Here is a 72,089-nt window from a genome sequence, read left to right as displayed (position 1 = left end):
AGGAAGGCTGCATGGTACGGCCTACATGACACAGTGCATCTAAGACTTGGCCGCAATGGTCAACCGCCATGCAAGAAAGTGCTCTGCCAGTACCTAAATGGCTCAATGGAGGGGGAACTTGGTACGAGCTCCAAGGAGTGCGCGTCGACATGGTCAAGGGCTAGGAAGGCGACCAGGGGGCTCGCGCCGTTATGCCTACCGGAGTGGGAATGGAGTGACGCCAAAAAAGAAATCTCACTCCGAGTGAGGAACCCGCGTTCGGACCTGGAGCTCATTATTATCCCGCCGTCGGCCCGCCACCGCATCACCGGTCTCCTCCGAGGAGCAGTACACGAGGCCTACAGGCGCCGGCTGGTGGCCAAGCCGGACCAGGGTAAGGTGTTCGAGCTCTCCTCCATCGAAGACGAAAGCAACCACTTCCTTCGGTCGGGTGAGCACACCAGACTGAAGGACTGGTGCTTCGTCCACCGAGGCCGATTGAATGTGCTCCCGCTCCGTGGGGCACTAAGGGGGAGTGCCGAGCCTGAGGACCGGAAATGCAGGATCTGCCAGGAGGGGGACGAGACCCTCACTCATGTCCTCAACCAATGCCTGGCCCACCGTCAGCTGCGGATAGCCCGGCACAACAGCATCCAGGACCTCTTGGTGGAATACATCCCGAAAACATGGGAGGTAACCATTGACAGGACGGTGCCTGGAGCGGACACGAGGCTGCGTCCGGACATTGTGGCTCGCGGAGGCCCAATGGGGAGGGTCTATATCATCGACGTAACCATACCCATCGAAAATAGACGACCGTCCTTCCGAGCAGCGCGAGCAGCAAAAATAGAAAAGTACCACGACCTGGCAGCCAGATTACGCGTGGAGGGGCGCTACGAGACAGACGTCCGGCTGGGGGCCATTATTGTCGGCGCCCTGGGTTCCTGGGACGGAAGAAACAACCCTGTCCTCGCCGGCCTGGGAATCAGCCCACGGAGGATTAGGTCCCTGAAGAAGAGAATGTGCTCCGCTGCCATAAGATACTCGACGGACATATACAGAAAACATATGAACTTGTCAGATTAATTTATTCCTTTTGTATATATATATATTTTTGTTTGTGTGCATTAACCCATAAGGGGAAATAGTGAGTGATGATCTGTGCGAAGTCTACCAGAGTGATTTATTTTTCTGTGCAAAGGGTAACTGTGAAAGTGACTAATTTTTATGTGAAGTGCCTAGAAAGACATTTAGGGAAACATCCCCACCCTGAAAATGGGGGGATTCATCGCCTATGGCGAACCTTGTATTATATGTATTTGTATATACTTGTTTTTCAAATTTGAAAATAAAAGGCGGTTCCCCCAGGACGAGGCTTGCCCATTGCACTCCGGGCAGGCTGACCCCTGCGATTGCCCCAAATGTGGGTAACTCGGGCGCGTAATTTTTGGTAGTAGGGACTGCGTTCGCGCTGTCCCTCCATAATCGTTCTCATGGTTCACTTCTACCCAAATGGTAGCGGCATGTTATTCAACGACACAAGTCCGCGAGGGTCTATGCTGTCCCTCAGCTTTTCCTCGGTAGACGAAGATTCCCGTTTCACAATAATAATGGGTTTGGTAGCGTGGAGTTGAGTTTGTTCCCTCCATTCGCGTGAAGATGTTGTGTGGGACTTGACCGTTGACCGACCGGCGTAGTAAATGATTTCCAATGTTGAGACTTCTCCATACTAGTCCAGGAAATGAAGTTCAAATAAGTGGAAAACCTTGCAATTTTTCGAACTGAATCGATTTGCATAAAAATTTGGGATTAGGCTAATCTTACCCTCTATGTCATAATCTAGTTGTAGCCGATTGGCGCTTATTATTTTTTAGGGGTGAAAACTACCCCCATAATGCCAACGTTAGAAAAGAACGTTTTAAAACTTCAAATGGGTAAGATTTTGTTTGTCTAATTGAATAGCGATCTTTTAATGCTTTGGAACATAATTTCAGAATATTTCAAACCTTAAAAAGGAGTGAGTTAATGCGAAAAATTATTTACCCCTAAAAAGTAAATTATTCGTCACAGTGGTTTAAGAATTTTGTTGCTTAATACTAGTTTCCTTTTTGCAACTTTTCAACCCGTAAAGACCACCCCATACAACATTTAAACTACTTTATTAGCTATAAATATGAGATAAGTAAAATTAAACCAAACGTTTATTTAATCAAAATTACACTAAATATTTACATACATAGGCGAAAATAAAATTTATCCAAACACAGATAGAAATAACATTTTTGATCATCCACATTAACATAATCATCGTCGTCGTGATCCTTGTCTTCGATACTGGACAGTCCTCACCAGAGCATCCAGATCAAATCGATTAGCAATATAATTCCTCTTTTCTTCGGCCACATGAAACGGCGCAGCCTTTTTTGTGATTGTAAAAAATTCGTTATGAGAAGTACATCAGGTGCAGGCGGTTTGTTCATTTTAATGGGGTGCGATGGTTTACAAATAAATGTATATTTATCAATAGATTACATGAAATTCAATCTATCGAATACTGCATGGCTTCCACTCTTCCCGCTACCTGCATGCACACACGTCACGCGCGTGCGAGCAAAGACATAAAAATGTGTATACATGGTGTCCCATTTATCTTGACCACCCGAAATAACTCTTTGTCCAAATGCAAATTCCAAAATGTGTCAAGCAAATGCTCATTAGCCGTCAGGGGGACATTAATCGGCATGATTGCCTTCCTTGTAACTTGCAGCAACAGGAGGAGTTATAGGAGAGGAAATGAATTGCCCAATAAAAAATATAGGGTGCCATTTAAAAAAGGCGTACAGGCTGTTCTTATCTTTGTAAATCTACTAAAAGCTACAAGGAATGCAATAATGCTGATTAATGTCCCCCTGACGGCTAATGAACATTTGATTGACACATTTTTGAATTTGCATCTGGACAAAAAGTTATTTCGGGTGGTCAAGATAAATGGGACACCCTGTATACGCATCTTATGGGTGTGTGTGTTTATTTTGGAGTGAATCTGAGTGCATAAGTCAGTGCCGAACGTGTAGCACACAAAGTATATACCGGTAATGTAGATTATGATGCTCTGAATTGTGCTTTTCGAGTTTTTCGAACAAAATTGGTTTGATTCTTTAAGCATATCCCCATCCTTTTTGATGATAGAGAGTCCACTTAAAAACTATTTAGTAGATTTTATTGAGAGGCTATATAAATTCCTTTTATTTCCTTAGTTTTGAAAAGGGGTGATTGTAAAGGTCTTAACTAAAGTCGTGCTCCGTGGTAAATAGAGACTTCGAACGGCCTTATCTCACCAATTATTTATTGCACAGAAAAACAAAGCAAAATCTAGAAATTATAGAAGCTACAATATGTTAGCCCTAACATTTTTCGTATCTCCAGCATTTTTGGAGATATTTTGAAAATAATATCATTTATTACGAAATTGTAGAAAATATTTTTGACTCCTAGCTCCAAATTTTTTTTTTCAAATTAAGGATTGTAAATCGATGAAACTTTTATTATTCATTGAGAGTACCTGAATAAAGAGAACATTTAAATGAAAACGATCAAATTTAGTTGGGGTGGTTGCTGTTTACACTCATTTCTTCATAGAAAAAAGTAGGGACGGGCCTTGTTTTTATCGCTCAAATTTCATGTTAACGACATTTTTTACGGTTATGAGTTTTTTAAACAATTAATAAATGATGCTTAAAATTGTCCGCGAAAATGCAGTCTTCCCTTATTTTGATATTTAATCTGAAACGTTTTGCGTATGACAAACAAATCCAAGCCCATTATCAAGCCCGAGCGTGAAACGGGTGGTTAGCATGATATAGATTTTGACTCTTAAGTCTATTCCCCACCCATTGTCAAAATTTCAACTTAATCGATGCAGTTTGTAAAAATTTTGCAAGCCTTCTATTCCTGGTAGTGATGAGCGATATATCGCTAACTGTGATTGAATCACCGTTACTGAAAAGTAGCAATCACTGTCGGTGAATTAATACTCGAAATCACTGTGATTGAATCACTAGATTCGTGAAGATAGCACAGGCTGCTACCAAGTGATTAGCGATATATCGCTACCTGTGATTGAAGAGAAGTAGCCGATCACTGCCGGTGACTAAATCACTGAATACTCGAAATCACTGCGACTGTGAATAGGTTGAGGATAGCTTCGGCTGCTACCACTGCTACCAACAGTATAACAAAGGATGTCTTATTCATCTTTTATGATGAATAAGACATTCCTTACGAAATATAAAGCTATCGGTTTGAATCATGATGGTATGAGTACAAAATATGTTTAAAAAATTCCGACGGGATTTTAATGATTGCCCCTCATCAATTACTTTACCATATCAAATTTACTTAATTAACGCAATATAAACTCAGAATCAGAACTAATCCCTAAAAAAAATATTTTTCCTAATTTTCTATAAGTTTATTCGCTCTTTTTTCGGAGAGCTCATCCATTGGAATTGGACAAAGTAGCAGGAATAGCAACGCAACAAATCACCGCTTAATTTTAAGAGTGATTCTCCTCGGTGATCACAATCACAGTTAAGAATCACCGTTACTGATGAGTAGCAGTCACAGGTAACGAAGTGATTCAAGAATCACAGTTCCGCTCATCACTAATCCCTGAACTCGCACACTTCTGGATTGATATATTTGGCCCAGCAGAGTATCTGCTGGGCACAGTCAAAAATTCGTTACAGAGCCATGAATGTTCCCCTCCACGGAAATCTTTAGTAAAAGGCGAAAGATTTATTCGCTTGAAGGGAAACAAGGCTTATCAATAACACGCCGAAATAGGGTCGTGAAATGTACTTGCGCGCCACTACATAGTGAGCGCTACGCTTCATCCGAATTATTATTCATGTGTATGGGATATTGTTCAAACGCTGCATCGTGTGGTTGTAAAAATATCTTCAGCATGAAGTGATACAATTATTTTAATGTTTAGTTGGTTTTTAGGTAAATGTTAGACTTGGATGTCGCTTGGGTTGAAGAGAAATTTTTTGTGCCATCTAGCGTCTGGATACGAATCTTGCTGCAGCTGGGTGCTGGAAAATTCGCGCGGCGGACTTAAATTTGAACGTGGAGCGTGCGGATCAATGAAGAGAACACCCGACCGAGTGTTTCGAGGCTAATATGGAACAGGCTGTTAATTTGAAGTGGTAAGCTGAGGTAGTGATCGTCGTCAGTTGTCGTGATATGAAGTTTGGAAAGGAATTTCCAGTTCTTTGAAGAAAATGTCACACACGCACATGAGCAACTAAACCTTGGCCTTGATCGGAGAAATTCAGCGCACGGCGAATGTATGAAAAAGGTCGGGCTAAAAACCAAGGAGAAACGAATTGCAGTGCCTGTCGTGTTTCTCATGGGTGTGTAGGTTCGTTCCACCTGGAAAACCCAGCACCTATTTCTTAATATGAGGACCCTGTCAGATGACATCGGACGAAATGTGTTGAGATGTGCAACTTAGAAGTGTTACTCTAATTGAATTGGTACGTATGCAATGTATGCTGATGATAACCATAGAACAGCTGTTCGTCAGTATTGTTCCAGCGGTGGCGTAATGTGTAGATTCGTTGGCTTCATCTACATACAGTACAATAATGATCTATACCTACCAAGCAGCATTACTTCAGTCTCCATCTTATATGCCGATGATACATCTTTTAATAACAACTTTGCAAACCTAACATGAAGAGCTGAAAGGAGTGAAACAGTAAGCTATTGACTTGTTTTCAGCTGATAAACTACTAGTAGATCACGAAGAAATGCAACATTTAATGTGTAATAACAATTTTAGTAAAATTGAAACTTATGTTAAGCTACTATAGCTTAACTGGAATGACCATATTTCTACCTTTAGTAAAAAAAATCAGGGCAGTCGTGGGACTGGCCGACAGAAGTGAAAACTGAAATAATTATTATTCATTTATTTTTTATATAGATTTAATATTATTAAAGAACTAATTTTTCCAGTAATACTCATTTTTCAACAAAAATTGAAATTATTTTTTTCAGCAAACTGTTTATTATTAAATATATATTAAAACTACGATGTGCACGAATAGAAAGTAACATCATTTATATATTAAAATATAATATGCTTTTATTTAATATGCTCGAAACCTATAATTGTTCACTATGCACATAAAAGAAACTGCCTTAAATTGTAGTGACCTGTATTTTTATAGCGTGTACACTCTTCTGCACGTTCATGCACAAGCTCTTTATATTTAATGAACTTAAAAAATATACACTATAGATTTTTATTTTCAATTTAAATATTTTATAAACAAAAAGACTAACAGTCTATATATTAACAATATACTAACAAAGTGTATATATTAATCTCTATTAACAGTCTACAAAATAATACGCACTGTATAGAAAAAGTACATATGTACAGTATAGAACTAGAAGCAGACAGATGCCAGTATTCAGTATGTAAAAGTATAGCGGTGACCAAACCTATACCATTGTATACACTATACATATGTATATCTCGCTGTAGCGATCGCGGTGTCGGGATATAGATATACGTACATTCTACGTACTTCTGCACGAGCTCTTTATATTTAATGAACTTATACAATATACAGTATAGATTTTTATTTTCAATGTTAATATTTTTAAAACAAAAAATACTTGAACAGTCTATATGTTAACAAAATATTAACAAAGTTTATTTACTATACCTAGTCAGCCTGCGTAGTTGAAATATCCATTGTAAATTTTTTTAAATGTTATGAGATTGAGAAAAAAATCCTCCCCGGCGGGGAATCGAACCCCGGTCTCCCGCGTGACAGGCGGGGATACTGACCACTATACTACCGAGGATGTGATTCAATGAGACGAATTTTAAGACGGACATCTATATCTCGCTGTAGCGATCGCAGTGTCGGGTCGGTGACGCTCACGCGAATTCTATGCTTTCTTCCCCATCCCGCAAAAGTGCTTAACGCCGCTAAAGAAGTTTTCACTTAAAAAAACTTTCAAAGTCTCTGTTCCTTCCTTATAAGAAGACTTAACAGCGGTGTTCCGGAGGAATACTTTGCTTTGTGCATACTTACTTTGCATAGCATGTATACTTTGCTTTATTTAAAAAAGAAAGCAGTGAGGCTGTTAACCAGCTCTGGCTCCGGAGATCATGGCCGTCCCCTTTTTGCAACATTAAGTTTGACGACAGTTTTTTACCTTTAGTGGGATTTTTCAATGTTTATTGTATGTTAGAACAAATTTGACTAAATTCTCCCTTAGATCTAATGTTCATGGCCAAAATACCAGGACTAATATTATATTCATTCAGTATAGATTAACGAAAACCTACAATCAGTCAAATCAATTTTACTATTAACTGCCGCATGCAGCTTCAAGAACAAGCTTAGGCAGATATCGAAAGGCTATTGAGTAATGATTATTATAAACCCGTTATACTCATTGGAGGGATGCTTTAAACTTGACTTTTCCAGTGTGAATTTATAGTCTGTGTTTTGTTCTTCTCTGACGGCATACATGTGTTACTCTTATGATGAGTAAAGAATACTATAATAATAAGGTCAACTCATGTGTCAATACATTCAAGATAGTGAATTTAACGGAATTCCTCGGTTTTTGATGAAATCTGGAAAACAGTTGGCCCAGAAAATTTTATCGGTCCGTTTCGTTTTCAATGAACACTTCAAACGAAATTTGCATGACCGTCAGAATTGTTGTGCGAATATCTCATCCCCCAAATTGAGGTAGATACTTGCGAGATGTAATTCACCGTACTCGTGGGCACGCCGTAGTTACTATTTCTATGCGACGCCTGAGAGTACTGCTGTCATCACGCGTTACTCGGGATTTCCTTGAACGTTTTTGCATCCATGCAACGGCGACATTTGAAGAATCCGTAGTACGCTTCTTTATGATATTACTCACCCGTGGCAAATACCATCGTATTGTCTATTAGGGCACCACTCAGAATGTGTCTCGACCATCTGCACCCGTAGCGGGTGCTGAACGATCATCGATGACTTGACATTCCATACGAGATGGGACGTGCAAGTCGTTCTCACGCTCAGGCCGGGACACTTCGTATCGTCCTCGTGGTGTAAGCGACTCTCAAGTTGTGACAAGAGGGCCTAGATGCATACTACAGAAATGATCCTGTGAAGTATGATCTTAAGGAACGAAGTGATTTTCGAAGCTACTGTAGCTCAGGTGCGTCAAACAACTTTGTGCGAGCTACTGCTCTAATATTGCGCTTTAAATTATATTTCAAGGTGATGTCTCATTTGTCGCCAGTAATTTAGAGTTAATTGATATTGTGACAGAAAACTGTTAATAGATATAAAGCGTTGACGTTCCCGTCAATCGACACAACGGAAATTTCTGTCCGGGTAGCCAGCGCGACAGGCGCCAAATTTGATCGACCGCGAAGTATAAAATAAGGATGATCAGGTTGAAATGACCATTGCGCTTGCCTGCCAGGTAAAGAAACGATAACGAAGACTCCCCTATATCAAAATAATATTACATTCTCGTTCAACCATTTGTATATTTCAGTGAAACTCAAGCGATGATGTACTTGAAGGAACGATTGCATGCACGATTGCTCAAACGATGGATTGTTTGGCAGAACGGAACATGTACGAATGCATGAACCAAATTAGAAGAGGTTCTATTTTCTGTTCATGAGTTCGCACAAGCTGGGTGGTTACTCGGTGCATTTTCGCCTTCATGCATGCGTTCATACATGTATGTAGACATTAACTCGTGCACGTTAATGTATCTGGTAACCAAGCCTCTACAAATGGTAAACCTCCTAGTAGAACTAATAAGTTATTATTTATGTAGAGGTTGTATAGTATTCTGAAAAATAAGTACCCAAGGATGTTTTCATTGTGAACACTTTATCAACCAAACAACCCATGCACAATATTCTTTGAATTAGTATTTTAAATTGGATATTTTAGCGTGGGTTTGACAGTAATCAATTAAAACTCATATGCCATTGAGATGTTTATTCTTCGAGTTCTCACCAGCTCTTACATAAGATTGATGTGGACTTGCTAACAGGTGCTTTAGTGAGGTGGAGCTGATACCACCTCACGGCCACTGTGGGAACTACATCAACATCTCCCCTTTTTAAATTTGAATTAAGTAAGTCACTTAGCTGATCCTGAACAAGAATAATTGTTAACAATTCACCAAAATATATACCCATATCAAAATAATGTAACAAAAAATAATACTATTTAGCAATATTTTCAACAAAATAAATACACAAAACAGTTAGGTAAATACATACATCATATTAAACACTCTTGTATATAGCACAGAGGCTTTCTTATCACACGACCGCTCCTTGTCATGTAGTTGCCAGAGCTCAGAATGGTCTCATCAGAGGTATTTGTATCAGGCATTTTACTTACTGGTAAGTCTTGACCAGACAATGCATTTCGAGAGATATGGACCCTATATCTGGTGTAACTACCCACACAGCACACTCAAAATTTATACCGTATAAAAGTTGCATAAATAGATAGGTATAATATGCAAATAATATTCCGTCGATTATGCACATAATATGCGAATAATATGCACATTATATTTAAATATATTATGCCGCCGTAAACTATTAATAATATTGACATAGTATGTATATTATTTCGTTGTTAGTAACATTTCATCATTAATTATTATTCTTATAAGAATCATTAATTAACGGCCACCCAGCAAACTCAAAATCTATTCAGTATATAAGTTGCATAAATGGATACGCATAAAATGCAAATAATATTCCGTCGATTATGCACATAATATGCGAATAATATGCACATTATATTTAAATATTATGCCGCCGTAAACTATAAATAATATTGACATAATATGTATATTATTTCGTTGTTAGTAACATTTCATCGTTAATTATGATTCTTATAAGAATCATAAATTAGCGGCCACCCAGCAAATTCAAAATTCTATTCAGTATAAAAGTTGCATAAATGGATACGCATAAAATGCAAATAATATTCCGTGGATTTTGTTCATAAAATTCGAATAATATGCACATTATATTTAAATATTATGCCGTCGTAAACTGTGATTGTATCCGTAAAAATCGATGATCATACATCCTCTGTATCAAAAAATGTGAAAAATTATGTTTTAATATATCACTAACAATTTCGCATCGTTCGCAGAATACTCCACAATTATTATTATTTTTTTATTTTCCACACCGGCATACTCCGGTCTGGCGAGGTAGGCAGCTTGGTAGCCATATTGCCGTTGCGTCACGTTGCGTTGTTGTTAGCATTGTTAGCAGTGGTTAGTTGTTGCCGTAGCCATATTGCCGTAGTTGGGTGAATTGAACGTATATTGAAAAATCTAAGATTAATGAGGAAAAGATGGGTTTACGGAGCTATCTTATGTCACAGTACTATTCTGGTAACGCATATACGATCCTTAAGGAATAATAAACTTCATGGTATGAAGAACAGGACTTTATTTAAAATCAAAGTAAGTACACGTGAGTCGTTGTCGTTTGTCATAGGGTTGTCCGAGTCATAGGGTTGTCCATAGATGTCCGTCTTAAAATTCGTCTCATTGAATCACATCCTCGGTAGTATAGTGGTCAGTATCCCCGCCTGTCACGCGGGAGACCGGGGTTCGATTCCCCGCCGGGGAGGATTTTTTTCTCAATCTCATAACATTTAAAAAAATTTACAATGGATATTTCAACTACGCAGGCTGACTAGGTATAGTAAATAAACTTTGTTAATATTTTGTTAACATATAGACTGTTCAAGTATTTTTTGTTTTAAAAATATTAACATTGAAAATAAAAATCTATACTGTATATTGTATAAGTTCATTAAATATAAAGAGCTCGTGCAGAAGTACGTAGAATGTACGTATATCTATATCCCGACACCGCGATCGCTACAGCGAGATATACATATGTATAGTGTATACAATGGTATAGGTTTGGTCACCGCTATACTTTTACATACTGAATACTGGCATCTGTCTGCTTCTAGTTCTATACTGTACATATGTACTTTTTCTATACAGTGCGTATTATTTTGTAGACTGTTAATAGAGATTAATATATACACTTTGTTAGTATATTGTTAATATATAGACTGTTAGTCTTTTTGTTTATAAAATATTTAAATTGAAAATAAAAATCTATAGTGTATATTTTTTAAGTTCATTAAATATAAAGAGCTTGTGCATGAACGTGCAGAAGAGTGTACACGCTATAAAAATACAGGTCACTACAATTTAAGGCAGTTTCTTTTATGTGCATAGTGAACAATTATAGGTTTCGAGCATATTAAATAAAAGCATATTATATTTTAATATATAAATGATGTTACTTTCTATTCGTGCACATCGTAGTTTTAATATATATTTAATAATAAACAGTTTGCTGAAAAAAATAATTTCAATTTTTGTTGAAAAATGAGTATTACTGGAAAAATTAGTTCTTTAATAATATTAAATCTATATAAAAAATAAATGAATAATAATTATTTCAGTTTTCACTTCTGTCGGCCAGTCCCACGACTGCCCTGATTTTTTTTACTAAAGGTAGAAATATGGTCATTCCAGTTAAGCTATAGTAGCTTAACATAAGTTTCAATTTTACTAAAATTGTTATTACACATTAAATGTTGCATTTCTTCGTGATCTACTAGTAGTTTATCAGCTGAAAACAAGTCAATAGCTTACTGTTTCACTCCTTTCAGCTCTTCATGTTAGGTTTGCAAAGTTGTTATTAAAAGATGTATCATCGGCATATAAGATGGAGACTGAAGTAATGCTGCTTGGTAGGTATAGATCATTATTGTACTGTATGTAGATGAAGCCAACGAATCTACACATTACGCCACCGCTGGAACAATACTGACGAACAGCTGTTCTATGGTTATCATCAGCATACATTGCATACGTACCAATTCAATTAGAGTAACACTTCTAAGTTGCACATCTCAACACATTTCGTCCGATGTCATCTGACAGGGTCCTCATATTAAGAAATAGGTGCTGGGTTTTCCAGGTGGAACGAACCTACACACCCATGAGAAACACGACAGGCACTGCAATTCGTTTCTCCTTGGTTTTTAGCCCGACCTTTTTCATACATTCGCCGTGCGCTGAATTTCTCCGATCAAGGCCAAGGTTTAGTTGCTCATGTGCGTGTGTGACATTTTCTTCAAAGAACTGGAAATTCCTTTCCAAACTTCATATCACGACAACTGACGACGATCACTACCTCAGCTTACCACTTCAAATTAACAGCCTGTTCCATATTAGCCTCGAAACACTCGGTCGGGTGTTCTCTTCATTGATCCGCACGCTCCACGTTCAAATTTAAGTCCGCCGCGCGAATTTTCCAGCACCCAGCTGCAGCAAGATTCGTATCCAGACGCTAGATGGCACAAAAAATTTCTCTTCAACCCAAGCGACATCCAAGTCTAACATTTACCTAAAAACCAACTAAACATTAAAATAATTGTATCACTTCATGCTGAAGATATTTTTACAACCACACGATGCAGCGTTTGAACAATATCCCATACACATGAATAATAATTCGGATGAAGCGTAGCGCTCACTATGTAGTGGCGCGCAAGTACATTTCACGACCCTATTTCGGCGTGTTATTGATAAGCCTTGTTTCCCTTCAAGCGAATAAATCTTTCGCCTTTTACTAAAGATTTCCGTGGAGGGGAACATTCATGGCTCTGTAACGAATTTTTGACTGTGCCCAGCAGATACTCTGCTGGGCCAAATATATCAATCCAGAAGTGTGCGAGTTCAGGGATTAGTGATGAGCGGAACTGTGATTCTTGAATCACTTCGTTACCTGTGACTGCTACTCATCAGTAACGGTGATTCTTAACTGTGATTGTGATCACCGAGGAGAATCACTCTTAAAATTAAGCGGTGATTTGTTGCGTTGCTATTCCTGCTACTTTGTCCAATTCCAATGGATGAGCTCTCCGAAAAAAGAACGAATAAACTTATAGAAAATTAGGAAAAATATTTTTTTTAGGGATTAGTTCTGATTCTGAGTTTATATTGCGTTAATTAAGTAAATTTGATATGGTAAAGTAATTGATGAGGGGCAATCATTAAAATCCCGTCGGAATTTTTTAAACATATTTTGTACTCATACCATCATGATTCAAACCGATAGCTTTATATTTCGTAAGGAATGTCTTATTCATCATAAAAGATGAATAAGACATCCTTTGTTATACTGTTGGTAGCAGTGGTAGCAGCCGAAGCTATCCTCAACCTATTCACAGTCGCAGTGATTTCGAGTATTCAGTGATTTAGTCACCGGCAGTGATCGGCTACTTCTCTTCAATCACAGGTAGCGATATATCGCTAATCACTTGGTAGCAGCCTGTGCTATCTTCACGAATCTAGTGATTCAATCACAGTGATTTCGAGTATTAATTCACCGACAGTGATTGCTACTTTTCAGTAACGGTGATTCAATCACAGTTAGCGATATATCGCTCATCACTACCAGGAATAGAAGGCTTGCAAAATTTTTACAAACTGCATCGATTAAGTTGAAATTTTGACAATGGGTGGGGAATAGACTTAAGAGTCAAAATCTATATCATGCTAACCACCCGTTTCACGCTCGGGCTTGATAATGGGCTTGGATTTGTTTGTCATACGCAAAACGTTTCAGATTAAATATCAAAATAAGGGAAGACTGCATTTTCGCGGACAATTTTAAGCATCATTTATTAATTGTTTAAAAAACTCATAACCGTAAAAAATGTCGTTAACATGAAATTTGAGCGATAAAAACAAGGCCCGTCCCTACTTTTTTCTATGAAGAAATGAGTGTAAACAGCAACCACCCCAACTAAATTTGATCGTTTTCATTTAAATGTTCTCTTTATTCAGGTACTCTCAATGAATAATAAAAGTTTCATCGATTTACAATCCTTAATTTGAAAAAAAAAATTTGGAGCTAGGAGTCAAAAATATTTTCTACAATTTCGTAATAAATGATATTATTTTCAAAATATCTCCAAAAATGCTGGAGATACGAAAAATGTTAGGGCTAACATATTGTAGCTTCTATAATTTCTAGATTTTGCTTTGTTTTTCTGTGCAATAAATAATTGGTGAGATAAGGCCGTTCGAAGTCTCTATTTACCACGGAGCACGACTTTAGTTAAGACCTTTACAATCACCCCTTTTCAAAACTAAGGAAATAAAAGGAATTTATATAGCCTCTCAATAAAATCTACTAAATAGTTTTTAAGTGGACTCTCTATCATCAAAAAGGATGGGGATATGCTTAAAGAATCAAACCAATTTTGTTCGAAAAACTCGAAAAGCACAATTCAGAGCATCATAATCTACATTACCGGTATATACTTTGTGTGCTACACGTTCGGCACTGACTTATGCACTCAGATTCACTCCAAAATAAACACACACACCCATAAGATGCGTATACAGGGTGTCCCATTTATCTTGACCACCCGAAATAACTTTTTGTCCAGATGCAAATTCAAAAATGTGTCAATCAAATGTTCATTAGCCGTCAGGGGGACATTAATCAGCATTATTGCATTCCTTGTAGCTTTTAGTAGATTTACAAAGATAAGAACAGCCTGTACGCCTTTTTTAAATGGCACCCTATATTTTTTATTGGGCAATTCATTTCCTCTCCTATAACTCCTCCTGTTGCTGCAAGTTACAAGGAAGGCAATCATGCCGATTAATGTCCCCCTGACGGCTAATGAGCATTTGCTTGACACATTTTGGAATTTGCATTTGGACAAAGAGTTATTTCGGGTGGTCAAGATAAATGGGACACCATGTATACACATTTTTATGTCTTTGCTCGCACGCGCGTGACGTGTGTGCATGCAGGTAGCGGGAAGAGTGGAAGCCATGCAGTATTCGATAGATTGAATTTCATGTAATCTATTGATAAATATACATTTATTTGTAAACCATCGCACCCCATTAAAATGAACAAACCGCCTGCACCTGATGTACTTCTCATAACGAATTTTTTACAATCACAAAAAAGGCTGCGCCGTTTCATGTGGCCGAAGAAAAGAGGAATTATATTGCTAATCGATTTGATCTGGATGCTCTGGTGAGGACTGTCCAGTATCGAAGACAAGGATCACGACGACGATGATTATGTTAATGTGGATGATCAAAAATGTTATTTCTATCTGTGTTTGGATAAATTTTATTTTCGCCTATGTATGTAAATATTTAGTGTAATTTTGATTAAATAAACGTTTGGTTTAATTTTACTTATCTCATATTTATAGCTAATAAAGTAGTTTAAATGTTGTATGGGGTGGTCTTTACGGGTTGAAAAGTTGCAAAAAGGAAACTAGTATTAAGCAACAAAATTCTTAAACCACTGTGACGAATAATTTACTTTTTAGGGGTAAATAATTTTTCGCATTAACTCACTCCTTTTTAAGGTTTGAAATATTCTGAAATTATGTTCCAAAGCATTAAAAGATCGCTATTCAATTAGACAAACAAAATCTTACCCATTTGAAGTTTTAAAACGTTCTTTTCTAACGTTGGCATTATGGGGGTAGTTTTCACCCCTAAAAAATAATAAGCGCCAATCGGCTACAACTAGATTATGACATAGAGGGTAAGATTAGCCTAATCCCAAATTTTTATGCAAATCGATTCAGTTCGAAAAATTGCAAGGTTTTCCACTTATTTGAACTTCATTTCCTGGACTAGTATGGAGAAGTCTCAACATTGGAAATCATTTACTACGCCGGTCGGTCAACGGTCAAGTCCCACACAACATCTTCACGCGAATGGAGGGAACAAACTCAACTCCACGCTACCAAACCCATTATTATTGTGAAACGGGAATCTTCGTCTACCGAGGAAAAGCTGAGGGACAGCATAGACCCTCGCGGACTTGTGTCGTTGAATAACATGCCGCTACCATTTGGGTAGAAGTGAACCATGAGAACGATTATGGAGGGACAGCGCGAACGCAGTCCCTACTACCAAAAATTACGCGCCCGAGTTACCCACATTTGGGGCAATCGCAGGGGTCAGCCTGCCCGGAGTGCAATGGGCAAGCCTCGTCCTGGGGGAACCGCCTTTTATTTTCAATTTTGAGAAGTATATACAATTTAATGTACAAATGTGTTCGCCATTGGCGAATGATCCCCTTTCAAAATAGAAAGGGATAATTCCCTAAATGTCTTTCTGAGTCATTACTGTCACTGTCACTGTGGTACAAATGATTTTATACAACATAAATTTCATATCTGGCACTGAAACATAACATAAACACAAAAAATAAAAATCACTGTTAGCACTTAAGTTCGCATAAATTACTCTGGCAACTTCATGTGCTTCCTGTATATGTCCGCTGAACATGTAATGGCCGTGGAGCACATTTTCTTCCTCAGCGACCGGATTTTTCGAGGGGTGATGCCAAGGCCAGTTAGGATAGGGTCATTCTTGCTGTCCCAGGAGCCTAAGGCGCCGACAATCAATGCTCCTAGCCTGACCTCGGTTTTGTATCCCCCCTCCGCACGGAGTTGGGAAGCGAGGTCGCGGTACTTTTCCAGTTTAGCCACACGCGCTGCACGGAAGGCTTGTCGTCTGTTCTCGAAGGGAACGGTGACGTCCACAATGAACACCCTGCCCGTTGGGCCTCCTCGAGCCACGATGTCCGGTCTCAGCCTCCTGTCGGCACCCGGCACCGTTTTGTCAATGGTCACCTCCCACGTTCGCGGCAGGTGCTCGACTAGGAGGTCCTGGATTCTATTGTGTCGGGCTATCCGCAGCTGCCGATGGGCCAGGCACTGGTTCAACACGTGGACGAGGGTCTCATCCGCCATTCCACAGATTCTGCATCGTCTGTCTTCCGGTGTGGCACTACCCCGTAGCGCCCCTCGGAGAGGGAGTACATTTAGTCTTCCCCTATGTACAAAACACCAGTCCTTTAACCTCGTGTGCTCGCCTGACCTGATGAAGTGGTTGCTCTCGTCGCTGGTAGAGGAGAGCTCGAAAACCCTGCCCTGGTCTGGTTTGGCAATTAGACGGCGCCTGTAGGCCTCGTATACTGCACCTCGGAGGAGACCTGTGATGCGGTGACGAGCCGACGGCGGGATAATGATGAGTTCCAGGTCCGAGCGCGGGTTCCTCACTCGGAGTGAGATTTCTTTTTTGGCTTCACTCCATTCCCACTCCGGTAGGCATAGCGGCGCGAGCCCCCTGGTCGCCTTCCTGGCCCTCGACCAAGTCGACGCGCACTCTTTGGAGCTTGTACCAAGTTCCCCCTCCATTGAGCCATTTAGGTACTGGCAGAGCACTTTCTTGCTTGGCGGTTGACCGTTGCGGCCAAGTCTTAGGTGGACTGTGTCGTGTAGGCCGTACCATGCAGCCTTCCTCACCTCCGATTCTTTGCACGTTAACATTCGGAAGGCCTGAATTATGGCCTGGATGTTGGCCTCATCTGTCAGTGGCACGTATCCCCCGCCGCCGGCTTTGGTTGGTATGTTCACAATTTCCCGGCTTGCCCTGGCTGGTAGGCAGAGCCACGACTTGATAGCATGCTGGATGACCTTATCAGCGGTGGCAAGATCTTTTATTGCAACTGCTGAGACTCGTAGCGGGAACGTTATTCTGGGGGTGATGAATGTATGAACGGCGTCGATTTTTTGCCAGGGGAGGAGGTCACTCTGTGCGATGAGGGTAGTATCCCTGGTCATGCCCTGCAGGGTTTCCGTTGGGGACGTACCTGCCTTGTACCCTACAGGACAACCAAGATACCTGTAAGCTTCCCCTTCACGGAGAGCATGCATCGTTGCTCCCTGAATGTCAAACGTCGACTCCGGCAGCCTCTGCCTGTTTTTGCCGAAATCAACGTGAAGGCTTGCACACTTTCTGGGCTTAAACTTGAGCCCACACCAATCTGCTGCTTTGCTTGCTGCGAATAGTAGGGATCTCAGCATCCCCGCATTTCTCCCTATTATTACTAGATCGTCTGCGTACGCGAGGACGCAGAGGGATGTGGGGCCACATTTATAGGCCGCCGTGACCCGTTTCTGGAGGATAGCCCTAAGCAAGGGCTCGATGGCGAGGTTAAATAGGAGAGGGGAGAGAGGGTCACCTTGCCGGACGCCACATCTAAGGGGTATCTCATCCGTAACCTCGGTGGAGAGCTGTACCGTTGTGTTTGCCCCTTCATATAGAGAGGCAATCACTTGGACCATGTCGTCCGGCATTTCGAGGGCCCGCAGCGTCTGCCAGATGTGGTCGTGAGGAACTGACCCGAATGCGTCAGCCAGATCCAGCCAGGCTATCGCGATTTCCTTGTAGTTGCGACGGGCGTCCTCCATTGCGGCCTGCAGGAGGAAGTTGTGTTCAAAACATCCTTCAGTGGAGGGTATGAAGCCTTTCTGGATGGGAAATGATAGCCGACGACTCCTCAGGGCCCAGTGGGAGATCCTGTCCGCCAGAATCCCCGTAAATAGCTTGGCCATGGTGGGCATTAGTGCGATGGGTCTCCAGTTTGATATGTCGTGTTCGTCACCACCTTTAAGAGTCAGGACAGTTTTTGATGTTTTCCACTGTTGTGGCACTGCTTTGCTCGTCATGCACCAGTTAAATATGCTTGCGAGTACCGAGCCGTCTGGATCGATTTGGCGCCACGCTCGGTAAGGTACCAGGTCAGGGCCAGGGGCGGTGTTTTTTGCCTTCTGTAGGCGCTTTGTCACTTCAGATGGTGATATCTTCCGAGTGAGTTTTGCCACTTCGTGGTCCTGCCTTATAAAGTTCCACGAAGGGATTACCGATGGAGCGGGGGTATTGGAGGGCGGACGCCCTGGCTTGCGAAAGAAGTTCACCACCTCATCCGATGGGACGTCACACGTGGGCAAAGCTGGTTCCATGACCTTTTTTGCGGCCGCTCCTTTGTTTACTTTATATAGGTGTTGCAGCCTACCGGGCTCCAATGGCGGTCTAGGGGTGCGGGAAGCTGGTCCGCGGGTTATGCTTCTCGGGTTGAGCGCCGCCCCTTCCTCCGTGATTTCGGCGACTATGTCTTCGAATTCCCTGATATCTCCATCCCGCAGTATGCCCAATCTGATCTGCCAGATCATTTGATTCTCAGTGGGAAGCTCCTGGCGGGTTTTCGTTTTCGGGGGCCTATCTTCTCTTTCCAATGTTGCTGGTAAGGTAGAAGTGGCGCCTCCGGCGTCACGTGGCCTGCTTTGAGCTCGCCTCTGTCTGACGGGTGGGGGTACGGAGGGTGTCTCAGCACTTACATTTGCAGGTGTGGCCCCACTGGAAGGCCCCATCCCAGGTGGGACCACATCGGATGGGGCTGGCCGGGGTGCTGCAGCAGAAACCGGGGAGGCACTTGGGTGTAGGGGTTCCACATTGGGGGAGCTGGTACATAGCTCGCGTCCGTCGGCAGCGGAAATAGGTGGGAGCCAATTGATGCGGCTGGATGTGTTATCATTGGGTTTCGAGGCCCTTGCTGCACATGCTGGGGAGGTGGATGCACATGTGGGGGCGGGCACTGCACATTCACAGGGGATTGAGGGCGCACTCGGGATTGGTTTGGGTGAGACGGGGAGGGGGGACGGTGGCGAACTGGGTTGGGTCGGTGGAAGGCAGAGGGGGTGGGGAGGTGATTAATCGGTTGAGGATGGTCTTCGGAGGGGTAGGTTCGGCGTCCCAGTGGAGAGGGCGAACGATGGTTGGCGCCGAGTCGACAGCTTCCCGGAGGGAAACGGCGACGTTCCGATTGCCACTGGTGACCATTAGGCACTGGGGGGTGGGTAAGATTCAGAGGTAGGCGTTGATCTTGCAGCACTTGGGGAATTGGGTGGCGGTGCACAGGGTAGTGGGTCACAGGGGAAGGGGCTCGGTGACACTTGGGGGAGGGGCCACGGTGGTCCACAGGGGAGCGGCGGTGACGATACACGGGGGAGGGGGCACGGTGGTACACAGGGGAGCGGGGACGGTGATACACGGGGGAGGGAGCACGGTAGCACACGGGGGCCCCTACGCCAGGTAAGTATGTTCGATTTTCAAATTTTGAAGAACCGGGTTCAACACCCCCTACGTTTACATATCGGTGACTTCATTTCAATTTCTCGTATATGGCACGAAGACCTCTTTTCTGGAATTAAAAGGCCAGTGCTGGATTTTTAATAAGAAACGACGATGAACCTCAATATAGAATATGTAAATCATTCCTTTCTAAGGACCTTAGACCACAGTATTTAACGCCCTTCGGTCGCATTACGAAGGGAAAAAGAACCTCTAGCGCGCTTCACGCATTGAGCCGACTCTTCTCAATTTCCGCGCAAGAGAACCACGCAAGAACAAGAGAATCATGGAGTAATTTTGGAGAGGACACGGTGAGTGGTGGAGGAAAATTTTGCACTGAGGGTGAACTACAGGTTCCCAAGTCTCATTCCATCTAATATTCATTCAAAGGACTCACATTCGAAGATCCTTTTGCGTATTACCCCGCGAGTCGATCCTCGTTTCTTTCGTATTCCTATCGATTGGCCGTGTTTGAACCGAACCTATATCCCCGCCACTTCCGCAGTTTCCTGATCGTAAACACACATGGCTTTCACGATCATCGCTTTAGGTAGGTCTTACCTTTTACTAAAATGAATTCTTGAAAATGAGATTTCTTAGACATTCAACTTAAAAAGGGCTGGAGATATTACGGACTTTTTTCACGAGAGGAATAAAGGTGAAAATCGGTGAATGCTTACACTTAAGAGCATCCTCATCACCAATCCTTGCGTTACCGCACTTGCCAAAATATAGGCAACTTCCACTTTAAAAGGTTCAATGTGACCGGATTCGCTCGGAGAAATTATATAGATCATATTATACCACCAGCAAATTACCGCAAGCGTTTCCAAGTGAAAAGGTTTTCTTAAACTTTGATTTGGTCGTATTTTTAAGGCCATCGCGTGTGACATTTTTAGTTCACGTATTTCAAACGATGTCTCAGTGATATAGGTCGAGCGATACCCTCTCATGCCTGATGTGAAGATTGTTTTGTGTCTCATTATTCACCGGAACAATAGAGAATTAGAACGATTTCTAAATGCATCGCACGATGATAGCACGTCAGTATAATAATAATTGTTTATTCTTACGGGTGTTAACCCAATGTACAGAAAAGTGTTACATTAAACAGCATGTAGACATAGCGTTACATAATTAAGTACATATAAAAGCATATAAACATTAATAAGCACAATTTAACACATTTATATAGTAAAGGGTAGCGAAAGATAGCATGTAATCAATATAAAAAGTTATAAAATGACAAATATGTAAGAAGCATACAAACATCAATAAGCAAGTATGTATGTATAAGTACAAACTCTCGCATCGTATGCGTGCAATAATTGTGCATGAGGTAAATTTAAAGTTTATTTTGCTAGTAGCATCGCAGGCTCCATCCGAGTCTCCGCTTCATTGTGCCTTTTAATCCCTTCTTGGAATTGTACTTGCGGTACTCTGTCGTCTTGTTGAAATGCTTCTTTGAAATCAATCATCAATGCCTCTTGTCAACATGCATTCATCACTTGACGATGACCTGAGAAGACCGATCGGTTCCCAATCAGCGGCGGAAAACAACGCAAAGAAATATACTCAGTGAGTTCAACTTGTTAGACATCACCAGCGGTCACAATAATGGCAGTTTTTCATCACTACAGAGTTTTTACTGCGATTGTGAATTTGAGTTGCTTGGATGTTGCATATGTATCCCATTAATGATGAAGCACCATTTAATTAAAGATCAAAACTTTGACATTTCGGTCCAACTTGAGGTGATAACTGCCAGATTTATCAATTCCAATGTTACACGTACAGGACCCCGTTACCAGTTTTTATATCCTCATCAGACATTCCTTACCAAGAATTTTTGTTTATTGTATCCAATACAAAAAGACATCACACAACTACCAATACATACTTTTGAATACATATTCTTCATCCTGCCCACATGGTTTGGAAATTTTTTAGTAATCCCACCAAAAAGTTGCCAAAACCTATGACATTCAGAGATTTAATCCCAAAACACAAACCGTAACAGAAAATACATTATTTCTACAGTTACAGCATTTCCAACTGCCATTTCTGAGGCTCAGCTTGCCACACAATGGATTTCGCCCAAGTTTTCATCAGCCTCCACACTGGGAGCACAACTTTTCCTCACAGCTAGCTGCAGCTCCCGTCTGATTTGAAATCTCTCTCCTTGAGTACGTCCATCACATGGCAAAAATTCCCATGCCATAGAAACTGCTCTTCTTCAGTTGGTTGGAAGTGAGAGATGAAACTTCCATCATCTAGATGCAATTACTCTGTCAGGGAGAGCTACCACATGCATCACGCTGTCACAGAATGTAAAATTAGTGTCACTCCTAGCTAGTCCTCTGCACTCGTTAACGATTCATGGTCTCTCTCGACTCACCAGTGCTTGTGATGGTCAGTGCGTTTTAGTAACCGCACATAGAATAAGATTTGGGTGTGAACAGAATTCGTTCATATCAAATAAATGCCTAATTTTATTAGGCTTACCAACATTATCGTTGCCAAATTCCCCCCAATAGGAATTAAAGGAGTAGCTGACATGCAGAGCTTGCTAATGTTCCACAGGTGTCATTCCCAAGATAAGAAACATTTGAGCAGCACAAGCACAGTCTTAGAATCCTTGATGCTCCAAATATCATCCAAGTCCAAGTGTACTTCTCATTGATGATTCACGGAATTTATTTCATTTTAGCCTTACACAGAAAAAAATGTCGGTTCGTTTACATTGATATGTCTACTTACCTTGTTTTTCAACACACAATTGGCTACAAAGTGTCTTCACATTATGGACACTACACATTTCAATGTGAATAAAAGCCAGTAAGCTCATTTCTGTAAAGCTTGCCTGTTACAGGTGCGAAATACACATAGCATATTACAGACCTGGATAAGAGTCCAAGCTGTGGATCACTGACCATTTCAGTATTTTCAAGAATGAATTATTTCTAATAAGGTCTCAAAGTATTGGCTGCACTAATATTGTCCAAGGGCTGGGAGTGTGCATCTTTGATGCTGACTTCCATAATTTTCTTGATGTCAGAATTGGATTCGAGAAAAAAAGGAGACCAAAGAAACACCAAAGTACCCACCCCCGCACTCAAAAAAATCAAGCTGCTCTGAAATGAAATGAACCTGTGATCCTTATTCTTTTAATGTGAAGCAAACACCATTGTCAACGTGTGCCAAAATATAATATCCTAATTTGCTAACGGTCAGTCACTTGATACCTGAGGCTCAATGCAAGGAAATCCTGCAAACACATTTAACTGCAATACATGCAATGCAAAACAGCCTCACTTGGAGGTAACAGATGATTGCAACCCGATAACATGTTCCTCATTGCTCATTTCTTCATTAGTGCTGTTTATATTTTGAAACCCTGTTCCAGATTAACGAAATATTCTATTTTAATTCCAATGGTACCAACATAATATAAAATGATTGAGGCTCCATAACGCATAAAACAAAATCAACCTAATGAGAACTTGATTACAAATTTTGTCTGTTTTAAGCGTCTGTAGGGGGCACGTGCCCCTGTGCCTCCCCCTCTCTTAAATCCCCCTATGATACTGCCCAAAATCATTGACGGGACAATAAAGTGAAGGAATATAAGAGGATGACCACCACTTGCCTACATCCATCAGATCATGAGAAATATAAACACAGTATTATATTGTTAGCTGAGGAGGATGGCAGAGAGCAAGGGTGAATGGTGAGTAGCTAAACCAGTCCCATGGCTGCCAAATTAACCCTTTTACTGCCATCGGCCCTGGCTAGTTGAGTGAAAACTGACAGGGGCCGATTTATCGGCCCATTGATTTCACTCTTGTCATGATTGCGGCCTTTTCAACGGCTGTAATTTAAGTAAACCCCCATAATCTATCTATGCTTACAATATATAAATATATCTTGAGTATTGGGAAAAAATTTAGATGCATTAATTAAAATTAAGTAATAGAAAATTTTAAAAATCTGAAATGTTGCAAATTCCGGAAAATAGCCTTGGCAGTCTTCGCACATCCCGAAATGGGCTTGCAGGAAAAGAGTTAAGATAGAGAATGTTACAGTTGAGTGGCAGATATGTTATTTTAAGGTTTATATCAATAACAGCACTATATTCTGATGGAATGATGGTCAGGGGTGGCAGAGAAGATTGATTTATTCCACCATAGGAAAAGTTTCTCTTAATGTTTAACGAGGATTTTGGTAAACATTTGCTGTGCTGCAAAATTGGATCATCCTTGAGTAATTGTGTAATTCCTAAAATAATTCTTTGCACAGTAATAGGGTGGTTTCCTATGATATTTTTATTGCTCAGAGCGAAAAATTATTACTCCTGGAGTACGCATTTCACGCTTCTAGATTTTTGAATGACGATATCTATTTTTTGCGATCAAATGAAAAGTGAAAAATTTCAAGCGCACGAAAACACGACGGGTAAGTATGAATGCCGGGAAATCTCTGTGTGACGTCATTCTGGTTCCCGCTGCCCCAATTGAGGTGACCTTGGGGCGAGGCTCTGAGCGCTGATATGATGCAGGATACTAGCAGGTGGCAGAGTATCATGCTAGTTGGTAGCGCTTGGCTTAAATAAGGATTATTAATACCTTATCAAACAAAGAAAACTTTCCGTCCTTAGCCAGTATTAATAGGTGATTATTAAAACATGTTTCCCTGAGCTCTGTGCCTCATGAATGCATTTGTAACCTCAGACGATGTAAAACTCCTATCTACTCGTATAGAAACTAGGTCCCTGTGAAGTCACGTGGAGTGCCATCGCATGGGCGCCAATCTGGCCTTTTTCATATGAGGATAAAATTGACCATTACCATTCGTCTAAACCGGTATTTCTAAAACCAAATAATTTGTATGTTATGAATACACCAATGGTGGGTAACGAATCACAATCAATGCCTTTCCTTTTCTTTAATGAAGGATCTATTACAAATTTTTGGAGTGATAAATCTCTGTTTGCAGTATAATTTGACAATGAATAGGAAGGAATTCGTACTTTTCCAGAGAAAGTCTACAGAGGCATATTCCTACTATTTTCGAAAGAAGGGAAAAAATATATTATCTATGGCGATTATATTTGATGACTCTAAGTTATTCATGTTGCGACTTTTTATGTGTTATGTTGTGACCACTTAGCTTAATTGCACATAAATACACCTCTAAGCATTAAATCTTCCTTTGTTTTCCATATTTAATATTTCAATATGTTACAGAATTCCATGGGTGTAACATATTCCACTATATTTTTACATTCAACCAAATGCACTAATTTAGCAATGAAACTGGTCATTTCTCACCATTACATGCATGCTATTATTGACATTTAATTGCATAATTAGAATGGGTAGATACCAGACACAGGCCGACACGAGGAGATAAAAAGCAATATCTTACCGAGGAGTCTAAAAAAGAGATTCACATATGACGTTTGTAGTAAAAATATTTATAAAGAACAGTTAGCTGCGTACGAATGTCTAAATTGCTCATAAGAGCAGCAATTAAAAACTTTTCTCGAGCTGAATGCACAAATAATATCAGACGCTGAGTAGATAAATATTAATTCTGGCTTATTCTACGAGTGGAGAGCAGTTATTGTCCTGCACACGAATAACCAAGGAAAGTCCCAGGACAGAATTTGCTTGAAAATATTAGGACCAGCTGCACAGACCATAACACACCACACTTAGCTTTCATTTACTCTAAACGCATGATAAACAGTATTTTCTACCTGAATACCATGACTGTTCGCTATGAACAGAGATTTTGAACAGTTCTTTTTATTGAACAGGTTGAAAGTGAATGAATGGCTCATCAAAATGAACAGTTTAAATCACCTCTACTTAGAAAGGATAAATGGCAACGGTTGCATCTACTCTGTGAGACAAATTTCCATTTATTTGGCAGGTTTTTTTGGATGGGCAAAGGCAACTGACTCAGGGACCCATGGAAACATCATCGATTGTATGCAGGAGATAAGAAGAATATTGTCCTGAAACAGGCCCACTGTATGATAGGGTGGTTTCCTATTATTTTTTCATTGCCTAAATCGAGAGATTATTACTCATGGAGTACGAATTTCACACTTTTAGATTTTTAAACGATGATATCTATTTTTCATGATAAAATGAAAAGTGAAAAATTTCAAGTGCGCGAAAACACTACGGCTAAGTATGAATGCTGGGAAAACGCCGCGTGACGTCATTCTGGTTCCCGCTGCTGCAAAGTGAGGTGAAGCAAATTGCTTTGATCTTCCTCTTGGAATGGGATTGCCTCTTAGTAAATATGATGGGCTAATCCGTTCGATGCAACAGGAAGGGAACCTTACAACTAGAGCTGTGAAAGCAAGGTTACTTGTAGAAGAGGAGATGGTTCAGAGAGTAAATGATCAGAAAGAGAGAGAGGAAGGTCCAACAGCATTGACATCGACGAAAGGCCAGAAATCAGCCTGATAACAGAGGCGAGAAGAAAAACCACCACGGAGGAAACGGTAAGATGCGAAGAAATGGCGTGAACGGAAATGAGATGATAAACGCAAGTGATTCCAAGTGCTTTGAATGCGGAAAATGGGGACACGTTGCCAGAAACTGTGACAATCCTATAGGTGCTATGCCTGTGGCAACCGTTGTCATGTAGCGAGAGAGTGCAATCAAAAGAGGATTGAAATCAACAGGAACCGAGGGGAAAATGAAAACAAGAGTGAAGTGGCCACAAACCGATTCAGAGCATGTATTCTAAGGACTAGAGAATATCCCAGAGGAATCTCCACTTAATTGGGACAGCATGCCGGTTTGTTGGGCCATAAGTCAGCCATATAGACTACATACTTGTGACAAAATTAAACATTTTTGTTTTCAGAATACTATATTTTTTATTTTCCCCCTTTGATTTACTCTTATTTTTCACAAATGTTCCTATTCTTGCCTTATTTTGAAAGCTCTTGTTGTTATACTATCCGCAAGAGGATAGGACTTTTCTTTAAAAAGACATTCATTTAGAGTGGCCTGACGCTCTGAAAAATATTTTTAGCAAAATTGTTATTATTCTTAAAAATGATAATAAATTAACTAAACTCGCTGATTTATTAATCAAATTAATAGTTTAATAAACTTATGTTGAATTATAAACATTCTTTAGTCTTCTTACTATCATTTCAACGTTTGTTTATGCCCATATACAAGATAGTTTGCCTAATTGGGTAAAGTGCACAAGTCCCGATACGTCCCAATTAACCGGAATCTACTGTATATCTTATGTGTAGGGAAAAAATCTAGATGCATTAATTAAAATTAAATAACTGAAAATTTTTATTATATTCTCTGCAAAATAATAGGGTGGTTTCCTATTATTTTTTATTGCTTAATTTGAAAGATTATTACTCCTGGAGTATGTATTTCACGCTTTTAGATTTTTAAATGACGATATCTATTTTTTGCGATTAAATGAAAAGTGAAAATTTTTAAGCACGCGAAAACACGATGAGAAAAGTATGAATGCTGGGAAATCTCCATGTAACGTCATTCTGGTTCCCGCTGCCGCAAGTGAGGTGACCTTGGGGCGAGGCTTTGAGCGCTGATACGATGCAGGATGCTAGCAGGTAGTCGAGTACCCTGCTAGCTGTTAGCGTTTGCTTAAATAAGGATTATTAATACCTTATCAAACGAAGAAAACTTTCCAACCTTAGCCAGTTTTAATAGGTGATTACTAAGACATGTTTCCCTGAGCTCTGTGCCTCATGCATGCATTGGTAACCACTGGATTTCCCACTTGATTGCATGAGCTGTCGTCACTTTCCGGCTGGCCAATGGAATTACGTTTTGAAGTGGGTGTGTTTTTGGAACGGTTTCGGTCATTTCTTTTGTAAATTCGCCAGAAAATATGTGAAATAAGTGCGTTTAAGAGGCCTTCATGACAATTATACGACAGTTTACGATTTTTAGTTAATATTTGACGGGATATTAAAATTTTGTCCAGAGACCTATTATATCTCATGAAAACCTAGCATATGCTCCAAGATAAAAGAAAATGGAAGTGCATTAAAAATATCCTTACCGCTTAATGGGATATTATGCAAAAGGCTTGAAACTTGTACATACCGCAAGCAACTACTCACAGTATATCTCCATTGAAATTATAAGTTTTTCCTTGACATTGCCAGCATCTATGAAAGTATAAAAATGAACAGAAATCAATCAATAATGTAAACCCTTAATACCGAAGTTGAAAATTTTTCTAATATTAATTCCCAAAGAAAATCCTTGAACCAATAATTCTGAAATTGAGAAGCATTAATAAAACTTTGAACTGCCCAATCTTAATTCCTGTAAAGTAGGTACTCCAAGAGGGATACAAAAGCATGTGGTGGGTCTCTGCTAGGCAGAGTTTCCATTCTGCTGACAAAGTCACACAACCCACTACTAGACTCGGAGATGAGCATTTGTGCTCCAGCTACTGCCAGCTGAGCAGATTCCTATTGTATGGCCACTAGATGAGAGTATTACATTCAGTGGGGATTGTAGATCGCTTGTGCACCATCAATGAATGCAAAAATAAAGAAATGGATTAACTCTAAATCTGAGCTTGGGGACCAATTGGTAACCTACAAAAACAAAAAATAATAAAAATGAAAGTATTGAAAACCTCTAACCGATATTAAAGACTGGGCACTATGGTGCTACCATGGAATTATATGGATCATTTGGCCATTAAAAGTCAGACGATCAGTGAAGAATCAATTCCGGTCACCTATTTGGGGGACCACTTACATTTCAAAGTACATCTACACTTCAGACTTTGGGAAGGGATTTCAGTTCACTTTTATGATTACCTTCGTATTTGATATAATTTCAGCATTACCTACTCTGGTTACTCTTTTTAGTGTAGCATGACCATTGCACTTGGATTTACTTCTTTAATTTGCTGTAACCCCCAGAGTTGGATGCTGCAAGACGCCATGTGTGTGTCAACATGTCCCAATCACTTATTTTTCAGGATTTGGAAAAGTTGGAATGTTCTCCTAGTTTCAAAATGACCTAAATAAAGTCAGCCCAGCCAGTACATTACAAGTCATTAAGATAAGGTGAAAGGAAAAAATAAGGAAGGTGCATATAAGCAAGCAGGTTGGCCTTTTCTTATGGGTTTCCTACAGCCAGCCTAACAACCATCCAACGTAATGAGAAAATGTAGGCTTAACTGTCAGCACTTCCGTAAATGTTCTTATTGTTCCATCGTTTTAGAGTATTCATCTAGGCATTTATGCATAAGAATAATAATTTCATTCTTGGGTGTTCTATATTATGAGGAGAAATAACACCATACATTCATAACTTGAAAATCATTCACAAGTTTTTCTATATACTTAGACTTTAAATTGGTATCTACTCCTTATATCCCTAACTGGCACAGTGGTGTAGTGGTTAGCATGCATCGCTGCTGACAGGTGGGTCACACATTCGATTTTCAACAGATATTTTTCTCTCTGCCACGAGGAATAAGTACCTATGTGTATAATGCTTTGCATCGTCACCAACGAGTCGCTTGAAGTTTCTATTTAGAGGAAAATCTGTAATCAGTTGCTCAGCTGTTATAAAGACTCGCTGGATTTCACAGGTAGGCTGTAAATTAATGTCGGGCAGAGCTCTTAGCACGGTTCGAAAGAGGGAACCTTGCTGAAGGCCACACACACGATCGAAAAACTCAGGAGTGGATATTAGTTACGTACGGAGGCGGAGAAAGGACTCCCGTCACAACCGATAGCACGTCAAATGACGTGCTCCGCGCTGAATGTGTTAATCTTGACCAATCACTGATTTTGGCCAGCATAAATGTACTGCAAAATTGTCAACCTATATGTAACCACTAAAAGTAATGCAATTCTAGGTGAAAAATATTTCCATTAACCCTTAACCGGTGACGTGCGGTGTGAGAGACCGCTGCGTTTCTAAAAATATAGATATTTTCAAAAATTAATCTTTCAAAATAACTATAATTCTCGTTAGCTTCATATTTTTGTAAAACAAGGACATCCCACTCTTAAAATTTAACATTACTATTATTAATTTCTGTAAATTTGCAATTGAATTCCATTAGCGGTCTGTGACAACGCACGTCACTAACTTAGAAAAATCAATAAAGGTAATGCTGGTGGAAATGATTCAAAAAAGTTGCTTAAGCAATTCGAGCCCCAAGTGTGTTTGGTCCGCCTCGTTAGTCCTTAGCGTCCTAAGCGAAGGGGCCATGTGCTTCACTCTGCATTTATATTTTTATTTTTTTTTCTGGACAGTAATCAACGAAGATAAGATTCCATCTAAACAGTCAGCGTATACCAGGGCCCCTTTGAGATATTTTCTCGTCTCTTGAGGGAGCTTCTAAACCACGAGCTTCAGTCCACCAGAGTCATTCATGCTATGTGGTGTGCTTTCAGGCAGTGTGTTGAAATTCTCATCAGGTGTACTTCCTGTGTGTGGCATTTTTTTTATAATTGGGGATCCTACCAAATGGGAATAGTATTGAAAGGCAAAAAAGAGACTCGGAAGTCTGTTTGTGTGTTAGGTTATAATAAATTCATTGGTGGGGTGAATTTCAAGGACCTGTTATTGCATTCGTACCTAATGGAAAGAAAAAGCCATTACAAGTGGTGTATGAAGTTATTTAGGAGACTATTGAATGCGGCAGTCCTAAATTGATATGTTGTTCATAGGAAAAACACGTATAAAAATTTGACTTATCATTTCGCGTGTCATTGGTCGAGGTAATATTTTTGAAATATCCAACGTCATACAAACTGTTTGGACATGGCCGTCATTCAATACACAATTTAGAATCAAGACTCGTAGAAATACATTACCTAAAGACAATTCCTGCAGCTGGGAAGAAATCAAAGTCTCAAAAGAGGTGTGCAGTTTGTGCCTAATATGGGAAATGAAGAGACTGCATGTACTGGTGTGAAAAATGTGCCGTGGGATTATGTTTGGATTGCTTCAAATCATGTCACACAAAGCAGATTTTCTAAGGTAAATCATTTGAATATTCACTTATTATTAATATAATAGTAGGCGAAGCGGGTAATCCTATCGAAAGTATCCAATCTGTTATGAAATTTTCAACCCCAAATAACTAAATTACATCATGTAATTGTATTTTTTAAATGCATGAAATGTTAGAGATTTCGTAGCTTATTCGAAACCAAATAAAAATCTTTCAAAATTGAAAATTTATTCATTAGTTCATAAAAGGAGATATATAAAACAATAAATATTTTTTCAAATCTCTCGAAAAATTATTATATAGTAGCGCATTATATTACGCAAGTTTACAAAAATTTTCAACGATACTGATCGTATATTATGAAAGATGTAAATTATTGAATGATAGTATGCCAAAAAGGTGAAGTCATTTAAATCTCATTTGGCTGCTGAGATGGGATTTAATTAAATGCCCGCCGCGCTTGAGGGGTTAAAGGAGTTGGAACTGTCAACGTCAATTTGACGGAAGCATGTGGAGGCTGGACATTTGGATTGACCAGAGTGCTTTATGTACCCGAAGTAGAGTGCAACCTGATCTCTGTGAAGCGCCTAACTGATAATGGAATTAGAGTTACATTTGATAAGAACTGCGCTATCGGCTCCGATGATGGCGAACCTCTGTTTACTGCTCATGAGTCAGGTGGACTGTATTTGCTAGACTGCTAAGAGGAATTGAGAGGGGCAGTGGCGGTAAGTGAAAGCGAGACCACATCAGAAGATCCTGATGACGGTGTGGAAGCTATTGCATTGAGGATTGCAAAAAAGTGGCACTTGAAAAAGAAAAAGGTGGTAATTGGACGTAATGTGGTATTTGAGGAAAACCAGTTTCCATTTAAAGAAAATGTAAGGGACCAGAAGAGAGAGGAAGCGAAGGGTCGAATCAGAGTAGATGGTCTGTATGATGAGGACTTTTGAGTGGGAAGAAGGTTTAGAAGAGAATGAGTCTGAGGAAGTGAATCTGGTGGGAGTAGAAAGGGAACATGGTGAGCTAATAGAATGGGAGAATGATGAAATAGAACAAGTAGACGTACAGCAACCTGAAGTGACTCTCTGGCATAGTAGCAGAATCCCAAAACCAGTGCATTGTCCCTGTTGCAAAATGACAATATTCAGCAACATCCTGCCATGCTTCGAGCCCAGCAGCATGGAGCCTAGCAGCGTGGAAGAGGTGTTGAGTGGAGGGGAAGCTGGACACTGGCGAGCTGCTATGATGGAGGAACTGGTAAATCTCAAGAGGAAGGGTACCTATGAAATTGTGAAGAAACCCGCAGGTAAGAATGTTCTAGGTTGTAAATGGGTTTTGAAGGTTAAGCAAAAGCCAGACGGTACTGTTGAATGATATAAAGCTCGGTAAGTAGCTCAAGGTTTCTCACAAATACCTGGTATAGATTTCAAAGAGACTTATTCCCCTGTGATTAAACATAAAAGCATTAGGTTGTTAATGGCTTTAGCAGTGGAAAACGGATGGGTTCAAGAGCATGTGGATGTTCTCTCAGCATATCTGAACAGTCCATTGCATGAGGAAATATACATGAAACAACCTAAATACTTTGAGGAGGGAGGTCAAAATTATGTCTGTAAACTAAATAACAGTATCTATGGTCTTAACCCTCCAGCGGGCGCGCTGTGGCACAAAGTGCAACATTGTGCCGTTTCGGTCTCACGTTATTAATAGTAGTTGGTCAGTTAACAAACGCACCAATTATTCCTTCTTTGTATCACTATGAAGATTTCTGTTATTGATTCAAGCGCCTAGCTTCTCGAATTTCGAAATAAAACGAATGAGTAGATGAACTGGTCGTCTTAGTTGCACTCTGTGCAACGCGCGCCTGGTGATGTAATACTATCCCGTAGTGGCAATTATTGATCAACATTGTTTATTTCTGTACGATGTAGCGTGAGGTGAGTTGGTGGGAACACAAGAGTTTTCACCATTCCTTCTCTGAATCAGGTTGAGCTAACAGCTAAGTGTATGGTGTGTACAAGCAGCTGCTTGTGGAGAGAAATTGACCTGTGGCATTTTCTCCAACGTGAGCCCTATAATGTGAATACATTTTAGGAATGATTTCCATAGGATATTTTGCTGTCCTTTTATGGGATTTCGATGTAGAAAAATTCAAAAGCTAATTATCACACTGCTTAGGGCACGAAGATTCATTACCGAAGAAGACTATCTGAGTGTACTACAAGAGCTGTCGGACGAGGAACAGGAAGTCGGCGTTGAGGAAAGCGATGACACAGATGAGGAGGAAAATATTTCCCCTCGTGATAACGGCAGAGACTCTGATGAAGCTCCGTCTGATGGTGACGTGAAAGAACCTACAACTGCTGAAGATTGTGATATTGATGGTGAGAATAATCATTTTTTTGGAAAAGTTGATAAATCTTGCTAGTGAAAAAAAACTTCTTTTTGCGGTGCTACAAAGATCAAGCGCAAAAACATTATGAAAACCCTACCAAGGACAAAACTCTGTGCAAGAAATACTCCTGATAAGGCTGCGGCTTTTCGAGAATGTATAGATATAGACATGATTGATGAAATTGTGATGCAAATAAACGAGTACATTCAAAATAAAATTGCTCTTGTCCACTATTCAAGGGAAAGGGATTGTAAGGAAACGACAAGAACAGAATTTATGGCTGTGCTGAAAATACTTTTTCTAATTGGCATGAAAAAAGGTTTTCATGCTAATTCTTTAGACTTGCGTATTGAAGATAGATCAGGAATGCAAATTCTAAGGGCAGCTATGAGTTACAAGCGATTTTTGTTTATTGTACGATCAGTAAGATTTGACGACAGAGCAAGTAGGGATTTCCGAAAACAAACAGATAAATTAGCTGCAATCCGAACAATAATAAACTCGTTCATAGGAATTTGTCAAAAAATATATAAAATGAGTGAATTTGTGACAATTGACGAAATGCTGCAAACATACAGATGCCGTTGAAGTTTCATTCAATATATACCGAGCAAACCCGCGAAATATGGGATAAAGTTTTATTCTATGTGTGATGCCAAAACATTCTTCACCAGTAATCTCGAAGTGTATTGCGGGAAGCAGATGAACGGTCCATATTTAGTGTCAAACTCACCAGTAGACGTATACTAGTTATCCGCTTGCCAAGCATCTCCTCAGAAAAAACATTACAACCATTGGCACGCTGAAAAAAAATAAAAGAGATTTTCTGCCTGAATTTTTGCCAAACAAGACGCGCGCTGTAGGGTCATCTCTCTACGGGTTTCAGAAAGACATTACCCTACTGTCATATGTTACAAAGAAGAACAAGGCGGTGTTGTTGCTTTCAACAATGCATGATGAGGGGATCACAGATGAAGGTTCAAATAAACCATGTCTTATAATAGATTACGATGCAACGAAAACAGGTGTCGACACGGTTGACAACGGTTGTATGTATTCTGTGCCCAGATTTACGAAAAGGTGGCCATTAGTTTTATTTTATAGATTTTTGGGCATCGCAGGAATCAATGCTCACATATTATAAAGGGCAAACAATCCTACAAATGAACATTGCAGGAGGACATTCCTGAAAACTTTATCATACATATTGATGAACGCACACTTGAAAAACAGGTCAAACATATTATCTCTACCAGCTGGCATTAAAATATTCTTGCCAAGTTATCGAAGTGAAGACTTGCAAGTTGAAGAGGTGAGCGAGACAGCAAGTAAGAAACGCGGAAAGTGCGTATTGTGTGGCCGTGCAAAGAACATATCAACGAAAATCAAATGTGGGAGGTGCAATAAATTTTCTATTCGAAAGCACTGTTAAACAGTTACTACCTGAAAAAAGTGTGCATAAATGACGTTAAAAACCTTAAGACATAAAAACTGAGTTTTTGGCATTGCATAAAAAAAATGTGATAAAAAGTTTTAATTATAAAAGTGCTTAAAAATCTGTACTGTACGTCTAAACTATGTAAAGTTCTATTAAAAAACAAGGTAATGAATATGCGCTTCTTAATTCGATTTTTTGTAATTAATATCAGCGAAAAACCAAGTGTTGCACTGAGTGCCACGCGCGCCCGCTAGTGTCAGAGAATATGGCGCGCCTGCTGGAGGGTTAAACAAAGTGGGAGAGAGTGGTATGAACATATTGATAAGATACTTTGTGACCTAAAACTTAAAGAGACTTACAAGTGATCCATGTGTGCATTGTGATGAGGAGAAGAAACTCATAATAGGAGTATATGTAGATGATTTGGCATTGTGAGGAAAGAAATGTAAAGTTGAGTGGGCCAAACAACAATTATGTAGTGTATTGGAAGTCAGAGCATTGGGTAATATGTACCAGATGTTATCCATGCATGTTGTGAAACCTAATGATGGAGAAATTATTATTGATAAACACCATATGGTGTAAATATTATGTAAAATATTATAATATTATTTATAGCAAATTCTGTGTGAATATGGTATGTCAGATTGCAAAGGTCGTGTGTCACCCCTGGAAGTAAATGGGAGGGGAGAGTCAGAAGAAGATAGTAATGAGTGTGACCAATATCTGTATCACAAGGCAGTTGGTAATTTGTTGTACCTATCTGGATCTAGCAGACCTGATTTGTGTTATGCTGTGTGTAAAATCAGTCAAAAGTGTAATGACCCAACAAAGAAGGACTGCAACGATGTTAAACATATATTGAGATACCTTAAGCATACCAGTAACTTAAAGTTGAACTATGAACAGAAAAATGCACCCAATGAGATTTATTCCCAGCTAGCACATTATAAGTCATTGAGATAAGGTGGAAGGAATAAATAAGGAAGTCGCTTCTCAAGTAAGCTTGTTATGGGTTTCTTACGGCCAGGGCGACAAACATCCAGAGTAATGGCAAAATGGATGCCAAACTTTAGGCACTTCCGTAGATGCTGTTATTATCCCATCGTTACAGAGTGTTAATTAAGGCCTTTATGCATTAAAACAATGTTTTTATTATTGGCGCATCTATATTATGAGGAGAAATAACATCATACCGCCATAATTTGAAAATCATTCACATTTATGAACTGATTGCTTAACGAAGGTCGTAAGAAAAACACAATTTCACAAGAATACCAACGTAGAATAATATAGAAATGCCGGAAGGAACATCTAATATACGTATTGTAGGCATCGGGTTATCAAACCATAATTTAAAATTCACAAATGTTAAAATGTATGGACCTTGAATAAATTCATTTTTTCATGCACATGCCAAACAAGTTTTTTTACATAATTGGATATTTAATTAGTAACTACGCCTCCTGTTTTCAACAACTGCCGTGGTGCAGTGGTTAGCGTGTAATACTTCAGCTCCGAGGGTCGCACGTTCGGATCCACCCAGATGTTATTTTTTTTTCTTTCCGCCGCATGGATAGAGTACTTGTGCTATGCTTTATATCTTCAATAGCCGGTTGCTTGCAGTTATTAATTTTTTTCTATTTACGGGAAAATCTGTTATCAGTTGTTCAGCCCTTATAAAAACTCGCTAAATTTCCCCAATAGCCTTTAAATTCATGTCAAGATGAGCCTCGTAGCATGTGTAGTACGCTGTTCAGCCGCCTTTGGCGCTCCAACAGAAGTGACTTACATTGCCTGAGGATATTTGACGGCATTCCTTACCTAAACGCCCCTAACGACTTACCCTTGCCTTATATAAATCCCTTAGCTTACGATAAGCTGCTTATCAATTTTTTCCGTAAGAAAACCATAAGAAACGGTTAACTCACTTACTTTGTGCTATCTGGGTGTGTGGGTCAACTTGTCCCAATTTCTTATTTTTCAGAATTTGGAAAAGTTGGAATGTTCTCCTAGTTTCAAAATGTCCTAAATAAAGTCATCCCAGCCAGTACATTACAAGTCATTAAGATAAGGTGAAAGGAAAAAATAAGGAAGGTGCATATAAGCAAGCAGGTTGGCCTTTTCTTATGGGTTTCCTACAGCCAGCCTAACAACCATCCAACGTAATGAGAAAATGTAGGCTTAACTGTAAGCACTTCCGTAAATGTTCTTATTGTTCCATCGTTTTAGAGTATTCGTCTAGGCATTTATGCATAAGAATAATAATTTCATTCTTGGATGTTCTATATTATGAGGAGAAATAACACCATACATTCATAACTTGAAAATCATTCACAAGTTTTTCTATATACTTAGATTTTAAATTGGTATCTACTCTTTTATCCCTAACTGGCACAGTGGTGTAGTGGTTAGCATGCATCGGTGCTGACAGGTGGGTCACACATTCGATTTTCAACAGAAATTTTTCTCTCTGCCACGAGGAATAAGTACCTATGTGTATAATGCTTTGCATCTTCACCAACGAGTCGCTTGAAGTTTCTATTTAGAGGAAAATCTGTAATCAGTTGCTCAGCTGTTATAAAGACTCGCTGGATTTCACAGGTAGACTGTAAATTAATGTCGGGCAGAGCTCTTAGCACAGTTCGAAAGAGGGAACCTTGCTGAAGGCCACACACACGATGGAAAAACTCAGGAGTGGATATTAGTTACGTACGGAGGCGGAGAAAGGACTCCCGTCACGACCGATAGCACGTCAAATGACGTGCTCCGCGCTGAATGTGTTAATCTTGACCAATCACTGATTTTGGCCAGCATAAATGTACTGCAAAATTGTCAACCTATATGTAACCACTAAAAGTAATGCAATTCTAGGAGAAAAATATTTCCATTAACCCTTAACCGGTGGCGTGCGGTGTGAGAGACTGCTGCGTTTCTAAAAATATAGATATTTTCAAAAATTAATCTTTCAAAATATCTATAATTCTCGTTAGCTTCATATTTTTGTAAAACAAGGACATCCCACTCTTAAAATTCAACATTCCTGTTATTAATTTCGGTAAATTTGCAATTGAATTCCATTCGCGGTCTGTGACAATGCACGTCACTAACTTAGAAAAATCAATAAAGGTAATGCTGGTGGAAATGATTCAAAAAAGTTGCTGAAGCAATTAGTAATGATTTATCACGCATAATAATAATAATTAATATTTTGTTAGGAAGCATCTTTAGTTGTACAAAGTGGATATTTAAGCTCTTTAATTATCTAAAATTCATTGCGTTCGAATAAATGACCATTCAAGTAGTTTCTGACGGCGAACGCAAAACAAATGAAATCCAGTTTTTATTGGAAATCAATCATTTTGTTCTTTAAATGCCAACATTTTTATAGATGTTATCAATAATTAGAATAAAAGAGGTTAATTTCTCGCACCTATAGCAGGCAGTACACACATAATGTACTTTGTAAATTGGTAGCAATTGTTCTCCTAAATTTCGCACGCCGATGGCTGGAGCACAACATTTATTTACAGGCATCCTTCGGCAGTTGGTCTGAATTTTTTATCTTTCAGCATTTGAGGATAGAACATCTTATCATCGATTTTAATCGCAAGAAGAAATAAAAAAAGCTTAGGAAACACTATATATATATAAATAATGTAAAGGAACTTCTTCTTGCCCTGGGGTGGGCACACAAAAAAAAACTTAGAAATTGACAGAAAAACGAAAAATAAAATAAAAGTGAGGAACTTACGGGGAAAGGTTGTTTTTACAAATTTTCGATGGGACGCAGCCCATCTTTCTCAAGTGAGAAGAGGAGGGAAAGTGAGGAAAGGGCATAAGGAAGGGTGCAAGGCAGAGGGCAAATATGGAGGGAGGAAAAACGGTGGACGGGGATTGGTTGTTCTTTCTAGTGGGCGCGGTTGATTCCTGGACCAGAAAACGCACGGAAAGCCCATATGCATGCCTGTTCCAAATCCTTCAGTTCTAGGGGGGTGGTAGACGGGGGGAGGGAGGCTAATATTCCCACTTTATAGCATTGGTCAAACAGAGCTTTGTGGGAGGAAGCATGAACGGCGACTGGAAGGGAAGCAGAAACAGAAGAAACACTATTGCATGAAGAGCGATGCCCGTTCATTCGGATGCAAAGGGGAGTGGTGGATAAGCCGATATAAAAAGCGGGGCATTTTTGGCACAACAGTATATATACAATGTTTTTTGTTGTGCAAGAAATTTCCGACACAGAGGGGAGAGGGAAGGCAAGGAATTGATCGGGAAGGGGTTCGGTGATGAGGATGTGACAAGTTTTGCATCTTGCACGGTTGCAGGGCGAGGGCTGTGGTTTAATATAGGTACTTTGTTTGGGCAGTGGTTTGGTTGTTTTTAAGATGCTGGCCAGATTTGGTGGTCTTTTAAAAACGAGTGAAGGGCATCGCGGGAAAAATCTGGAAGTGGCCGTGTTGTCTGAGAGGATGGGGAAAAGGTCTTTTAGGGTCCTACGCAGTACGTCCACGCCCGGAAAAAAGGTCGTACAGAGAGAAAGGAACTGCGACGAATTGTCCCCGCCTAGTTTTTTCGGGACATATGATTTTTTTCGGATCTTATTCCGGAGGAGGGGTTCCGGGTAACCCCTTCTCCTGAGAGCATGGTGTAAATTTGAAAGGAATCTATTAAGGGAGTCTGGATTATTACATATTCTGTGACCACGGATGGAAAGAGAAAAAGGGAGGGAGCATTTTGTGTGTGGCGGATGACAGCTATTGTAGTGTAGATATTGCTGTTTATGGGCAGTATCAGAACACACACGAAAAAGATTATAAACTCACACTCACTAAATTTTAGGTGGCATTACCACCTTCCTCAGAGTTAGGTAAAAGACTTTAGGTAGAGGGTAAAGGATAGCTGAGGGAAGGGGAAATAGAGGGGAGGTAGGGTCCAAAGAGGGGGGGGAAAGACGTGGGTTGAGGCAATTAAGGGATTAGCGGTGGATGTTTAAGCCGGGAGGAAGAAATGCTTTGAATAGCCAAAAGTAACTTAATTCAATAGAAGCGTGTTTTTGGCCATTCTATCATTCAAGCAACCAGAAAATCCTCGGGTGCGTTGTTTCTGAAGTAGTGCAAAAATCTGTCGACAAATGCTGACAAATACAACTGATAGTGAAGGAGGGAGCACAGATGATGACGGAAGCGATGTACTTACGATCTCCCCAGGCAAGAACAATTGTTTACAGGAGAAATCGCTATATGTGGTAAACAAATGAGCCAAAGAGGAAAATTCGTATACCCTTTTCTCGTATTCGTATATCATTACTCAGAAACCTGGTTTGAAGGATTACATTACATCACTAGGTACGGATATAAAGCCTCTTGATTATTAGCCTCAGATTTTTGATGACCAAATTTTACAATTGAATACGTTGGTACGATCAAAAAAATAAAAAGGCCTTAAGATTTTGCGTCATCCAAGGACACACAACGGGCTCTTCACTTTGCAGATTCTTCGAGAACAAGACTGCAATATCAAATGTCCCCAAAATATATAAGGCTTAGTTTCATTTATGCACTACTTCAAGAAAAGGAATATGCGGGATAAACTTCATAGCTACTTACTACTTAGCCTTCCAACTTTAACATTTAAGGCCTTATTTTTAAATCTGATGAAATATTGATACATAAATATAATAATTATAACTCAAGTGTTTTTGTCATCAGTTTGTTGATCCTGTTTCAAATAACAATTTTTACTGACAAATGGGTTCGTAGTGGGAACGTAAAAATGATAATATAAGTTTTAGAATAGTTAAGCTTTTAAAGAAAAATTAAAAAAAACAATAAAAATGGCGTTGCAACATTTTATGAATTTTTGATTTATTGCGGTCTCTCAGACCCCACATCACTGGTAGTCGTGAAACAAAAGTTGCATGTCACTGGTTAAGGGTTAAGAGTTTATAAAATTTTTGTTAAAATTACTCTCATTTTTCCACTGAAAATATTGGATAATTCAATATCTAACTGTTTTGATGAATTTCTGAATTTTTCAGACAACCATCTTAAAGCGCTGGAGCTGGAAAGAGAGTCTGAAATGCTGTATGGATTGGATGCATCTAAATCATAAGAAAAAGGTCTAAGAAAAAAACGGAGAGCTCAGACATTAGATGATGAGGAAAAGCCACCTTATCCTGCTTGTACACATAAACATGGTAATGTTGCATAAAAAAATTAAAATTCCGTAATTTATTAATCTCGCACCTACCGCTTACCCTGGTGGTATTCCATACCCCCACACACCCCGGTATTAGTTGCACCTAAACCCCCCCCAGCCTTAATTCCTAGCTGCGCCCCTGCAATGCACAACTACGTTTCGCAAACTATTCCACACGCGGCTACGTTTTGCAAGTATACAAGCGCCTGCGGGTGCTACAGAAGTAAATTAAGGGGCAATTTATAGTCCCATACTTGGCAGGCTAATACCGACTCATTCGGGATCCCTGCCATCTCGTCGCACGCTCTTTCTACTTATGCACAAAAACATTACATGTATTTTGATTTTGAATGTATTTTAAAAATACAAACTACTCTTTAGATGCATTTTCGTTACAAAATTCAAAATACTCTCAGAAAATGTATTTCCGATACAAATTACAAACTACAAAAGTATCGAAAATACGTATTTCAAATACAAGTATTTTCGATACTGCCCATCTCTGGAACTAGGTACATATTTTTTTAATACCAATAATCTGCTGATCCCTAAGGCTCATCAATATAATCCCTGTCAATGTGATACTTCCCCATGATAGAAAGTAGCAGCTCTGATGAGGATAATGCTCCTGGAAAGATCCTCCCACCCCTAAGACTAAATCAAGTCAGGCAATCAAGAAGTGTTTCTGTTTGTGCCTTTTCACCTCAATCGGGTATGCATACGAGTTGTTTAGTTTTTTAGTTAACCCATTACCGACCGAGTAAAGAAATACTTGAAAATATATAATTTTTTCTCTTCATTTTACCTAATAACATGCTAAATAAGATAAATTGAAAATATGGACCGTCAAAAAAATTTGCTTATGGTAAAAAAAAAAATGTTGCGTTTTCGCAACGTTGGCGGAATCCGGTACCTGTATGCAGTTACGCAACCCGCATTACAATACATTGCCGTCTTATAGGAATATGCTGTTTTAACTGTCGGATATAATCCTATACCTTTTTATGTCACGTATATGACAAATATCGTCATATTGGATAAATAAAATCCTTAGATATTATGTTTCCAATGAGATGTAGTTGTTATTTGACCTAAATCTACTATAAAATAGACATGCTTAACGGTTTGAAAGAAATAAGTCAAAGCGAAAATTTTACTCAGAAGAGCATGTATTTCACATTTTATCATTGACTTTAATTTTATCATTGCAGATTGAATTACAATAACTAATGGCTAATTATGAAATACTTAAGCATTTTGGGTGCAATGGAACATAAAATTTCGTACATTCATACCTGGTTTGACTTTTACACTGTTTCGGCAACTACTGAATTTTTTTTTAACTCTATGGCCAAATTCGTCCTTTCATGCTTCACGAATCCGCGATGAATAAATGGCCTAACTATTTCTATGTTTATGGACGCGAATTGTATAGGGGTACGTCATCTACTGACTGATTCACTTCACTTTTTAGATGCGTCCCTTCTAGATACGATTTGAAGTCTACCAGTGAAATTTACTTCCGTTGCATAACCTGTACAATCTCCTGGCGTTAGTGCAAACGCTGTCCAGTAAGTTGATAAGCTAGGATCTTTTTTCCCCTGAATTCTAGTGCGGTAATTTGCATTTGCATTATCAAGTAGGTCCACATCTACCATATATTTACTGTACTCCCCAATAACACGAATAGTATTTTCTTTTATTAACATAGAATAGTATGTGAAATAGTATTTTATTTTTTCCGCGGAAAATTTTCCCTGTGCCCAATGGAATGGAAAAACTTGCGTGCTGTCTACAGGGACAATCTAGTTATCATTCCATCGAACAATACTAAGACCTTCGGCTTTACCAAATGTTTGTTTTCATGTTCCTCTCGGTTTCAGGTCGATGGTTTTATTATATTCTATTAGACACTCCTCCGTTATATATTCACCGATGGCTCCAGGGACAAATAATCCTTTTTCTTTCAAAACAATAAATAGTCTTCAAGATGAATAGAAGTTATCGAAAAACATACTATGATTCGAGGGATCACGGATAACCTTGAGTAATTCCAGAATAACACTTGCTTCCAAGCCTAAATTTCGATGGAAGTAATTTTCTATCGCCTAGTTGAACCCTAAAACCGTCTGAATAACATAAGCACCAAAGTTAAAAGCAAAATCTAAAAAGCTTATTATAAAAGAACATTTATGCACTCTAGTGACCAAATTAAGGTACCAATTTCTCATTATTTCAAAATTTATGCGCAAATATTCCGAATTGTAATAATTTTTAACTCAATTCGTCAAATTGAGGTCATAATTTACAAATCTGTCATTTTTGTCCAGACAGGAATTGTCTGAAACGTGTAGATTATTTTTTATTAATCTAAATATATTTTGGTTCAATCATTTCCGAACCAAATCTACGTCTTATCGTCTTCATTCACACAATATCCTGTTGTGGAAGTCGGTGATATCGCTGAATCGTGAAGTAAGGAAGGACTAATTCGGATTGAATGTACAAAGTTTTGCGTTCCATTGCACCCGAAATGCTTTCATGTAATTCATAAAGTCATTATTTGTTGTAATTCAATCTGTTGTGATAAAAATGTCAATTAAAAACTGGAAAATACGTTATCTTCTGTAAAAATATTCACTTTGACTCATTTCTTTCAAGCCGTAATGCATCTCTATTTTAAATTGGATTTAGGTAAAATAATGCAGCATCTCATTGGAAATATAATATATAAGAATTTCAATTGTCAAATATGACGATATCTGTCAAATACGAGGCATAAAAAGGCGTAGGATTATATCTGACATTAAAAACGGCATATTCCTACGAGACGGAAATATGTGGTAATGCGGGTTGCATAGCTGCCTATAGATACCGGATTCGGCCAACGTTGCGAAAACGCAACATTATTTTCCGGATCTGATTTTCGCTTAATGTTGACTCCCTGACGAAATATAATCTTTAATATCTATTAATTTAAATTTCTACGTCCACATGGACGAATAAAAAACTTAATAAAGGGAATAGTTACTCTTAGGAAAACTTATTTATCTTGCTTAACAGGAGACTCGAAAATTGACACTTTTTGAGTATTTTTATAAGTATCGAAATACTTATAAAATGTCATTATAATCTCACTAAAAATTAGTTTAAACTTATTTTTATCGAAAAAAGCTAATTCTACATGAATAAAATTCAATTGAAATATTTTTTTTTGCATTTCTCAATAATCCATCAAGTCTAAAGCAATGTCCCTCTTAGGACTCCTGTTCCGTTTCACTGAAATTAAAGACCCCCAGGCACTTAGAACTTTTTTTTCATCTATCATTCTTCCAATTCTTACCTACTCTTGTCCCATTTGGTCTATCTCTTCACAAACCAACCTCTCATCCCTGGACTGTGTCAGCAATTTCTTTGCCAATATAGTAAAAAATAGAATACCGCATTTACGCAACATGTCCACTAATGCTATTCTCTCCTCCCTCTTCATCCCTAATCTCACTACCCATAGGCTCACAGCTGATTTAAAACTTATTTATAAGATTCTCAATTCCACCATCGACTGCCCAGCATTGCTCTCTTTTATCAATTTTAAAGTTCCACCCCGCCCCACCCGTTCTCATCCCCTAATCCACATGCCCATTCCTAGACTTTCACTCACTAAACGTTCGTTTTTCTACCGCATTACTTCTGTGTTGAACTCACTCCCTCCACACATCGACCCCTTTGCACTTCCATTGAAATCCTTCATAAGCCTTTCCCTATCCTATCTGTCACCGAAGTAGTCTGTTACTGCAGTTTCTTGTTGTCCTTTTGTTTTTGTAAATGTAATTGTTGTTTTCTACATGTTATATTGCGTCTTCGTCCTCTAATTTATGTATTGTTACCTGGCCACTATAAAATGGCATATGCTGTATGTGGTTATATTTCTTTAAAATAAAAAAATAAAAAAAATAAAATAAATAAAAAATGTTGCGTTTTCGCAACGTTGGCCGTAAATGGGTTAAAGTAGAATTACTATTGATGAATATAACATAAGTGAACCGAAGTCAACCAGTTCATTGGGTCTTCAAGTTATGAAGCCTGATGTCTGTGCAACTCTACCATGATATGCTTCTTATGCTTAAAACAGTAGATAATATCTCCCATTTGATGTTGGACTGTAAACGTGTGTACTCACTTTGCTTTGGGTCACAATTTGATAATTTGTCCAATTGAAATGTATAATCGAACACACTAGTTAGAAGTGATTGAAACTTTTTCGTTGCAGGAAAATAACTACATATGTACATACCTACATCCTCAAATGCCTGGAGGGAAAGAAAGAGACACTAAGCAGCCAGATAAAGTAGAGGAGTATGGTAATGTTTTTATGATATGTTTGTGCACGGTCTGACATAAAGATACTTTTGAAAACTTTGCGTTATGACATTTCTAATTTTAGAGATTGTGCAAGCTCAGAGGAGAAGTTATGAAAGGAAGATAGAGGAGATTGGATGAAAAACTGAGAATGTCATTAAGCATGCTCACAGAATTGAAGCAACAGATGAAGTCAAAGTCTGTAGTACATGAAGACAGCATTTTCGTCTACCAGAAACTCCCACTGAAAAAATTGGTTGATATAGGAGCTTGAGAGAGAATTGTCAGATGATGTATCTCTCCATAAAAATTTGGTGTGGCCTAAATCATTTGTGTTTTGAATCTTTTCTGATAATTTCAACCAAATTTTCATTATTTGGAAAATATTTATCTTAATGAGTGACTGAAGACATTGTGATGATTAAGAGCAATCCTCAGTGAAAAAAATTTTATATTTTGTATTGACATATGAAGCAGCAAAGCACTTCTGCCTCACTGGAAAGTCCAGTTTTGAGGGGATAAAGAAGAGAAAGTTCATGGGAACAAAAAATATGCTATGCCATAATGGGTGTGTGTCTTCCTATATTTTTCAAGAATCTATGTTTCAAAAATATTTTCATTTAAAAACTGCTATTTGATTGCTTACATTGGTATCCTTTGATTTTTTTCAGATGTATTCACTAAAAAACCAGCTCTTTCCCACATGGGCACTATGAATACTGAAAAGAAAACGAGGGAGTGGTTTTGGCAGACTGGAACAATGGATGAAGAGGACCAAAAGAAAGGCATGAGAGACAGATAATTTTCGCCGGATCGGGACCCCCAATTGATGATTGGAAGTGAAAAATGAAGAATCCTTCTAAAATAAAACTCAAAATTATGTAATCTAACCTTAAATTAATCTAAAAAATAATCCATCCGAAAGAACAGATTCTTAAATTCTGAATGCTTCACCATTCTGAGCCATATTCCTTTAGGAAATTTAGTTCTATATTCATGAACTAAACTAATAGGCTATCGGTGACACAACGTCTGGTAAGTATCCAATCAACCTCCAGGAATATTGATGAAAGAGGAAATATGCACGAATATCGAGGGGATGTTTTGAGGGTTTTATATTCAGAAATGCGAGACCCAATAATGCCTTTCACGAAGTTCTGCAGCCTTCCCCAATACAGTGCTTGCATAAAGGCAAATTCGGAAGATAATATCGCCGATAGTATTTTGTCGGAAGAAATGATACGATGCCACTTTATGAAACTTATTTGGCTCCATTTAATGAGGCAATGAATTATTATCAGTGCATATATCCATGCTGATAAGTTGATACAAAAGTGGAAACCTTATAGGCCACATCTTGAGACATGATGGCCTGATGAAGACAATCGTCGAAGGACAAGTGGAAGGCAAGAATGGAAAAGGAAGACCTCGAACAAAATATATGGAACAAGTAAAGAGAGATGTGAAAGAGAAGAAATACGTAGGTGTGAAAAGATTAGCTGATAGGAGAACTGAGTGGTGAGCTGCGTCAAACCAATCCTAGGATTGTTGACCAGTGATGATGATGACTTGGTTAGAAGACTGGTAGAAAGATTCTCCTGCCCACATTGTGAGGAAATATTTTTAGGCAAGGACGACCTGAGCGATAAGTCTCAACTCCTAATCTTATATAATACCTTACCCAGAGATGGGCAGTATCGAAAATACTTGTATTTGAAATACGTATTTTCGATACATTTGTAGTTTGTAATTTGTATCGGAAATACATTTTCTGAGAGTATTTTGTATTTTGTAATGAAAATACATCTAAAGAGTAATTTGTATTTTTAAAATACATTCAAAATCAAAATACAAATAATTTTTTGCGTGTAATTTGTAAGAGCGCGCGACGATATGGCAGGGATACCGAATCCAGAGTCCTCTGGATTGTTGATAATACACTACAAAGTTGAGTCGTCGCATCCTACCATCTTTGTTCTCTGCACTCGTTGTTTACGTTATGAAAGTGAATGTGGCCGGCAGTTGCTCGGCAAGATTTTCCGTTATTTGTAGTAGAAATACGGCACAATAAGTTGTAGTTCGGCTCCTAATTGCTACATTAGCACCAAGGACGTGTTTAAAAATTTTATTTTCCCTCAAAATATTGAGAGAAGAGCGAAATGGCTTCAAATATGCCGAAGGGACAAGTGACACCAAACAACGTCTTCCCGCCTACGTGAGGTAAGTTTTTCTACACATAATGGTTCCTTTAATACTATTACCTTAAATTTTTAATAGTGCTGATCCACATATTCCAATTATTAGGTTTGAACTGTGTATAAGTAGTAATTTAAAAAAATATGTATTCCGGTTCAGATAATGCGGCGAGGTTCTTGACGAGTGTTTTTGTGCTTGTATGTTTTCTATTCATCAATGGAATATGTGAAATTTTGTGACTAAAATATAATATTTAGTCTGGGTTGCAGAGATGATTGACTTAGTTCTTTACTACGTACCAGAATGTGTAACAATAACTATTAGTGCTGCTAGTTTTGTATTCAATAAAAATATTTGTTTTTGTCAATGCCGGTATGAAGTAATCTTACGGTCATTTACAACAATAAAGACAATTACGTTTTTGACTAGAATCTGCATATCCGGATACATATTAGTGGACGAAACTCCGCTTTTCATTGCTTTATTTGTGTGTTGTTCATGAGAAGAATGACTATTATATTTCGAAGTAGTGTGAATGCTTAATTTTAGGATGCAATTAAAATCTCGACAAGTCGCTTTTGCGACTAATCTTTTCCTTGACTCATTCCGAATTTTTAATTCCAGTTTTGTTTGAAGAGGATTACATTCCTAGGGCTGGTTAAAACGGAAAAATACATCAACACCGAACTTTTGTCGTGGCCCAGCTGTCTGCTCCTGTGTACTTGAAGTTTCAACATCTTTGGCCGAATATTTACTTGTGGTACGTATTCGAGCTTAGTAACTAATTGTAAAATATGGAAATATATAATTAATTAGGTTTTTCTGAAATGGCTTCAGTGATTATCAAAGAGGACGGTACCATTCATGCCTAATTATGGAGAGTTATTAAAAAAATATGGCTATGGATAACTAGGAGTTTTTGATTATTTCTTCGTACACCATTTCAATTTCAATGCGTTATTGTCAGTGTGTATATTATTCATGTACATTTCTCTAGAACTTATTGTTTTACTTTTATATTTACTTTTATTAAGCCTGTTCGTTTAATTGTGCTTTTATAAATCTTATATAAATAGTGATTATTAAGAGTGGAGTGGAAGCTTATTGTTAATGTGTAGATATAACTTATTCAAGACCTGATGCGGTATTGTGTGAAAATAATACGGTTTTAATGATATCTTGGAGATATCATGATTTCTGTTGCAATAAAAACTTCTTTAAATGCATTTCTTAGTGATATGTTGCGATAAACCTAGGATATTGTACTCCTAAATCCATTTATGGTGTTTATCCTAAGCCGTAGGGGGACTTTCTGCCATTTCCTTTTGCGTTGATTCTATATTCTAGTGGTTAGTAATGTTTACCATTGGAATAAATGAATAAATTTGATTTGCATTATCACTTGCATGTTGCTGCTGCTGTTCAAGCAGGTTCCAAGGGTGTCATTTGGCGAGGGAGCAACATAGGAGGAACTAGTGCACGATGCTAAAATTACTGATTGGGCAAGTTCTACATTTTACACGAAATACCCTGACATTGAACGTTCAACTACCCTTTCTCACCAGTATGTATGAATAGGGTACCACATTGCTATTTATTTGTTTCTTAAGGGTTGAGGTTAGTGTCTGTAGCTTTGAATATATTTGTTGAAGGTAATTCATTAGAGTTCCTACAGGAAAATGGTGCACTGCAAAGTAAAAGCCAAAAACCTCATAATGAAAGTGGCATATAAATATTAGACACATTGGTTCTCTTTGAGTTTGAACTTAACTTTAATTGTAGTATAAGCTTTACTTTTTTTATACATCACTGATTGGCTGAATTTTTATCATTTTAAGATTGGCATCATTCTTTTCCAAAGATATTATGGCTTCATCGATAAACATGCAGAAGATAATTCATATTTAAATGTAATTTTTGGGTTTCTTGTTTAGTTCTCGTATTTGTTGTATAGAACACCAAAGAATCATTTTGTCTTCAGTAGAATACATTATAAGGGCCTACCCCAGATAACACGGCATTTGTATTACATCTGTATAACATCAATAATACACAAAAAATACGTGACCAAATACATATGTATAAGATGGAATATGATCGTATTACATCGGTATATTTCACGTAGAAGTGGTTCAAAAGTCCCTATGGATGTATGTATACGTGCGTATTACAAATTGGAAATCTGAATACCCATACATGAATTATACATATGTATACGATGGAATACAACCGTATTACGTCTGTATATTTCATGTAAAAGTGGCTCAAAAGTCCCTCAGGATGTATGTATACATGCGTATTACAAATTGGAAATCTGAATATCCTTACATGTAATATACATATGTATCTGCAGGCCCTCATGCACGAATTATACATATTGATTTTCTGACCCACATCCACTTAATGTCAATATGGATCAAACGGATGAATAAATATAAGGAAACCAGAACATACAGATAATAAAACATTTATTCAAAGAGAAAAATAAAATAATACACACAAAGAACAAGTGTGGCCATGAATATTGCTAACAAGCATTAAGGGCCAGCAAACAGTAGGTGAAACTTAGTTTTAAAAAATGGCACAAAGATAAATCAAGTACAAACAATGGTTTGAGTTGGAAAGTAGAAAAAAATATTAGCACGGAACAAGCGTTGTAATCCATTGCACAAGAAGAAACCTGGATTCAGGAAACCAACTCTGCACCATTAGCCACTTCCTGAATGGAGAAAAGAAGAAGTCAAGTTTAATAGTCATGCAAAAATATATCTTTTTGTAAGATCTGAATAGGAGCTCAAGGCCTTTAAATTTTATTTTTTTAAATTCATATAGGCAGTCAGTATTCTGTGAAGTCTGTAATTTTAGTACTAATTCTGTATTCTGAATGCAAATGAAAGTTTGGCTTCTCTGCTAGATTCCAGACATGAGTTTTAAATTTTTTCATTTACCAATTATGCCGAGGTCCCAGCTAGCGCAGATTTGACCTTGTCCTTTGAGAAATCATATATTTTGGGGATATGCTTTCATTTTACAAAATTTATAGCCTTTCTCTTAAGAAGAATGAGAAATATGAGAAAAGATCATATGACTACTTTTAAATATAAATTAACTAGGAAAAAGTGTATCCATTGGTATGCTTATTTAGTACATGATACAAATATAATAGTACCATGATTTAGTAGCGGATGATTCACACAGAAAAAATATAAACTTGTGATATCAAATTTTCGAACAAATAAATTTCATACCACCGATAATTTCAGGCTTAACTTTAAGAAACCTCTCCATTATGGATTTTAAAAAACTTTTCCCTCAAACCTTACCTCGGTATTAACAATTCCACATGGTCTTCTGGCTTTGCTTCGTCGTTTTTTCCGTAATCCATTCTCCTCTTGTCCAGGCCAAGCTATTTACATCGTCGCCGCCTCCTGGGTATGCGCGAAAGAGCATGAAAGTAAAATTATAATTAATCAATTTGGCCCATACGCATCTCTTTCTTACACATAATGACAAACTTTCGCATGAAAATTACGTATTTATCTTGTGTTAATAATAACGACGAAATGCACCTTGATTGACTGCCTTTCAAGATGAAAGAAATATTACACTTGGCTTTAAGGGAACCGATATTACACGACCAATACTTCTTGTTCGTTAAATAATTAGAAGTAGTGGGCAAAACGGCTCGGAACCTCGAGGAATCTATTAGTGACAAGGCTACGCTGATAAGTCTGCGGTCAAAGATGTTATGACTAAAGCATAGGATAACTAGGAATGCAAGAACTACAATACAGTAGGTTGTGGTAATAAACAGCGATAAAACAACTTACACGTGAACGAAAACATCCCTTTAAACAATTTTTTCTGCTCTTTATTAAGAGAAGAAAAAATGTAACTTCAGCCGCGAAGCACGGAATTACTATAAGACGCATAATCTATTAATTTATACGTACAAGGTTGACATTACACTATATTTTACCCGTTTTACAATATAACTTCAATGGAGACCAGTCTCCTCGATACGTAACTCAACAAAAAAGGAAAACAATAGCCAAACATAAACAAAATTGGCGCAATGTGGTCAACACATTGCGCCAATATAGTTGTATCCAAATATACTCAAATAACATAATTAATGTAGTCTTTGTAGGCGTACAATATAATAAAAGATAAATCATACCTTACCTTAGTTATCCAGTGACAGGAAACTGTTGGAGCTGGCTTGCAGGAATCGCAATAACCTGCGGGATTGAAGCATTGAAGCACATTTCCAGCAAAACATAGCTTCGGGTTGAGCACACCATCCACAAGCACCGGTTATCGAGGATTAAAACACTATGTCAATTCTTCCAATACGTATAATAATGCAAACAAATATAAAATTAACTATACATCAATAGCCGGAGTTCCTCCTACAGCACGATCTCGACGTTCTCGTAGTCTCGAACGAAATGCCGAGCTTAACTGTTAACGAGATTATAACGAAAGGGATCACTCCCTCTCACTTCCCTAGTTTATTGCGACAGTGGAGGCGCAGAATTGAGAATTTATTTTTTTTGTTTAAACAGTTAATTTAAAATATTGTTTAAAAAATTAAACTTCGCTTTTACTTTTGCTCTGTGCAAGAACTATTTTTTGTATTTTTCATGTATTGTGAGGATTGTGAGCCATTTTCCATGTGTATATTTCGCGGATGGAAACTGAATTTTACATATGTAATACGTCTGTATTTCGCGTGCATTTACAAATTAACATAAATATGGTCGCCATATTACCCTTGCTCACATCGATCAGTATATGATTTATTTTTAAGCTTTCTGGGTATAAAATCGAATGGATGAATGATCATTGAAATGAGAAAATCTGGCGTTTGCAGTGAACATATTATTTCTGGAAAAAATGTTTATGAACATTTCACAAGACGCCACGAAAATCCACCTCTCAAAAATTACAGAAAATATACATAATGTATATTTTGTGTATTTTTGACCACATTTACATATGTATTTCCTCTGTATTCATACATATGTAAAAGTAGCAAGTGTTACACGATATTTACATTTGTATTTTTGACCACATTTACATAAGTATTCAATTTTCAAAAATACAAATGTATTTATCGTGTAACACGTACCACTTTTACATATGTATGAATACAAAGAATATACATTCAATAATACATATGTATTACACATGTGATACATAACAAAAATACATATGTATGTGACCCATGAAAATACAATATAAATACATAATGTATATCCAAATGTGTGCTGTTGGGGACTATACTGTATGGTTGAAGTACAACAGAGTGTTTTAAGCATGCTGTAGAGTTGTAATTCTTACTTTCAATTTTCTACTTCAGCATATGGTTAAAATAATTTTGCAATAGGTCATTGCAACATGGTTGAATTTTTTAATCAATGATATTGTAAACCACATACTATGAAGCCACTGCTTTTTATCCTTCAGTCAAGTTTTAAAGTTCCAGTTACGAAGTACCCCCTTATTTTTGCAGAGGAAATTAGTATGTGTGAAATGTTATTATGTTCATGAGATTAATGCTGAAATCAAATTACAAATAAGTGCAACAGTCGTTCTTAGAGAGGGGGGAATTCAAGCCAAAAACATGTTTAATCAAATTAAATATTGCAAGTAATATGATTCCATACTCAAATCCAAGTCGATATTTGGCCTCACCAACAAGTTGTCTCTTCAGACTCCTCTGTCCTCCATAATGTCAACCTTTTCCCCAACTCATCCCATGCCCTCAAACACTGGGTCGTTGCATCTTAGTCTTGGTCTTTCTTGTGGGTGTCTTCCCTCTGGTTGACCTCTCCACACTCCTCACTTCTTCTTACATGACCAAGCCATGCAATTCTCCTACTTCTGATCACAGTGACAATATCTTGTTTTATGAAGTTTCCTGCTCTATGTTTTTCAGTATTCTCCAAACCCCTTCGTCAAACGTTGGACCATATATCCTTCTCGATATTTAATTTCCAACAGTTATTTACTTCTTCTAAGGCTGCTTTGTTAGGGTCTTTACCTCAGCCTCATTTAAGAGCACTTGCTGTATTATGATAGTATACATTCTAATTTTTATCTATCTTGAGTTGATATATACCTGGAGTTGGTATATTGAGAAGTTGAATCTATGATAATTTTGATAGGCTCCTGTAGCATCTATTAGCTTAATTTATCCCCATTTGTATCTCTTCATCTATTTCATTTTGGCAGTTAATGGTGACTACCAAATACCAGCAGAGAAATGTTAGGCTCTGCCACTCTTCCAATTTTCATATATTTAGTTTTATCTTCAATTACCTGTAATCCTACTTTTATTACTATTCTACTTGGGCTACTGATTTGAGGTTACTTTTACTATAGGCTTTTAAGGCTACATCAGCAGCATAGGCCAATATATTTATTTTTCCTTCGATACTTGCCCTTCTTGGTATAGCTTCAGTTGCTTTCAAAGCTTTTTCTAGTGCCAAGTCTCTTCTTCATAATTGAGAATACTTCTTTTGATGGGTAAGTTTAGTTTTTTTGTGCATAAATGCACTGCAATTCAAAGATTCCTCTTTTTAAGTTAGTTTCTTTCCAGAAGTGTGGATTGCTTAATCCTTTTGGCAAATTACTACATTATATGTTGTACTTAAAGGAATATATATTCCATGACGGTGTTAATGGAGAGTGTAATGTTGTTCATCTCATTGATTTGAGGGTACCATGAACATTGACTTGAACCCTTCACTGAACAGTTTCTGGGGTTGAAATCTGTTCTTCATAATTACTAGTGTCTCTTTTGATAAGCAAGTTTGGTCTTGCTGTGCATAAATTCACTACTATTCTGAGATTCCTATTATACAGTCAATTTTTTTCCATAACTATTGACTACTTAATCCTGGTCTGAATGTTATTATAATGGATGTAATACCGGAGGAAACTGTATGACACATTCCATGATGGTGTTAATGGAGATAGGTAAATGGTGTTCATCGTTATAATGAGGGTCATTAATTGGGGGGTACCTTCACCATTGACATGAATTCTTTGCTAAACAGTATTCTGGGGTTAAAATATGGGATACGTTTGAGAATACCTATTAAATGTGAAATCTATGAACCTATTCCGCTGTTTGGAATGTTTTAAAATGTAAATATTTTTTAAAGGGGGAGAGCATACGATGGTCGAGATTAGGCAATGGAGTAGTTTAATATGACTGTATGTCTTCAATTTGATAATATTTTTAGATGATCTGATAAATGTTGAAATATTTGTGTCAAGGAGTAATGGCAATGGCGTAACTAGGAATATGCTTTGGGAAGGATAGGATGGCCTATTTTTGAAGAATAACATTCCTGGAAATACATTTGAAATCATTTTGCACTAAAGATTTAACTTTTAGTCGATGCAGTTCAATATATAAAATAATTATAAATACTTTTTTTATTTCTCTGAGGCTTTGGGGAGGGATCTTTCCCTTCCTCCCCCCGTAGATATGCCACTGAGTAACAGTGTTGTGGAATGTTAATGTCATATTATTCCTTTTTATAATTTTGTATGCTGACAGGAAGATTGCCATCTTGGTAATAGAATTAATTTCCCGAAAGTTGTCTGCCAATTGAAATTTAATTTATTAATTTCCTATTGCTCAAACCATGAAATATGATATAGAATGTTTATGCATGTTTAATGCATGCATTGCATGTTTAATAAACATCTACACATTATAGAACTTTATCATGACTGTTGATTGTGAGAATTTGATGTATCACTGAGATGCTGTTCATTAAAATTACTTGTGAATTAATGCTTTTGGTGTAATTAACGAAATTTTATTTAAAATTTTAATTACAGGTTCATATACTCGAGTAGTCAATGTCATTGGTGGTAAAGGAACATAGCAAAATTGAGAATAATGCAAGATGTGTGGCAGCTGTCATCACCTGTACATCATTCTCTCCTACTAATTTGAATCCATTTTAATAGAAATGTTACATCATGTGCACTTCAGATTTATTTATTTTGTTTATTTTGCATTATGTAAATAATCTTAGTTTCAATGAAATTGTTAAATAATTCTGGAAATCTTAAAATGTAACATTTCCGGTGTGTGTACATTATATACTTTGGAAAAATGTGATTTTTTCCTTTATATACCTCCTTTGATGATATCTTTTATGATCTGCAACTCTCGTGAAAAGTACAAAAATTGCATGTCAGCTTGTGACTTCTGTAGTTTTTCTTGTCTAATTTTGGGGTAGGATAATATTTCCGATTTGTCGGCACTAAAAATTGACCAGACTTGTCCTCAAATTCCTCGTATAATATCCATTGCGCTGTTTTCATGGAAGTTTACTCGGATATTACATGCGACATCTCCACCGATCAGAAGATAACAATTCTCTCTCAGCTGATATTGGACTTTTCAAAATCTGAAATTATTCCTTTGACGAGAAAAAATCGCTATATAGTAGCCCTGAGAGCAGTAATAGTAGTTTTGGAAATAATTTACCCAGTTTCAGACATAAATATGAGAGTTTCATATCTAGAAAAACGTCCTGTGAAAAGAATCAAAACTTAACTGAAGCGCGAATATTTGTTATTTTTCACGATTTAAAATTTACAAATTGATAGTAAAGTGTTCCTAGTACCTCAAGACTGAATATATTATAATTTATAATTACCGAAAATGCGACAGGAATCGCGTATTTATGAAAAAACTGGCATTATATCACTTTCCCCCATAAGACTCTATAGAGACGGAAGAACTAAAATGGCGGACGTCTCAATTCCCATAGTGGAAGTGTATGGAACGACTCGACCCTATGAGGGAGTAGTGTAGAGAACTGCCATCCAGAGGACTCTGACCGAATCGGTATTAGCCTGCCATCTATGGGACAATAAATTGCCCCTTAATTTACTTCTGTAAAAACCTTTTCAAATGACCCGGGACATTCCTCATTCAATGTTTTAAATAGGAATGAAATTGAAGTATTGCTATTTCTAGGTGACAAATCGATATGTGCAAGTGCATATCCAGCTGTAAAAAAGTTGTTTGTACGTTATAACTCTGGCCTCACATCCAGTGCTCCTGTGGAAAGGTTATTTTCTTTTGCAGGATTTATTCACAATTGCAAAAGAAGTAATTTAGCAGTCTCTATGTTTGAAACATTATTGCTTTTGAAGGGAAAGGAGCATTAAGGAGGAGTAAGTGAGACTAGTGAAATAAACAAATTATTACCATATATTCCCCATATTATTTAAAAGATTTTGCCCTGGATAATGGTCTGATTGCCAGTTACTTATAAATACATTGTAAGAATGTTTGAGCTTCTCATTATAAAAATAGTTCATATTTGAATTGATTTTAATTTTTTATTAGATAAGAACTTCGGTGAAGGTATGTATTTTGTATTTTAAGAATGTATTTTGAAATTACATTTGTATTTAGTATCGAAAATACAATTTTTAGAAGTAATTTGTATTTTGTATTTGAAATACAGATTTTAAAAGTAATTTGTATTTTGTATCTAAAATACATTTGACGTGTATTTTGCCCATCTCTGACCTTACCTGGCCTGAAGAATACATCATCCGGTCTCCATTACCCATCTAGTGGCTTTTTTGTCTTTACTTAAGCTGCGTTGAAAGTTTTCAAAAGCCATTTCCAAAAGATCTCACACAACAAAATGTAAAAAAAAACTTTAATTGCTAACTTAAAAATAAATTTGAATGGGGAACTAGAGGACCACACCGCCGCAAGATTTCCAATTGAATGCAAATGGATTCTGTTCTATATATTTTATGTAATTTTTACCTTATTTAAAATACATACCTTATTTAAATAATTATAAATGGATGGCAATCAGTAAATATTTCAGTAGAGATAAGATAAAAATCTTGTCTCCTAAATAAAAAAATGATAAATTTGTGTATGCAAGTAAAAAACTGAAGTAGGTTAACTCTCCTTTACACTAACTATGCTATTTTATTCTCTCCATCAACAAACTTTTAATTTGTAACGTTACTCTCGTTATATTCTCTGAAAAAACGTCTTGAATGGTTATAAACAGATATGGGAGATCATCACTTTTATTAAACAGCCATATCAATTTACTATGCACATATTAATAGTACAGTCATCCCCCGAGTTACGTAAGAGATGCGTTCCGGCAGACTGCGTAAGTCGAAATTTACGTAAGTCGAACCTTTGCGTTAATGCTTCAGAGATTTCGATTGACTTCAGAGATTTGACTTTTTGCAGTCTCGCATGAACTTGCGAAAGTGACTTGATTGGTCTTTACATGAATCACCGGTATTTGGATGAAGTAGACGGACTTTAGAGTGGTAATCTTTACCCTCTTGGTACTGCTTGAAGCACTTGGGAATGTGATAATACGGGAATAATTACTGGAGATTGATACTTATGGGCATGGCAGTCTGTGGTTCCCGACGACTCCGTCGCCAGCGATTCGGGGAGCTTTTTGGCTGCTCCGGATGAAAACGGCCCACAAGCGCAGCGACGGCCTCACTTTCGGCACAGATGTCGCCTTCTCAAACGCCTGGGCCAGCACCTTTATCCGTGCTCCGGAATCAGAAACTGCTCCACTTCCCCCGGTCGCTCTCCGTCACACACCTCTGCAATCACAGCCGTTGCCTTTCTTGGGTCTCCTTCCCTCTCACAGCTGAGCATTGACTGCCAGCTCCCAATTATGTGCTCTCTCACTGCTGGTACCTCGAGACAGGCTTGTCTCCCTCTCGACCAACAGACCAGTACCGTGTCCGTTCACCAAATGACTTCATCCCCACTTCTCCTCCTACCACGTAACCTCGCTATTCCCGATTTTTCCGTTACGGAAAGCTGACACACGTCACTCACTTTGAATTTTAGCCAATCACGTCACTGCACAAGTGGCGTGATCGCCTTACATCCTATGGGTACAATTGAATGGGAACTAAAACCATGGTATTTTACCGTCTTATACTATATGAAGGTCAGAGTCACTTCGCCCGATCCACGTAATCTTCCACGGGGAAGATCGTAGCCGCGTGAAGCGCGCTGACATGGGACGAAAAGAAAAAATATCGTGACCACCCGTCACAATATATATATATGTATTATAATATATTGTGAGTTTCTTTCTACTTTTGATTTGCTTTTTATGTTTTCTTGACGGGTCCTATATATGTGACCAATAAAATATTATTATTACTATTATTTCTACCACAAGGGAAAGTAATTTCCAATGATTCCAAGCTTGAACGCTTTTGGTGCAAAAATAAATTCAAGAAGTAAGAATTGTGTTTGGCTGATTAGATGGATTGATTCAGGTTGTGACTTAATGTAACTGTATATTGTAATACGCAAAACACTGCCATGGCAGAGAAAAGTCTTCAAATTGTAACTCAGATAAATAGAGGCCACAGCCTTCTGAAAATATAATATATGTACTATCAAAATATCTATGGACTGCCTTGAAATATCTAATGGCCACATGGCATGAAGTGATTTCCTAAAATTATTTTAAAAAGCCACCTAAAATTGACAGAATTCAATGCGATCATGAAATTTTAATTTTCTTCTACAAAAAATGTAGAAACTATTAAAATAGAAACCTTGTCCCAAAAATGATTTCCTCATTTGTGAAATAATAATTTTCGGTTTTTCATCAAAGTGAAATGTTCTTCGATTCCTCTTAAGAAGTTGTTGCCGAAAAATTACCATTTATCATTGTTTCTAGAAGCTTAATAACTTTATTTATGCTTCTCTCAATATTTGTCAGTCATGATATATTTTGCAAAGACTTTCAAAGTTCCCAAAGGATGATTCTGGAATAAAATCTATTCAATCCTTTAAACGCTATGATATGCCTGCACACGATGAAATTGCATTACAAAAAGGCATCAGTTAATGGTTAAAGAGCTTGCCGATGGCAAAGTCGGGAAAATTTACGAAGCATTGCACACTGGTGATATTCAAGAATTAATAGGATTTAATCACCCCAAAGTGGATACCAGAAGCTCTTCTCTATACAAAGACAGCTTTTCAAAGATGCGGTAAACACAGAAGTAAAATGATAGAAAACAGAGCCAAGATTCATGAACAATGAAAATTGTGCTACAAATTATGAGACAGCAACCGATGTTTTCAGAGTATATGTAATAGCCAACAAGTCCTTCTACAGTAGACCAGGGATTTGTTGTCTTCTTACAGCCAAACTTGGTAAACTTTCTCAAAATGAAAAATAAGCCTTAACCATTCTGTCGAGAAACCCAATACTCATCTCCGAAAACATTGTCCTTGGTCGGCATCACTCCCCAAACAAGTGCAAAGAAATTATGAATAAAACTTACGGGCTATGTCGCCGCGTCAATTCTTGGGTGGCCCCAAAGTTTCCCCACTTTCGGTCGCTTTCTCAATGGATTCAATGGACAGAATCCCTTGAGAAAGCGACCAGCATCGGCCGGGAAGCCTTGGGGCCACCTAAGAATTGATGCAGCGACATAACCCAAAAGTTTTTATTCATAATGACGAGCACCCACGAAAGTTTTAACGAAGAATTACGTGCAAAGAAAATTTAAGTTGGGTATCAAGGCCCCAGAATTAGAAGCCATCTCATTATATGGTCTCCCCTATTTTCTCGCCACCTATTACTATGCAGCGCTCAGCGGAGCAGAGTGTTATTGCCCCTATAATGAGAATCAAATTGCCCAAGCAATTGGAGCTGTGAGCCCTAGAGCCATCTGAGCCACAGCTCCAGAACTAAATCAAAAGCGCATAGGCTATGATAACATGGGCTTGGTCCTCCTCTCCTCGCTATTAGATAATACAAAATGAATTTAACATGACAATGCATTAAAAGGAGATGAAAATACTTGGAGGAGATGAAATAATGGAGGAGATGAAATGATGAGGAGATAGGAGATGAAAAAAAAAAAGTAGTCCTTCACGGAATTAGCTCTGATGTTGTAAAAGTTACATCAGGTGTTCCACAAGGAAGCGTAATTGGCCCCCTGCTGTTCATTATATACATTAATGATCTCTGCTCCCACATTAGCAGTAAAATACATTTATTTGCTGACGACGCTGTCATCTATCGCGAAATTAGTGATCACTCTGACTATGAAATTCTATCATCTGACCTAAACAACGTTCATTTGTGGAGCCAAGAGTGGGGACTCGAACTTAAACTGAGCAAATGCATGGCGGTACATTTCTTGCAGAATTCGTCCAACTCTAACCATGTTTATGCAGTGGATGGTATTAACATAAAGGCAACAGACGAAGTGAAGTACCTGGGAGTTACGATAACCTCTAACCTCACGTGGGGAACACATAAAGAATATTTGCGTCATAACCCTGAAGAAATTAGGATTCGTCAAGCGTATTGTGGGAAGATTTTCGGATGAGAAAGTAAAAGAAAGGTGCTATTTCGCTCTCATCCGACCACACCTTGAATATGCAGCAAGCGTATGGGATCCGGCGCAGAAAGACTTAATCCGCAAACTGAATAAAATACAAAGGAAGGCTGCGCGTTTTGTCAAAAACGACTACGGGCGTACAGACAGTGTTACCCAGATGTTAAGCGAATTAGGCTGGGAACCATTGGAGACTCGGAGGCTGCACGGTAGGCTTAGATTGTTTGAACAATTGAGAATGGATATCTTTAAGAGCGACACAGAGAACATATTATTAGAGCCACACTATATTTCCAGGTCCAATAGAAGCGATAAATTAAGAGAGATGTTTTGCCGAACGGATAGATATGGGAATTCGTTTTTCCCCCATACTATTAAGGACTTTAATAAACGCTAGTCCCAACCTCGTTAGAGCACTTTATTTTATTTTTTTTGCTGTAAACGGCTGGTGTCCTAACGCCCCCCTACAAGCCTTTTAGGCGGCTTGCAGGGTATTATGTAGATGTAGATGTAGAAGGGTAATAAAATCTGTTTACTTTTCAAAATATCGACTTAGTAAATGGCTTTTTAGGCTTGCTGCTGGAGAAGAATGCTGAAGATAAGTTAGGTAGATCATGTTATAAATGTGGAAGTGTTCAGAAGAGCTGGAGAAAGGAGAAGCTTTATGAATAGCCGAACTATATGAAGAGAAAATACGATGGGACATATTCTCAGCTATAATAGGCTACTGCCCAAGGGCATTTCTAGGATTTTTTCTGGGAGGAGTAGGCACAGGGGTCTGACAGGTAAACAATCTTCTCATATCTGAGATAAAAACAACAAGCAACGATTAATGAATGAAATATTCTATTATAATACCAATGGCACTAATATAATATAAAATGCTCCGTAGTGCATAAAACAACATGAACCTAATGACACCTGTACTATAAATTTTGTCTGTTTTAAGCGTCTGTAGGGGGCACGTACCCCTGTGCCCACCCCCTCTTAAATCCCCCTATGATACTGCCCAAAATCATTGACGGGACAATAAAGTGAAGGAATATAAGAGGATGACCACCACTTGCCTACATCCATCAGATCATGAGAAATATAAACACAGTATTATATTGTTAGCTGAGGAGGATGGCAGAGAGCAAGGGTGAATGGTGAGTAGCTAAACCAGTCCCATGACGGCCAAATTAACCCTTTTACTACCATCGGCCCTGGCTGGTTCAGCGAAAACTGCCAGGGGCCGATTTATCGGCCCATTGATTTGACTTTTTTCATGATTGCGGCCTTTTCAACGGCTGTAATTTAAGTAAACCCCCATAATCTATCTATGCTTATAATATATAAATACATCTTAAGTATTGGGAAAAAATTTAGATGCATTAATTAAAATTAAATAACTGAAAATTTTTAATATCTGAAATGTTGCAAATTCTACAAAATGGCCTTGGCAGTCTTCGCACATCCCAAAATGGGCTGGCAGGAAAAGGGTTAAGATAGAGAATGTTACAGTTGAGTGGCAGATATGTTATTTTAAGGTTTATATCAAAAACAGCACTATATTCTGATGGAATAATGGTCAGGGGTGGTGGAGAGGATTGATTTATTCCACCATAGGTAAAGTTTCTCTTAATGTTTAACAAGGATTTTGGTAGATATTTGCTGTGCTGCAAATAAGAAGCAAAATTGAATCAGAGTAACTCCTAAAATAATTCTCTGCACAATAATTACATATTTTTGGAGTGATAAATCTCTGTTTGCAGTATAATTAGACAATGAATTGGAAGGAATTCATACTTTTCCATAGAAAGTCTACAGAGGCATATTCCTACTATTTTCGAAGGAAGGTAAAAAATATGTTATCTATGGCGATTTTATTTGATGACTCTAGGTTTTTCATGTTGTGACTTTTTATGTGTTATATTGTGACCACTTAGCTAAATTGCACATAAATACACCTCTAAGCGTTAAATCTTCCTTTGTTTTCCATGTTTAATATTATAATATGTTACAGAATTCCATGGGTGTAACATATATTCCACTATATTTTTACATTCTACCAAATGCACTAATTTAGCAATGAAACTGGTCATTTCTCACCATTACATGCATGCTATTATTGACATTTAATTGCATAGTTAGAATGGGTAGATACCAGACACAGGCCCACACGAGGAGATAAAAAGCAATATCTTACCGAGGAGTCTAAGAAAAAGAGTCACAAATGACGTTTATTCTAAAAATATTTATAAAGAACAGTTAGCTGTGTACGAATGTCTAAATTGCTCATAAGAGCACCAATTAAAAACTTTTCTCGAGCAGAATACACAAATAACATCAGACGCTGGGTAGATAAATATTAATTCTGGCTTATTCTACGAGTGGAGAGCATATATTTTCCTGCACACGGATAACCAAGTAAAGTCCCAGGACAGAATTTGCTTGAAAATATTAGGACCAGCTGCACAGACCATAACACACCACACTTAGCTTTCATTTACTCTAAACGCATGATAAACAGTATTTTCTACCTGAATACCCTGACTGTTCGCCATGAACAAATATTTTGAACAGTTCTTTTTATTGAACAGGTTGAAAGTGAATGAATGGTTCATCAAAATGAACAGTTTTAATCACCTCTACTTAGAAAGGATAAATGGCAACAGTTCCATCTACTCTGCGAGACAAATTTCCATTTATTTGGCAGGTTTTTTTGGATGGGCAAAGGCAACTGACTCATGGACCCATGGAAATATCATCGATTGTATGCAGGAGATAAGAAGAATATTGTCCTGAAACAGGCCCACTGTATGATAGGGTGGTTTCCTTTTATTTTTTCATTGCCTAAATCGAAAGATTATTACTCCTGGAGTACGAATTTCACACTTTTAGATTTTTAAATGATGAGATCTATTTTTCATGATAAAATGAAAAGTGAAAAATTTCAAGCGCGCGAAAACGCGACGGGTAAGTATGAATGCCGGGAAATCTCTGTGTGATGTCATTCTGGTTCCCGCTGCCGCAATTAAGGTGACCTTGGGGCGAGGCTCTGAGTGCTGATACGATGCAGGCTGCTAGTAGGTAGCAGAGTACCCTGCTAGCTGGTAGCGCTTGGCTTAAATAAAGATTATTAATACCTTATCAAACAAATGAAATTTTCTGACCTTAGGCAGTTTTAATAGGTGATTCTTAAGAGATGTTTCCCTGAAGTCTATGCCTCATGCATGCATTGGTAATCTCAGATGATGTAAAACTCCTATGTATTCATATAAAAACTAGGTCCCTGTGACGTCACGTGGAGTGGCATCGCATGGGTGCCAAATTTGCCTTTTTCAAATGCAGGTAAAATTGACCATTGCCATTCATCTAAACTGGGAATTATAAAACCAAATAATTAGTATATTATGAATACACTAATGGTGGGTAACGAATCGCAATCAATGCCATTTGTTTTCTTTGATGAAGGAAATTACCCTATTCATCGTAGCGTAAAGAGGACTCTAAGAAATAAAATTGATAATAGGAAGAAGGCGACCAAGACCAAGGTGAATTTTAGCACTGTTGTCATTGGCTAGTCTTCTGAACCTGTGAAAATATGTTACCAATTACACACAAATATGTGTTTGATTTTATAGCATTTTTTCAACTCATGACAAGGAAGCTCTTCCCTAACACTGAGAGGTAGGAAATGCATGTTGAATTCTTTCGTTACCAGCTGCATTAAACGATTGCTGATTTTCACTTCATGTAATAAATAAAAAATGCTATCAACGAATATTCGTGTACAATTGATAACATAAGTTAATAAATGCGGAGGACCACCCAATGACAACAATGTTAACATTCATCTTGCATGGGCAACAGTTGCTAAGAAAATATTGTTTCATAAAAATACAATAACAATTATTGCAATTGGGGGAGACATATGAAACTTAACCCTTTTGCACCAAATGTTGGGTGGAGCCAATGACCATTTTCAATCGCAGAAGAACTAATGTTGCGCATAGCTTGTTGTTTTTTAATGGTGGTGTAATCCAACAGCTGCCAGTGATTTGTAACAAGGGCCACAGAGCAGTGCCACAACGGCTGAATCCTAAATCTATATTTAGACATTCTTTTGTGCATTGTATTCTATCCTAAGGCTAGTGTGCGTGTGGAGTCGGTCTCTTCGACCACATGTCAAGATGTATTTATCAAGCCTTAAATACAATTGTTAACACCTCAAATCTGCTATTATAGCTGGCATGGATTTTTCAATGCAAACACCGCTTACTTGAGACTTCCCCTCCACCCCCTCCCTCCCTTGGAAAAGACTTTGCTCCTGCTGGCAAGATTTACATGCTAGTATTACAGACTTGAACAGGGTGTTCCTCTTGTGCAATGATTATTGTTGTTCATCATCATCATTAGTCAACAAACCTAAGATTGGTTTGACGGAGCTCTCCATTTCTCTCTCCTATCCGCTAATCTCTTCATAGCTACATATTTATTCTCTTTTACATCCTTTATAACCTGTCCTATATAACTCATTCGGGGCCGTCCCTTGCCCTTTTTTCCTTCCACTTGTACTTCAACGATTGTCTTCATCAGACCATCGTGCCTCAAAATGTGGCCAGAAATGAGCAGGGCTTCCAGGTCTCCAACAGTAGACAGTAATATTCAAGAAAGAAGAAATGAGGCAGTCAGTTCACCTTTGAAGATCAATGTGGAGAGATAGTTCTTGGGTAAAGTGTGTAAAGGTGCTAAGTTTTTCAGGTTTTAAGGAGAAAAGCGGTGAAATAACTAGTTAATCATGAATACACATGAAGTTCATTTTAAAAAAATAGGCCAACAAGGAAATCATGAAATCAATATTCCCGGCCATTCCCAGACAATGAACTGGTTGGAAAAGAAAGTGAAGAAATATGTACTTGGCTCAAAGTTACCTACAGTAAGAGAAGTACTGGGCATTTTTTCTATCACCTAAGGGGTTTGGAATGTAGTAGACTTGGTTCGAGAAAAACCGAAAAACATGTGTTTCATCCATGGAACTGAACGAGAATTCCTGTTATTACTGAAAATAAGGCAATTGAAAAGTTTAAAAAAATTACACAATGAATGGAGGAACATGCGACGACATAAAAAGAGAGAAGAGATGAAAATCTTTCGTAACAAAACTTGATTTGTAAGACATAGCAAGGAGTGGTGCCATTGAATTTTTTATGTACAAGGAGGAAAATGTAGTTAATCTCTTGGATAAATGTACTTGGGCTGAGGAAGTAAAATTCTTACACGACAAAAGAGGAGCACGACAAGCAGTTTTTGGTGGAATAGATTTCAATACGTTCAAGAGTAAAGAAAAAGATGTGGTTTCCTGTTCCTAGAGCTGCATCTGCTCCCAACGGTGACCTGCAGTTCCTAAAAAGACTTTTTAACTGCGAAAGTGTTAACCGGGACATAGGAAAAGCACTACAAGAGGTTTTCAAACCGCTTGTGGTACCAGAGTGAGGAGTTGGTAGGCCTGTCATTTTTCGACTAATCCCTTTCGAGGCGTGAAAAGGAAGACATCATATGCTGCATAAGGACATGTGAAGGAAAATAGATCCACCGAAGAGTGTATTCAATGAACATAAAGACCTGACCAATGTATTTATATCAAATTTTGTCACTAATAATTCGAGAAAGCTAGGTATTTAATGGCAATATGCACTGCATTCTTTGACGTGCCCACGCAAGAATAGGATGAACATCCTGATTACAAGAATGATTGGCAAACTATTTGGGGTCTTCAAAGGTAAAATATTGTGCACAGAAAGGGGTGAAACTAATTCATGATTTTAAGTCAGTCACATTGAAGAAAGAGGGCTTTCAAAATTTATTACTAAGAGTGAATTTTCACCCCTAAGATGCACAAAGACACTTTAATTGGCAAATATGTCAGTGAAAGATTAGTAATACACTGAAAATGTATTTTATTTTGATTACTAAGTACATACTGAAATTCATGGAAAGAGTGAAAATAAATTGATCACTTGGATTGGAAATATTGTCATGGCAATTACATTCTTTTTAATGTAAGCCTTAAGCATGTTTCTTCAGAGGCTAGATCTTGCCAGCAGGAGCAAAGTCTTTGCCGAGGGAGGGAGGGAGTGGAGGGTAAGTCTCTAGTAAGTGGTGCAGGCTTTACCTCAGTGGTGCCCGGTGCAGGGTAGAGCCCTGGGGGGTGGATTGAGTTACAATGGACAATATCTAGTAAATGCTTAGAGGTACTGTGTGTTTCGACCACTGAGGTAGGGCAAAACATACAGAAATTCGATCATAAAGGACTAAATTTTCATGTTTGACATAGTGCTACAACTTTCTCCTCCTCCTCAGCACATACTTAGGGCCCTTGCCACAGGTTGTCATTACTTCAAAGTAATCAATTTTTAAAACGTGAATATTAACTCATTGGTTCATTTTGAGGCTGTAAAAACACAACTTTTCGCAACTCTGATAAATAAAGGCCTGCCTAATGCACTCGTACACCCTCTGAGCAGCTTGGGCTGATCTTGATGGTGTTTCTTCTATTTTGCAATTCTTCCATCAATTGTTACTTAAAAACAAGTCGATTACCCCTCAGGAATGGGTAAGGGATGATTGTGCAATTATAAGTGTAAAACTAAAGAGTGGAAATTGAAAGAAAATTTTTATAATTATCACCTTGTACAGAAGTCCCAAAGAAGGGATGCATGCAATGGATGTTTTAGCAGAGGTATATTCGGAAAGTCCTATGGATTATACTCTGATTACAGGGGATTTGAACCTTTCAGGTATTGGCACGGACACAGTCGGGGGAGGGAGAGCCCTGGAAACTGCTAATTGCCTCGTAAAAGATGAGGGCTTTGTGCAGGTAGTAGACAAACCCACCCAAGGGGCAAACACCCTAAATATCATGCTGATGAGACCAGACAGCTTGAATAAGGAAGTAGACATTCTTCCGGGAATAAGTGACCATTGGCTAAACTGGGAAAAGTGTGGCGGCAAAGGGATAAGAAAAACAATATGACTATGTAACAGAGCCAATAATGATGCTTTTCAGAGTTATCTGAGAAGTACAAATTTGGGGTGGGTAAGCAAAGGTAAAAATTTCGAGGAAATTTGGGATTCTTTTAAGGATATATTGGAAAAGGGGTTGTATACTTTTGTTCCAATAAGAATTTCAAATAAAATAGAGGTCCAGGGTACTAAAACAACAGAATTAGGTCATTAAAAAAAAGGTAAATGCCGAGTCACAAAAAATGCTATCTGAGTACCTACTGACTCAATGGTAAATGGGGAACATGCATGAAGGTTGTTCATCATACTATTAAGTCTCATTGAATAGTCAATTTTCTCATGAGTCCAAATATATAAGTCAAAACTCTACTAGTACTCCACAAACGTTATTAAATGCTAATTAAAAGGGCTCGAATATCGCTTGAAGTCACGTGACCTGTAACGCCTTCTGACATCATCGCATGGTACACCATTCACTTCGCTAAGAGAGTAGAGCGGTAGAGCCTTAATGTAAGATATCGAAGTAAAAAAAATCATCTAGCTATGTTATAGTTCCTCAAAGGACAAATTTACTTCACAGGGATTTAAGAAGGTACAATACGACAGTTTACTTTTGGTCGACTCCTTTATGGCGGCTGACTTTCTCAAAAACGATGATTGCTTCGTAACGACTGAGATGCGTGTAGTAGCAAGCAGGTAAATAATTATACAATTAATAAAAATAATATTACCAAGTTTTAAAAATATATATCTATTTATTACCCAGTAAGATCTAATAGATCCATTGCCAGCTGAAAATTCACCTTATGTGTTTACTTACTAACCTAGCAATCAGAACTTACACAATTTTCCCAATCGCCCAGATTTGAGATCCAAATGATCATTAAAAGGTAATAAAAAAGTATATGATGGACAAAGAAATAAGTTTCAAGTACTATATGCTGTATTTACTCGAGTTCCAGTTTTTGAACCGAGACCCATGGCAAAAATGAGTCGAAATTGAAGGTTTTGCGTTGACATGCAGCAGACGTTAAGGGTATCACAGTAATACCTACATATTGAGTTTACCTTGCATAAAGCCTCATATTTCTCGTATATTCCTTATTTTTCACCGTGTTCCTATCGTATTTAGTATTTATACTCCTGAATAGCCACCTACCTATATATTTATTCCTACAATGGGCAGACTCATAGGTATATTTCTAGGGTTGTTTACAAAGTGAAATGAGTGATGAATCCTAAATTAGGTGTCCATCCGAGAAAAACTGGCGATTCGATAAAACTCTACAGTAACCCACATTCAAGAGTGTACTTACATTGAGAAATATCCCGTTGACAAGGTAGATAAAGTATTTAACTCCATTCTGTAGGTCATCAACCACTTTCTTCTCTTATTTTTGCCCATTGAGACACAAGTAAAAACCTTCTTCGGCGAGAAAATATAGATACTTGAGCTACAGGGCAATGTACACGATTTTTTATTGAGTATCCATGCTGCAATACACTTTTTCCATTAAGCAGCCAATGCAGATTTATTTGTGGAGGCTCATAACTCAGCTAAAAAACATTATTCAACCGTTAAATTTTCGGCGAGAGCATTTGAGGTAGGGACCTTTTTATTCTAATACTTAAAAAAAAAAATTGTGCATGTTCCCCATTATAAAATGCTACTCAGAGAATTGAACAGAGAAAATAAAATTTCTAAGGAAGCTTTTTTACAAAATATCATCTCAAAAGATAATGGCAATAAGTTCTATAAGTACCTTTGGTGGAGAAAGGACAATAGGGAAAATAAAGCAGTTATGTAAAATGGGGACGGAAATTTAATCACCAACGACAAGGAGAAGGCAAATACTCTGAACAAATGGTAAACAAGTGTTTTTACAGATACTGCCGATAAAGTAGATACAATGGGCTTGGAACCCAGCTCCTAAAGCTTTCAGAGAGAAACAAATGTGGTATATGTAAAATGCATTAAAACTTAAAATTCTGAGATTTATAAAAAATTTAATAAAATGAGGATGAATAAATCAGTTGGACCGGATGGCATATCAATAGATTTACTCAAAATGGGAGGCGGTGAAATTTCAAAATATGTGAAAAAATTATTCAATGCTACGTTAAACAAAAAAAACAAACGAGGAGATACGTACGAGGTTGGTAGTAAAATATAGACCTGTTAGTTTGACGTCAAAAGTGTGCAAATTAGGAGAAAACAATTACTGATTACTAGTGATGGGCAAAATCGATCATTTTAATGATTCAATCATTTTGACTCGAGTCACATAAGTGATTCAATCAATTGATTCAATCACTATGATCGAAAAGACTCATATCAAGATTCAATCACTATATGATCGAAAAGACTCAAATCAAGATTCAATCACTATGATCGAAAAGACTCAAAGGAGTCATGATTGAAAAGACTCAAAAGGAATCATGATCGAAAAGACTCAAAAGGAATCAAGATCGAAAAGACTCAATCAATGGATGTAATAAATCGCTTTGAATAATCGAATAAATACTGCCTCATCTGCGAAGAGCATTGGTAACGCTGATTGCAATCCATATTATCATTTCATATACTATTTTAATTGTGAATTCCTAGATGAGTAAATTAGATTGCAAAAATGAAGGAAGCAGTGTCATGAAAATATTTGGGAAGGCGAAACTGCCACAGTTTCTTAACACTAATAAAATAATTTCTAACTATAGTTGATCAAAATATAACACAAAATACACCACACACTATGCATGAATCTGATCTGCAGGATAATTTTATGAACGGCACAATAAAATATAACCAGCTTTAACTTCTACTTCTTAGCGTTCTTCTACAGGAGTCATCTTAATATTTTCCTTTTACGTGTATTGGTGTTATTAATACTGATAACTGCTGGAAAACATTTAAGAAAAAGATTACACAAGTATTCAGTTCCTCATAACATAGTATTTAATTTTATCACAACTATTTCTGCCCTGACGAAAAGAGATTAAGCATCGGTCGTTCCAAATTTTGAATCAAACCGGAAACCGAGATGATTGATATGAAACCGGAAGTCGGAGTGATTGATGATTGATGATCGACTTGTTTAACGAAATGAATCATGAGTCATTTGATTCACCTAGTGATTCAATCTTTTTGATCGAATCGTTCATGATCGACCCATCACTACTGATTACCTTTGGGAAATACGGGAGAGGACCGACTGGTTGATCAATTTTCAACATGAGTATAGAAAAGGGCACTCCTGTGAAATGCAACTACATATTGGGTTTTTGCCAAGAAATTGCAGACTCCATGGATGTAAGGGATAGAAGTGGATGCAATAATTGTCGACCTGTCAAAAGCATTCAACAAAGTTGAACGCCATCATCTATTAGATAACATGAATAAATTACCACCTCAAACAGACAGTAGATTGTAATTTTGGGTCGAAAATTTCCTGAAGAGTCGAACAAAAAATGTTAAAATGGGTGAAATGTGCTCCAATGAAGATCAAGTAACACCTGGTTTCCCACAAGGTAGCGTCCTCGAGCCACTTTAATTCTTAATTTACAAAAATCATCTCCCGGACAGCATTAACTCCCATGTCAGGCTTTTACCTGATGACTGTATAATTTACAGGAAAATAGAAAGAGAGAGTGATCACTAAGTGCTTCAAAATGATGTGAACAAAATCGCAGATTGGGTGTTAATATATGGAATGGATATTAAAGTAAAAAAGTTCATATTTATTACTCTTAGCAGGAAACTAAGAGCAGCTGGGAGAGACTACTCATATTCAGGGAAGGTAATTCCAAAAATTGACTGTAGTAAATACCTAGGGGTGTATTTAATGACAGATTTAGGGTGGGAGGCAAATGTGGAGAAGTTAACAAGGAAGGTGTTTAAAATGTAACATTGGGTGA

At 38.0% G+C, this 72,089-nt stretch overlaps 1 long non-coding RNA gene, 5 other non-coding genes and 2 pseudogenes across 6 annotated transcripts; 4 read left to right on the top strand and 4 right to left on the bottom strand.

The window, feature by feature from the left end:
* The first annotated feature begins 1,323 nt into the window (after nt 1–1,323).
* On the top strand, nt 1,324–1,459 carry LOC124173751 (annotated as a pseudogene).
* Nucleotides 1,460–4,684: 3,225 nt separating this feature from the next.
* Nucleotides 4,685–4,804, bottom strand: LOC124173783. Its single transcript, XR_006868753.1, has one exon. It is a non-coding gene; the product is annotated as a U5 spliceosomal RNA (small nuclear RNA).
* A 1,988-nt stretch (nt 4,805–6,792) lies between these two features.
* Nucleotides 6,793–6,864, bottom strand: Trnad-guc. The gene has a single exon. It is a non-coding gene; the product is annotated as a tRNA-Asp (tRNA).
* A 1,117-nt stretch (nt 6,865–7,981) lies between these two features.
* On the bottom strand, nt 7,982–8,192 carry LOC124173769. Its single transcript, XR_006868738.1, has one exon. It is a non-coding gene; the product is annotated as a small nucleolar RNA U3 (small nucleolar RNA).
* Nucleotides 8,193–10,630: 2,438 nt separating this feature from the next.
* On the top strand, nt 10,631–10,702 carry Trnad-guc. Its single transcript has one exon. It is a non-coding gene; the product is annotated as a tRNA-Asp (tRNA).
* A 1,988-nt stretch (nt 10,703–12,690) lies between these two features.
* On the top strand, nt 12,691–12,810 carry LOC124173782. The gene has a single exon (XR_006868752.1). It is a non-coding gene; the product is annotated as a U5 spliceosomal RNA (small nuclear RNA).
* Nucleotides 12,811–16,035: 3,225 nt separating this feature from the next.
* LOC124173727 lies at nt 16,036–16,171 on the bottom strand (annotated as a pseudogene).
* A 24,859-nt stretch (nt 16,172–41,030) lies between these two features.
* LOC124153459 lies at nt 41,031–45,933 on the top strand. The gene is made up of 3 exons (XR_006863662.1): nt 41,031–41,184; nt 45,457–45,547; nt 45,631–45,933. It is a non-coding gene; the product is annotated as an uncharacterized LOC124153459 (long non-coding RNA).
* Nucleotides 45,934–72,089: the final 26,156 nt, after the last annotated feature.

This window comes from Ischnura elegans, chromosome 1, assembly GCF_921293095.1.
Source record: "Ischnura elegans chromosome 1, ioIscEleg1.1, whole genome shotgun sequence".
NCBI classification, from domain to species: domain Eukaryota; kingdom Metazoa; phylum Arthropoda; class Insecta; order Odonata; family Coenagrionidae; genus Ischnura; species Ischnura elegans.
The sequence above is the reverse complement of the archived record's forward strand: the minus strand, read 5'-3'. Positions and strand labels throughout refer to the sequence as shown.